Source organism: Ahaetulla prasina, chromosome 3 (assembly GCF_028640845.1).
Source record: "Ahaetulla prasina isolate Xishuangbanna chromosome 3, ASM2864084v1, whole genome shotgun sequence".
NCBI classification, from domain to species: domain Eukaryota; kingdom Metazoa; phylum Chordata; class Lepidosauria; order Squamata; family Colubridae; genus Ahaetulla; species Ahaetulla prasina.
This window is the reverse complement of record NC_080541.1, coordinates 37,132,393-37,204,481: the sequence shown is the minus strand read 5'-3', so window position 1 is coordinate 37,204,481 and position 72,089 is coordinate 37,132,393. Positions and strand designations below refer to the sequence as shown.

At 38.3% G+C, this 72,089-nt stretch overlaps 1 protein-coding gene across 1 annotated transcript; it reads left to right on the top strand.

The window, feature by feature from the left end:
* The first annotated feature begins 44,482 nt into the window (after window positions 1-44,482).
* ATP6V0D2 (ATPase H+ transporting V0 subunit d2) lies at window positions 44,483-69,440 on the top strand. The gene is made up of 8 exons (XM_058177255.1): window positions 44,483-44,734; window positions 49,874-50,045; window positions 58,147-58,325; window positions 60,575-60,654; window positions 61,393-61,470; window positions 65,631-65,807; window positions 66,346-66,423; window positions 68,128-69,440. The coding sequence occupies exons 1-8, from the start codon at window positions 44,605-44,607 to the stop codon at window positions 68,287-68,289; spliced, it is 1,056 nt and encodes a 351-aa protein (XP_058033238.1). The 5' UTR covers window positions 44,483-44,604; the 3' UTR covers window positions 68,290-69,440.
* The last annotated feature ends 2,649 nt before the right edge of the window (window positions 69,441-72,089 follow it).

Here is a 72,089-nt window from a genome sequence, read left to right as displayed (position 1 = left end):
TTCCAGAAGCTAATTCTGTAGTTACAGTCCACCTCTCTCTATTCTTCTTTTGTGATTAGGCACCCTTTTGTATTTTTTCCTCAACCACACAATTAAGTGGAAGCAGTCTACTCTGCCCCCCTCATCTCAACTCCAGGGAGGGCTTTGCAGCCTGGAATAAAAAGCAATTTTCTGATGTTTAATCTGTTTTCTAACTCTAGGGGAGCCAACTTTACAAAAGTTTTTTAAAGCAGAGGAATTATGCTCTCACAATCTTGTGGGCTGCCAAAGACCTTTCAGTGATGCTATGATATTACTGGGAAGGAGTGACCAAAGTTGATATTTGGGTTCCAATTAAAACAAGTCAATCAAGGCAGAGTATCTCTATTTTATCTTTAATAGCACATAGAATCTTCTTCCCCTCCCCACTTTCCAGCAATAGTTTTACAAGGGGAGTCTATCAAGTCCTATAAGGGCAAATGAATAAGTTTAAATTCCTTATTCCCCACTCCATTTTTCACTGTGCCTAATAAACTCTGAACACGATGCTCTCTAGTGCTCAATCATATTAATTATGTTGAGATTATTGCTATCTTCTAGGGACCCTTGAGAGGTAGAACTGGCCTCCTTTTCAATGCATATTTTCATTTTGTAGGACCTGCTCAGCAACAAAAACAGCCCTTCTCCTAAGCTTTCTAATCTTATCTTATTTCAGAAAGGTTATTATCAGAGGTAATAAAATCTGAACATCTTTACTGACTTGAAATTCCCTAGGAAGTGGTGGGACTTATTTGATAATAGTTACATTTAATTCAATAGTCAAGCTTTGTGTCTGCTTATTCAAAAAGTCCCAAATGTATGAATCATTGATTTAAGTCCCCTACTACAAAATAGAAGTCACCAAATTATCACTATGTTCATGCATATATATTTTCACACACACGTTACCTGTTTATAGAGTAATAATAACTATTTTTGTTATTCCTGTTGATATCTGGATTTTCTTTTGTGCCATACCAAATTGATTCCTAGGCCAAGTATACGGAAATAGGACCTGAGTCTTCGAAGTTAATTTGCCAGCTCCTCAGAATGAGAATGTATGGTCAAATCTAGCACTATTCATCAGTAAAATATACTGAGTCTCTAATCAGTTTTAATTTTTCCTTCTTGAAAAATAATAGGAAGAAGGTGTAACATTGGACAAATGGACTTCTATGGTGTACATCCAAGGTTCTTTCACTCTCTTCCATCCACCTTTAATCTATGTTAATAACCCCCCTAAATTTTGAGTGTATTTACTTTATTCCTAAATAACTAGATAGCCCAGTGACACATGGGGTCAGCCTTTGAGAAAAAGGCCAATCTGACTGAACTAAAATGAACATTAAATTTTCTGATAGTGATAAATAAACTTCAATAACAAATCAATAACAGATAAATAGAATCACTAGAGATGGACAAACGGGAGTGAGAACAACTTCTAACTTTCTGCTGGGTTCCCTGTTGACTTTGCTTGTCAGAATCTGTTAATGAGTGTTGGAAATCACAGTCATGCGACTGTGGGGATGCTCAATGGATACAACTCTGCAAATAAAACTGGTCTGAATTTCAATTTCACAGCAGTAATGGGCCCTGGATTAGTTGTGCATTCTTCAAATTAGTGGATTTTAGATATGTTGATTCAAAAATTGTTATGGCATAATGCACTGCTTGGGCTATGTTGAAGGTAAAACAGACAAACAGATAAATACAATGAACATTTCAGTAGTATTTGGATTCCATCAAGAAATAATGTTCACCTTCAAAATGAATTGAATTCATCATTCCCTTGTACTATACATCATTCTTTCAGTTATAAAACTGTGCTTCGAATTTTTCTCCCAAATTGAACTTGGCTCATTCAACATCTTAAATCCGGTTTTCTTGGAACATTCCATTATTTTTGTATTTTAGTCGTAGGCTTAATTTTGTTCATTTAATTACATTGATTTCCTTTTCCATTTATGTATTATTCACGTCTTCCATGTTGAGTCTGTATGTTTTAGTTGTTTCATATCTATTTTTAATAATATTAATAAAATTTTCATATTTTTCTGTTTCTGTTTCTTTATGGTGAACACATCTGACTCAAACAAGCAGGTGCCATAGAGATACAATTAATATTTATATTTACCTTGCCTTTATCTAATGTAGAACATCAGGTTGAGCAGAGAGCAGGTTTCATCCAGTTTTCCCTGTGGATATTGGGGGTATTAGCTGCTCAGCGAGTAGTACATTTGTTTCCACTAAGACATTTCCAGAAACAGCTCAAAGAAACTTGCCATAATAGGGGGAAAAAATCACCACTCTGCATTTGTTGTCAAAATAATAAGGAACAGCATACATTGGATTTTAATTTACTGAACAACAACTCAGGGAACAGGACTGTTTGGTACTTTCTTGTATGTTCACAGTTCTAGTAGGTAGAAGATGTTAGAGTTCAAGCATAATAGATCATTATGATTAAGCTGTTCCCTCTGTTCCCAATGGATAGGATCTACTATAATTAATTATTCAGTTGGTAGCAGAATTCTGCACATGTTCAAAAATACTGTCATACTTCTCAGCAAGACTACTGATAGGACAATACTGGAAGAAAAAAGAGTTACCTACAATAGAAGAATGGATATTGAAAGTTGCTAATTTGGCTGAGATGGCTAAAATCTCAGCCTTTTTGAAAGACACTACACAGGAAAAATATCTAACTGAATGGAAAAAATGGATTGAATATACGCAAAATAGGTATCAGATTAAGAGATATCAGATTGCTTTTGAATGATTAGGATGTATTTATCTTTGATTTGTATGGCGGAAGTTAGGATTTGAGAAGAAGGGAAGGATTATAATCTGTGTTAGGGAAAATTTGGCGAATGATTGTTTTTTTCTTTTGAACTATACCTTGTGTTTGTTCTGGGAAGTCGGGGGGGGGGAGGAAGGAAGGTGGTTTTGGAGGGGGGAAGGGGATGGAGTGGGGGAGAGGGGAGAAAGGAGGGGTGAAAATTTTTGTAAAAACTTTTTCAATAAAAAAAAATACTGTCATACTTCTAACAAGACAGAGAAGTGAAGTCTAATACTGCCGTACTCTCTGAGACACACTTTCTTCATTCTTCATAATAACAGACTTGGAAGGGACCTTGGAGGTCTTCTAGTCCAACCCCCTGCCCAGGCAGGAAACCCTACACCATTTCAGACAAATGGCTATCCAACATTTTCTTATAAATTTCCAGTGTTGGAGCATTCACAACTTCTGTAGGCAAGTTGTTCCACTTATTGATTGTTCTAACTGTCAGGAAATTTCTCCTTAGTTCTAAGTTGCTTCTCTCTTTGATTAGTTTCAGATGTCCAGTTCAAATAATGGAAACAAAAGTCTGACTTACTTTTTCTAATTTTGTTGAAGCTACTTGTGAGCATTCATGAAAGAGAGTTGCACTGAATGGTATGTGGAGATGACTTTCGGACAAAGTGGGAAGGTGTCTCAAGGTGATTCCCACATACCAGCCAGGGGAATGGTCAGATCACAATCAGCTTAGCCCACAGGAGTAAATTGGGAATGACAAAAATCTTAGAAAGGATCTTTGCTAATTGGGGTGGTGGGGAGGGGAGTGTAAAGGTGACAGGAAGAAATGTACTTTCAGATTTTCAAGATTCTATTAATATAATCTTACAATATTGGTTCATCTGGGTATGCTTCCTGTCGGACCACCTTGCAAGGGTGACATGCACCCATACTATCATATGACTGGACAGTTGCAATTCACTTTACATGGGCAAATATTTCAAAACTGCACATACTGCAGTTAGTGTGAAATGAGATGACCCAGCTATTGGGAGGCGAGAGACAGTACAGCTATGTGGCATCTGTGCTAGCAAAAACCCATGAGTTTTGAAATGCAATTCAAATCTTAAGTTACGAAGCTGTCTGTGGCTTGGCTCCTAAATAAGTTTAAAGCTATTTTCTTTATATAGAACTAATCCCCCCTGTCAAAGAAGCCAGTTCAAGGTTACATCCAGATAATCCTGACAGTAAGAATCTATGTGGGCATCATACAATTTTCTAAGTTAAAACAATATATTATTTTTATATATCTATCCCCCTTGTTGTATTTTAGTTTATTATTTTCCTCTCTTTATATTTTTGTGCTGTGTTTCTTTCTTTTCTTTTTTGCAGTTATATAAACATAATGTCTAGGAAAAATCTGCTCACTTTTGAGAAGGGAATAGCAGCTTATAGAGGGTATCTTCTGACTCTAGCCCCTATTCTATGAAAAAGATTCTCCTTTGCAGTCAGGTTAGCACCTGCCCTGATGACCTTCAAAAGGTAGTTGAGCTTTTCCAGAGGACAGGAAATCTAATTAGTCTACGGCTATGTTACAAATTGTTTTATGGATGTGAACTCTTGAGAATTTATGTAAATTGTGGTGATATATCGTCTGTTTCAAGTTTTTAACTATAGCTAAATCTCTTTCACATAGATTTGACTTTCATTGAAACATGAAAATTAAAGTTTGCAATCAGAGGTGGGTTTCAGCAGGTTCTGACCAGTTCTGGAGAACCAGTAGCAGAAATTTTGAGTAGTACGGAGAACTGGTAGTAAAAATTCTGACTGGCCCCGCCCCCATCTATTCTCTGCCTCCCGAGTCCCAGCTGATTGGGAGGAAATGGGGATTTTGCAGTAACCTTCCCCTGGAGTGGGGTGGTAATGGAGATTTTACAGTATCCTTCCCCGCCATGCCAACCAAGCCATGCCATGCCAGGTCCACCAAGCCACATTCACAGAACAGGCAGTAAAAAAATTTGAAACTCACCACTGCTTACAATGTATGCTGAATTACTTTTTCATGGGCCCTTTACATTATCATAGTTTAAAATGATGGAAGCCAGTCATGACTTGTACCTCAGATTGGGAAGACCAAGCATCTCTTGAAACACACAGCCAGCAAAACCCCATAAGGCTTATTGCAGACAATAGTGCATTGAAAGGTCCAAAAAAAAAAGACAGGATATAAAAGGAATACTCATCTCTAGCTTTTTAAAATACTTAAAATGTTAGAGCCACTTATCCACCTCTAAAACTTTCCCTGGGTGTTCTACAATATGCAGAAAAGTTATGAAGTTGGTTTTTGTTTTTGTCTAGTATAGAAAAACATAGTAGAACCTAAAAATGGAAGAGTTGATCCTTGTAATTTGTTTGCTGTTCTGAAAGTTTCTGCTTGCTGTGAGTTGCTGTGAATTTTTCCAAATGTATTCTTTTTGTTTCAGAGGGAAGTTCTGAAAAGGTTAGAGAATGTGGTCGTTCTCAGTTCTTCCTCAGTTCTTTTCCCTCTTCCAAAGACAAATAACATCTTTCATGTCAATTTTTTAACAAGCAGAGCCCAAGCTACCTCTTAGAATTGATGCTATAGGGAAAAAAAGAGGGAGTACTAGATATATTGCCTTGAGATCCTCCATTTAAAGTAGCAAAGTAATAAATGTAATAAGGAGTTAATTTTTTTTTTGCATCCCTTTCTCTAATCTGCTGGTCACCTAGATTTATCCTGTTGAGAGGTCTTGCCAAATGGCAATGATAAAATCATTAAGACCTACATATGGATGCTAAGTAGAAGAAACAGGTGATGGGCAGTCAAAACATGTCTTCTCTTTTCTCAGAAGGATCCTTCTTTCTTTTTCTATCTTATTCTTTGAGTGTTTTTCAATCTCCAAAATGTGGTAGTAGTGATTCTGAGTTTATTTTATTGTTACAGGATAGCAAGATATCAATGGATGCTCCTTTCAATGAAAGATATCAATGGATGCTGCTATTCTTTTCAATTTCCTCTCCTTGGGCTTTAATTGCAGAAATTGGCTAGAAGAGTTATTACACAGTAGAAGACAGGCCACAAACAAATACTTCAACAACCTCATCATCACTGTGGGAAGTGCAAGGAGTTCACACAAACTCCGTGAGAAGTTTATATTACATTTTCTTTTCTTTTTGGGGATGAGGAAACAGAAATCAAGTTCTCATCTACTAATTTAAAGGAAGATAAATGGTCAAACGGAGCAAAATATATCTTATTTGTTTTAATTATTTAATGGATGTTTATTTATTCTTTATTCCTTTATAAGTAACTCAAGGCAGCGAACATTCCTAATACTCCTTCCTCCTATTTTTCCCACAATAAGAACCCTGTAAGATGAGGGAGGAAGGGAGAGGGAGAGAGAGAGAGAGAGAGAGAGAGAGAGAGAGTCACCCAGTTAATATTCATGCCATTTTTCACGATTACACTAAGTTAATCATAAAATATAGCTACACTTAAAAAAAAACAATTCATGGTAAAATTACATTAAGTGCACAGTAATATGAGAAATGTAATTATTTAAATGTCAATTGTATGCGATGATTAATCTCATTAAAGAGTTTTTCAAATTCCAAAGCGTCCAATTTCCATTCTACATTTAGCTCTCATGTTTCAGTGATGGCAGGAGGCTGCTTGCTGGAAGCATATTCAAAACTCATGTGGGTTACTTTTTCTTTAAGTTTGATTTATTCCAAATATTTAACATTAACCTGTTTATTTGGGTATTCTCTGATTATAGAGAGTAAATGTATGTATGTATGCATACATGCATATATGTTAGTGTATATACACACACATGTGTGTATACATACATACATATATACTATATATATACACAATATATGTGTGTGTATATACAGTATATATGTATGTATACACGCACATACATACACACACACATCCAGAAAATTTCTTCACTGAATTAGAAACATGCCCAAAAGTTTTAATGACCTTTTGTTCATTACTTCACATTTTCTTCCTTTTATACCTCTTCCAAAGCATTTCTGCAAATAGTTAGCATTTTTGTTGCATTGGCAGCAAATCAAGTTTCTCTTTCTCTGCTACCCCTACATATACACAGAACTCTCCAGAACTGATAGATTCTTGGGCTAAAGGGTAGGATTTTGAGCCAGCTGGAAGACTGAACTTGATGTATAATAGCAACATAATGGCTGGAGAAACTCAAGGTAGAGTCCTCCTGATGCCTTTCTTCAGGAAATTACTAAATCCCTCAAGAGAGCTTGCCAGTCTGTTCTACTACCAGCCTGATGCAGCAATACAATTGCTGATGTTTTATAGATCTCAGCCACAAATGGGAAAAGAAGAAGTTTGGATTCTAAGGGGAAATCAGGAAGTCTATTGAGATCTTATTTTTACATACAAAAGCATCTAAGTTGTTAATGGAATAGAATGCTGATGGAATTTCGCAATGCAAATATCAAGTCTAGTTAGACTAATGAACTTCAAAACTAATAAACGCTTCTGTTTGGTTATCTTCGTGTAGAGTGTTCAAAATTAATCTCCTAGGGAAATTATTTTATACCACATCATTTCACACCGTTGGAATTTCAGCCTCTACTTGCATTTCTTTCTAATTCATTACAACCTTTTATGTCTCAACCTTTTATGACGTCAGTCTTGGGAATATAGTTTTCTGACTGATTATTTTAGTGCTCAAATATTCTGTCCAGTCTGACTGATGATGTTGATGATTACATCTGTTCAAGTTCAATCATGTCTTACTTTTGGCAATTCTACGGCCCCGTTCTCTCCACATTTTCCATTCTTGTATAGCTTCTTTCAGTTTTATGTTCAGATTGGTGTTGGCTTTGATGGTGTCTAGCTACTATGTTTTATGGTGGCCTCATTTCCTTTCCAGTCTGAGCATAACAATCTTTTCCAGTGAATTTGATCACATGAAATGGCAAAAATAATTAAGGTGAACTTTTAAGATTTTTGCCTTCCAGGGATAGTGTCTGATTTTATTAAGTCAAGCTATTCTCCAAAGCACCTGAGGGTAGGACAAGAAGCAATGGGTGGAAACTAATCAAGGAGAGAAGCAACTTAGATATAAGTAGAAATTTCCTGTAAGTTAGAATAATTAATCAGTGGAACAACTTGCCTCCAGAAGTTGTAAATGCTCCAACACGGGAAGTTTTTAATAAGATGTTGGATAACCATTTGTTTGAAGTGGTGTAGGGTTTCCTGCCTAAGCAGGGGGTTGGACTAGAAGACCTCCAAGGTCCCTTCCAACTCTATCGTTCTGTTCTATTTATATCCCAGTACCTGTCTGTTTGTCACCTTTACTGTCCAAGGAATGCCAGAAGTCTTCTCCAGCACCACAGCTCAAATGATGTCCATTTTTCTCTGGTCTAGTTTTTTCATGCTCCATCTTTCACAACCATAGGTAGCTATGGGATACAGGAGAGTGGGGATAATCTACATCTAGCTGCTAGGCTGATGGCCTTACTTTTCCATGCTCAATTCATGCTCATCATTGTTGTGCGAACCAGTAGAATCTGATGCTTTATTTCTGGACTGTATTCGCTGCTTTGATCGAGCTGCGATCCAAGAAATATTGCAAATGGATAAAAATCAGATTACTTCTAGAACTGTTAAGATATTAGAACAAAATAACTGAGAAAGGAGACAAAGCAAATTTAGAAGCTGCTATTATCTCAATTATCTAAATGTATATGTATCATTTGTGGGAGAGTATCACAGTCTTTCTTTGAAAATAAAAATTATTGGGAATTTTTAAAGTCACTTTTTTAAACTAGGCAAGCTTTTTGTTGAAGGCAAGTTTAACTCATAGAATCATCTATTACAATGTGCTTCCTGTTGAAGACTACTTCAGCTTCAATTGCAACAATACACGAGCACACAATAGATTTAAATTTAATGTTAACCGCTCCAATCTTGATTGCAGAAAATATGACTTCAGTAACAGAGTTGTTAATGCTTGGAATACACTACGTGACTCTGTGGTCTCTTCCCAAAATCCCCAAAGCTTTAACCAAAACCTGTCTACTATGGACCTCACCCCATTCCTAAGAGGTCTATAAGGGGCGTGCATAAGAGCACAAGCGTGCCTACTGTTCCTGTCCTATTGTTTCCCTCCATTATATCCAATTAATATAGTTATTACATACTTATACTTATATATTGTATAGTTATTTCATGCTTATGCTTATATATACTGTTGTGACAAAATAAATAAATAAAATAAAAATAAATAAAATAAAAAGCTGCAGGATGGGAGCTCCACAATGTTCTCCTTATATTAGGCAGAAGTTAGAACCCTACATCTAGAAAGCAAAGTGAACAAAAAATGTATCTGAGAATATATAATGATGCTTTCAGTTGTTTTGAAGCTCTGTTTGAAACAAATTAAAGATATAATTAGCCAAACTGCACCATCTTGTGGCTGCATAGAAAATGTTTGAGACATAGAAGCATTCTAGAAACACCTTATATTATGCTGGTATATGAAGTTAGTTTGCTCTGACAAATAATAATTTAGATAAAATGTATAAATGTTAATATAAAAACTACATCTGCCTACAGTTTGCAAAATGGTTGCACTGAAATAGACGTCAATGACCAATGATTCTAAGCAATAACCAGAATGAATTATTTTACTTCTCAGTACAAATTTTGACTTGCTGTCTAAGATGACTGTCTTTTTCCTCTAATGATAGAACCATAGTGGCTCTCCCTGATGGGCTCCTGGAGGGTTTTTTGTGATGAATCACAGCCTTAAAGATGAAACTCCTGGGAGCAATACTGCTCTGTTTCATCCAGTGGTGAAATTAATTTTTTTTTTACTACCGGTTCTGTGGGCATGGCTTGGTGGACATGCTGTGGCTTGGTGGGTGTGGCTTGGTGGGCATGGCAGGGGAAGGATACTGCAAAATCGCCATTCCCTCCCCACTCCTGGGGCCAGCCAGAGGTGGTATTTGCAGTTCTCCGAACTACTCAAAATTTTCGCTACCGGTTCTTCAGAACCTGTCACAACTGCTGGATTTCACCCCTGGTTTTACCCCTAATTGCCCAGGTTCCTTAAACTCTTGGAAAAAGGCAACATATGGAAATGTGAGTTCAAGTATCATATTTTTCACCCTTGGTTTGGGAAAAAAAGATCAAGCAAATTAACCAGAAACTATCTACTACTGACCTCACCCCATTCCAAAGAGGTCTGTAAGGGGCATGCATAAGAGCACAAGTGTGCCTACCATTCCTGTCCTAATGTTCCCTTTAATTGTATCTAATTCATATAGTTATTACATACATGCTTATATATATGCTTATATATTGTATAGTTATTTCATGCTTATGCCTATATATACTGTTGTGACAAATCAATAAAATAAAATAAAATAAAATAAAATAAAATAAAATAAAATAAAATAAAAATTGCCTCCGGAAAGTATTTGCTTCAGAAAGTATTCCTTCACAATGAAGACAATTTTTAAAAAATGACTTCCAACTTCAGCTCAAGACAAAGAAAGGAATGTTTCCTTTTCCCTAGCTGCTTATCTGCAGAAGTCAATCTAAAAAAGGACCAAGCCAGTAAAGAAGAAAATAGCATTCTTCAGGAACAGCTCAATTTTCCTTCTTCTGCTCTTTCCCCTTTCCCATGTTATTATCTTCTTCTATAGAATAGAATAGAATAGAATAGAATAGAATAGAATAGAATAGAATAGAATAGAATAGAATAGAATAGAATAGAATTTTTTATTGGCCAAGTGTGATTAGACACACAATGAATTTGTCTTTGGTGCATGCACTCTCAGTGTACATAAAATTAAAGATATGTTCATCAAGAATCATAAGGTACAACACTTAATGATAAACATCTTAAGGATAACAGCAGCAAGGTTACAGTCATACAGTCATAAGTGGATGGAGAAGGGTGATGGGAACAATGAGAAGATCAATAGTAGTGCAGACTTAGTAAATAGTTTGACAGTGTTGTGAGAATTATTTGTTTAGCAGAGTGATGGCGTTCGGGAAAAAACTGTTCTTGTGTCTAGTTGTTCTGGTGTGCAGTGTTCTATCACGTCGTTTTGAGGGTAAGAGTTGAAACAGTTTATATCCAGGATGTGAGGGGTCTGTAAATATTTTCACGGCCCTCTTTCTGACTCTTGCAGTATACACGTCTTCGATGAAAGGCAGTTGGTAGTAATTGTTTTTTCTGCAGATCTAATTATCCTCTGAAGTCTCTGTCTGTCTTGTTGGGTTGCAGAACCAAACCAGATAGTTATAGAGGTGCAGATGACAGGTATGGTTTGATGGAGGTATGAGAGCTTAACTGCAAAGACAGGGATGAACACCAAATGGCAGCAAAGTCATAAGTACAATTCTTTGGCGCCATCTACTAATCACCTATATTTTTGCAACTTAAGTCTTGAAGTCATATCTTTTCACAAAATCTTTATCTCTACCTCTAATTCTCAGGCACATTATTTCAGTCTGCATTATTTATATTGAAACAGATTTATATAAGTGTACTTGTGATTCTGTTTTTCTTACTCCCCTTCTTTATGAAGTTTAGAATACTTCCCTGATTTTTATTGGAAAGGGGAAAAAAACCCCAGCATTATTAATCACAACTGTAAGAAAGATAGTAAAAAGGATCAGCTTTTAGGCATGGAGTTTACCAAAATGAGGAAGTTACTGTTCCTGAAATTGAGGAAGTTAGAGATAAATATAGGTTTCTGAATCTGTCACAGCATATTATCCAGGCTATAAAATGAATGCTTTTATCCTGATGGTTATACCATCAGCTCATTTCTGCCAATAATAGCAGAAAAGGAAGAAAAATACGATAAGGAGATACAATCTAAAAAATTATGATAGGACATAAAATGGCTCCACAGAACAACTTTCCATTACCCACGTCTCATTTATACAACTAAAATAACAGATTTTTCCATTGGCTTTCATTAACCTTGGCAACAAATGTTCATAATAATGCTTCATCCAGTAACTTAATAAGGTTAAAGCCATCCTCTGTTTCATAGGAGCTCAATGGCTCCCATGAAACACGGCCTTTATTCAGTGGCTGTATATAGAGAAAGAATTAATTTAATGCTCTCAGTCCCTCCAGGATTCCACCCCCCTCAACAGATTTTTAAAAAAGCTAACAACCATAAAGCATTATGAACAAAAGTTATTATAATGACTTGGTTCCAGATTTGCCATGAATAGAGCTCTACTCACTTCCAAGAGATGCTGTCTTCTATTTATGTTCCCCTATAAATCTGTTCTGGAGGGTTGGATTACCTTCTGGAACAACTTGAAAGGGGTTGCTGGGGAACAGGTACTAGCAAAAGTCACCTGGAGCCACTAAACTGCAGTCCTTTTTCAAATGGAAAGAGATCTTCCATTACAGAAGGGTAACTTGGAATCTGGCTCAATCTATTTTTATCTAAAACAATCCGGCATTCTCATCTAGCAAATGAAAACTGGGGAAAATTTTTAAATATGGCTGACAACCTTTTAACATTTATCTTATTCCCCGGAAGCCAAAAACTATTGGGAAAAAATAAAGGGTTGGTTAGAAGAAATGACCCAACAATATATTGATTCAAAACCAGAGTTGTTTTTATTGGGGATCCTACCAGAGAAAATTAGTAAAGAAAATATTTATTTGATTATACATGTAATTACAGCAGCAAGAATTGTTTTTGCACAAAATTGGAAAGCAGAGAAAATACCCCTGGAAGGAGAAATTGTTAGAAAATTTTTAGATTGTGCAGAAATGAATAGATTAACTTTGATGATTAAAGAAAGAGAGGATTCAGAATACTTTAAGATATGGGATAAATTTTATTATTGGTTAGAAGAAAGGTATAGATGAGCAATGGACAATTATATAAGAAAACGATAATAATGTAACTGTAGAAAAATGGTAATGGTTTAAATTTGAGTGAAGAAAGAAGAAACAACAAAAGATAGAGCAGGAAGAAAACACTGAGACATTACACAGAAGGAATTACTGATATTTTAAATGTATGTTTGTCTTTAAAATAAAAAACAACTTTAAAAAACACATTTATCTTATTTATTTTTGCTTAATATATGCATCCCACTTTTCTTCCATGACAAAGCTTAAATTGGGAGAGTTAATCCTATCAGTCAGCAGAGGGAGAAAAAGAATTCATGTGAAATATGTTTAAAGGGCAGATGCTCTGGCTAGATGTTCCTCCAGCTGGTCTTTGTTGGCTAAAAGAACTATATATAATAATCCAGGCATCAACCTAGAAGACAAGAGCTTGTGAGTTCTAATCTCCACCTTAGGTACAAAGCCAGCTGTGTGATCTTGGGCCAGTTACTCTGTCTTAGCCCTAGGAAGTAGACAATGGAAAGCCACTTCTGAAATCTTGCCAAGAAAACTGCAGGGAGCAGTCCAGGCAGTTGCCATGAGTCAATACTGACTCAAAGGCGTACACACAAAAAGTCTGTCTTCTAGCCAATGATGAGATAAGATTTAAATATCAAAACCATTCCAGGGTGTAGAATGAATAGTAAATGCTCCTTGTCTTCTGCCATAAAAAATATAGTGTCTTCAGCCAATTCCACTATATGGTTTACATAATATTTATTTCCATTTGTTTTGTTTTAGCAAATCTGCCTCAGGAAAGTTAGTCCACCATATGCCTTTGGATATTTTTAGTGCAATTCTTACCACTTCCAACCAACACAAACAACAGCAAGGGTCCATGATAGCTGTGAATTGTGGTGTTTTTTGTTTTGGCCTGCCTTAATTTATTCGTGGAAAAAAAACTAAGAATGGAGGCGAATATTTCTCTTTATTGGAGTCTGTAGGATGACAATAAAGGATATAAAGATGGGTTTATACCAGTAGAGGTTCATATCTGTTTAAAAAAGAGGTGACTTCCAATAATTAAAAGCAACAAGTCAGATGATGGTAGAATCCTTTCCCTAAATATGTTTCTATCTAGGAACAGAGAGTTTATGGATAAGCAAACAATCCTGGCATCTCATCTCTATCGGTCTGAATTTTGTAGTATGATCTTTAGAAAAAAGTCTAAGCAAAGGAAGGAGAAAGGATAAGTAATAAGGGGAGGAGAATAATAATTATCAACTTGGCAGGGAATGGAAGGGTTGTACCATAACACTGTTGAGCTGACTGTTAATTAGCCTATCAAATAACATTTAAGTCCGAATAAGGCTTAGGACATCATCATTAACGATTAGGCAACAACTAGATTTATTTATTTTTATTTATTTATTTTGTCACACAGTATATATAAGCATAAGCATGTAATAACTAAACATTCTTTGACAAAATGACAAAATTAGTAGACCAGAGGAATGCTGTTGATATAATTTACTTGGACTTCAGTAAAGCATTTGATAAAGTAGACCATAACCTACTACTAGATAAAGTAGAAAAATGTGGGTTAGACAGCACCACCACCAGATGGATTCGTAACTGGCTGACCAACCGCACTCAACGTGTAGTCCTCAACGGAACTACATCCACATGGAGGGAAGTATGCAGTGGAGTACCCCAAGGCTCTGTTTTAGGCCCAGTACTCTTCAACATCTTCATCAATGACTTGGACGAGGGGATAGATGGGGAACTCATCAAATTTGCAGATGACACCAAGCTGGCAGGAATAGCCAACACTCCAGAAGATAGGCTCAAGTTACAGAAAGATCTTGACAGACTTGAACATTGGGCGCTATCTAACAAAATGAAATTCAACAGTGAAAAAAGTAAGGTTCTACATTTAGGCCAAAAAACCAAAATGCACCAGTACTGTATATGTGGTACCTTGCTCAATAGTAGTACCTGTGAGAGGGATCTTGGAGTCCTAGTGGATAACCATCTAGATATGAGCCAGCAGTGTGCAGCAGCTGTTAAAAAAGCCAACACAGTTCTGGGCTGCATAAACAGAGGATAGAATCAAGATCACGTGAAGTGCTAGTACCACTTTATAATGCCTTGGTAAGGCCACACTTGGAATATTGCATCCAGTTTTGGTGCCACGATGTAAAAAGATGTTGAGACTCTAGAAAGAGTGCAGAGAAGAGCAACAAAGATGATTAGGGGACTGGAGGATAAAACATATGAAGAACGGTTGCAGGAACTGGGTATGTCTAGTTTAACAAAAAGAAGGACTAGGGGAGACATGATAGCAGTGTTCCAATATCTCAGGGGCTGCCACAGAGAAGTGGGAGTTGGGCTGTTCTCCAGAGCACCTGAGGGTAGAACAAGAAGCAATGGGTGGAAACTGATCAAGGAAAGAAGCAACTTAGAACTAAGGAGAAATTTCCTGACAGTTAGAACAATTAATAAGTGGAACGACTTGCCTTCAGAAGTTGTGAATGCTCCAACACTGGAAATTTTTAAGAAAATGTTGGCTAACCATCTGACTGAGATGGTGTAGGGTTTCCTGCCTGGGCAGGGGGTTGGACTAGAAGGCCTCCAAGGTCCCTTCCAACTCTGATGTTATGTTATGTTAATATATAAGCATATATATAAATATGAGTATGTAATAACTATATTAATTGGATATAATGAAAGGAAACAATAGGACAGGAACAGTAGGCATGCTTGTGCTCTTATGCACGCCCCTTACAGACCTTTATTTATTTATTTATTTATTTATTTATTTATTTATTTATTTATTTATTTATTGTTTAGATGGCTAAACAATAAATATGGCATTGCGTAGAGCAATTTTCTAGATACATGTAGTACCTATCTAGTTAATTGCTGGTTAAATTAATTCACTTGTGTCAGCCATCAGTTCCCTTGTTTCTTCTTGTGCCTATAGAAAGGAAATATGAACTCTTGGGACAAAATTATATTTGTGCCTTGATATCTAGTTTTTTTTCATAAACTACATTGTTACTTCAGTTAGGAAGTAAGAGAAGAAGCCAAAGCTTTTGAAGGACCTTAATGAAATGAGATCTCAACCAGTAAATGCTCAGTCTTGCATATTGGAAGTACAATCACAAAGTACATGCTTGATGGACATTACCTCACAGATTACCCCACCCTGTCAAAGACCTTGGAGTTTTTATATCTAACGATCTAAGTGCCAAAGCCCACTGCAACTATATAGCAAAAAAGGCTCTAAGAGTTGTTAACTTAATTCTACGTAGCTTCTTTTCAAAAAACACTACGCTACTTGACCAGAGCATATAAAACATTTGCTAGGCCAATTCTTGATTACTGCTCACCTGTCTGGAACCCATACCATATATCTGATATCAACACAATTGAGCGTGTCCAAAGGTATTTTACGAGAAGAGTTCTCCATTCCTCCGAAACCAATAAAATACCTTATTCCACCAGACTTGATATCCTGGGTCTAGAAAACTTGGAATTTCGTCGCCTTCGACAGGACCTGGGTTTAGCTGGTAAAATCATCCGTTGTAATGTCCTTCCTGTCAATGACTTCTTCAGTTTCAATAACAATAACACAAGAGCTACCAACAGATTTAAACTCAATGTAAACCACTCCAGTTTAGATTGCAGAAAACACGATTTCTGTAACAGAATTATATATGCTTGGAATGTATTACCTGACTCTGTGGTCTCTTCTCATAACCCCAAAAGCTTTACTCAAAATTTATCCACGGTTGACCTCACCACATTCCTAAGAGGACTCTAAGGGACGTACATAAGAGCACAAATGTGCCTACCGTTCCTATCCTATTGTTTCTTCCCCTATATATATATATATATATGTTTATATTACCTTGTTTCTCCTCATATATGTTTATATATTATATAATCCTTTATGTAATGTTTGTATATATTGTTACGACAAATAAAATAAATAAATAAATAAATAAATAAATAAATAAATGTGTACAGCAGTGCTTCTCTCATGTTGCTGATTTACAAAGTCTAGAAGATCCAGATATTTACTACTGAAAACTCTCTCGATTCTTCAATGATCTTCAATGTTCTTCAACCAACTTTAATTTTTCAGGCTCGGAGAAATTCTAAGTATACAGTCCTTACACAAGTTCTAATATCTTTGAAACATAGTCACAAGATGTTGTTGGCATTTGCTGCAATGCTTAATTTTTTTTGAAAATACAGGGTAAGTATGGATAGAATGACACAAGGTTCACAATATGTAGTTCTGACTAAAACTTGAATGTTGGTGTATAGCATATATGGACACCAGCTCAAGAAAGATTTTATATTTACTTTGATGGGCAATATGATGTAAACATTTTAATGAAGTGATAAATAAACTGAAAGTTGTACAATATCAAATTGCTTCTCATAAAAATATTGTAAAGTTTTTGTGATACAAATAAATGATGAATAGAGTTAGGTACTGTTTTGGTGCCATTTATTATTCAGAGGTTACCTAGCCGACATATTTCTTGTCAAATCAGTTCTGGAATTTTGATTCTCCTGGGCATTGCTGATGTGTCACAATAACCTTTGCTACTGAGCAACTATTGATTCATAACACAAAGCATGTATGAGAGAATTTCTCCATACAGTTAAGTGCTATCTATACATTACATGAAGCAATGATAGAAATATCTCTTAGGTATAGTTTTAGATTCTGGGTAGATGCTCCTCCTATACCTGTCTTTGACATTCTTGTTCATTTGAAGGACAGCTTCCTGATTAGCAAAACTAAGGCTTCTTTTTTTTTATCTTCTTTTAGTTTAATTAAAGTACAATATAACCGTACATATATTTTTCCCAGGAGAAGACAATGAAATTAGGTAAGGGAAAAAAGGGACAGGTAAAGCAAACATCAGGTATGCAATTATGGAAGAGCTTTTACAGTAGTAAAAGAAAAGTAGTAATTCTGTTATGATACAAGAAACAATATTAGAATATATGGCTTCCATGCTCCCCTTCTACACAAGTCAGTATATTACAGTAGGCAACATACAGTATGTTGAACTAGGACCACACAATACAAATTCAAGTGGCCTCCCAACCATTGTTACATATTTGATGACTATGTGCAGGTTATTATTTCCTAGGCTCCCAATGTTGTTCTAGGAATGGAAGAGGTAGTACCAAGAATTCTACTAATAGATTAAATTGAATGAATGAATGAATGAGTGAGTGAACGAACAAGATATAAAAATGAAGAAGATATACCACCAGACTTGAAATCCTGGGATTAGAAAACTTAGAACTCCGCCGACTCCGACATAACCTGTGTTTAACACAGAGAATCATCTATTCCAATATCCAATAGTCTTGTAAAAGACTACTTCAGCTTCAATCGCAATAATATTGATTTTCTTCTGCGCATGCGCGTTATGGCGGCTTCCTGAAAATCTTGTGGAGTCGGCGGCTGGAAATCCTTGGCCACGATGCCGTTCAGCCGCTCGCCCAGCTGCTTATCTTCAGGCTCCGATCTTGCCATCTTCTCGGCCACCGGGAGCGAGGTCCTTGGGCCTCTTTGAACTCCCGGTTGCCGAGTACGGAGCCGGAGTTTGTTTTCCGGCAGCGAACGGCGGCGGCCATGTTGGGGGGGGCTGAACAGCGGCTGGAAGTCCTCGGCTACGATGCCGTTTAGCCGCTCGCCCAGCTGCTTGTCTTCGGGCCCCGGTCTTGTCTTGTCATTCTCTCGGCTACCGAGAGTGAGGTCTGCGGGCCTCATTGAACTCTCGGCTGCCGAGCACGGAGCCGGAGTTTTGCCCTTAGGCAGCGAACGGCGGCGGCCATGTTGGGGGGGGCCTGCGGAGACGCCCGGCATGGATCAGCAGTTTTCGGGCCGTTGTGGCCACAGATACCAACTGGATACCAACAAAGGACACAAACAAAGGCTGAGGCGCCCGAACACCGATGGAGGACGTTAATGGTGGTATGCTGGACACCGGGTGCTCGGGTTGCTATTAAGTTTTGGTGCTGGGACGGGACTTGTATGGGCATGAACAACGCCCCCTCCCCCCTCCCCCCCTCATGGTCATGGACTGGAACATCACTTTCTCCCCTACTCTGACTTTTGTTATGCCCTGCCAACATTCCGCAACCGTCATCAGCGGTTCACCTCTCTTTGAGCTATTTTATTCCATCAGTGACGGAGAGGTGGTCGGCTTGGACAATTTGTTACAGCAGCAGAGCGGCATGTGGGGCCATATTGGGTCCAGAGGATAATCTGCCGACGTAGGGGTGGAGACATGGACGGCGTACATCTTGACGGCTAAGGATGGACATTTTGCCACGACTTTTGGGCCTATTTCTCCATGAGATATTCATTTGCCGATCTACTACGACTGCGAGGTTCCCCCGCCTCGCAGGAATGGCCTCAAGCTATCGAGGGCTTACCTTAACGAAGGGTCTTGGGACCCAGAGAGGTGGCATCTGACTAAGAAGAATTTGTGGGGTTTTAAATAGTTTTTAAATAAGGGTTTTTAAGGGGAGGGATTCGACGGGTGGGGGAGGACCCGTCGGGAGGATCCAGCCCCTGTGCTAGTTCGCGACATTCGCCATCTTGTCTGAAGGCAGGGGAGGACGTTCCAGGTTTAGAGGGCTGTTCGATCTGTACGGTAAGTGGAGAGGCAGATATGGCGGGGGATGGGCGTGTCGAGTTATGGGGCACGTGCTCAAGTTTGAGAGCGATCACGTGCTCCGGCCCCTCAGTCCCTACCCGTTCCTCGGGTGGCCATGATCCTCAGAGCTTGGACCTTGGCTGATGTTATGTAATGCCGGTCCGTGGTTAATAAGGCTCCCTGATTTGTGACCTTATTCAGGGAGGTCCGCGGACCTCATGGGCATTACGGAGACCTGGTTGGGCCCTGAGGGGGTCCCCTTGTTGAGATGTGCCTCCAGGCTTCCGAGCATTTCATCAGCCGAGAGTCCAAGGTAGGGGTGGGGGGGTGGCGGTTGTTATTAAGGAAGATCTAGAGCCGAGGGAGACCACTGTTCCTCAGATTGCTGGCTGCGAATCCCTCTGTGTGCGCTGGGGCTATAGGAATCAGTTGGGCTTGGTGATCGCGTACCTGGCTCCTTGCTGCGTGACCACAGCCCTGCCCGAGCTGTTGGAGGTACTGGCTGCTGTGGCGGTTGAGACCCCCAAACTTATAGTTATGGGGGATTTCAACTTGCCATCGGCTGGCCTGTCATCAACGGCAGCTCGGGAGTTCCAGGCTTCCATGACGGCCTTGGACCTGATTCGAGTAAATGATGGCCCTACGCACACAGGGGGAGGCATGCTAGATATGATTTTTATCTCTGGACAGTGGTTAAATGATCTGGTATTAGATGATTTAGTAACAGAACCAATGTCATGGTCGGATCATTTTCTCCTTCGCCTAGACTTCCGAACCGCTATTCACCACCGCAGGGAGACGGAACCTATACGGTGGTTCCGTCCCAGGCGCCTGATGGACCCTGAGAGGTTCCAGACGGAGCTTGGGCCATTCCCTGAGGATCTGGCCCACGGCACGACTGAGGAACTGGTCGTGGCCTGGGAGCAGGCCGCGGCCGGGGCCCTGGATCGTGTCGCGCCTTTGCGGCCTCTGACCCGGCGTAGATCTCGTCCGGCCCCTTGGTTCTCCGAGGGGCTGAGGGAGATGAAACGGCGGAGAAGACGCCTAGAGGGCACCTGGAGGTCCAGTCGCCCGGTTGATCGGACACTAGTTAGGACCTATACTAGGACCTACCTAGTGGCAATGAGGGAAGCGAGGCGCTCCTACGCCTCTACCCTCATTGCGTCGGCAGATAACCGCCCGGCCGCCCTGTTTCGGGTGACCCGCTCTCTCCTACATCAGGAGGTGCGGGATGACCCTTTGCAGGGACGAGCCGAGGAGTTTAGTGGTTATCTATACGATAAAATCGCTCAGCTGAGGGACGGTCTGGACCGAATTTGGGATGATCCAAGCGAGGGAGAGGAGGCACGTCTTGTTGAGCACATTTGGGATGAGTTTGACCCTGTGGCTCCCGAGGACGTGGACAGGTTGTTGGGGAGGCTTCACGGCACGACATGTTTACTGGACCCGTGCCCTTCCTGGCTGGTACTGGCCACTCAGGCGGTGACACGAGGCTGGCTCCAGAGGATTATCAACGCTTCTTTGTTGGATGGGGTTTTCCCTGCCGCCTTGAAAGAGGCGGTGGTGAGACCCCTCCTTAAGAAGCCCTCTTTGGACCCAGCTATTTTGGCTAATTATCGTCCAGTCTCCAACCTTCGCTTTGTTGCGAAGGTTGTAGAGAGTGCCGTGGCGACAGCTACCCCAACACCTGGATGAAGATGTCTATCTAGACCCGTTCCAGTCCGGCTTCCGACCCGGATACAGCACGGAGACAGCTTTGGTCGCATTGGTGGATGATCTCTGGAGGGCCAGGGACAAGGGATATTCCTCTGCCCTGGTCCTATTAGACCTCTCAGCGGCGTTCGATACCATCGATCATGGTATCCTGCTGCGCCGGTTGGAGGGATTGGGAGTGGGAGGCACCGTATATCGGTGGTTCTCCTCCTATCTCTCCGATCGGTCGCAGACGGTGTTGACAGGGGGGCAGAGGTCGACCGCGAGGGCCTCACTTGTGGGGTCTCTCAGGGTCGATTCTCTCGCCCTGCTGTTCAACATCTACATGAAGCCGCTGGGTGAGATCATCAGTGGTTTCGGGGTGAGATACCAGCAGTACGCTGACGACACTCAGCTGTACTTTTCCACCCCGGACCACCCCAATGAAGCTGTTGAAGTGCTGTCCCGTGTTTGGAGGCTGTACGGGTCTGGATGGGGAGAAACAGGCTCAAGCTTAATCCCTCCAAGACGGAGTGGCTGTGGATGCCGGCACCCCGATTCAGTCAGCTGCAGCCGCGGCTGGCTGTTGGTGGCGAGTTACTGGCCCCAAAGGATAGGGTGCGCAACTTGGGTGTCCTTCTGGATGATCGGCTGTCGTTTGACGATCATTTGACGGCCGTCTCCAGGAGGGCCTTCCACCAGGTTCGCCTGGTCCGGCAGTTGCGCCCCTTCCTTGATCGGGATGCCTTATGCACGGTCACTCATGCGCTCGTTACCTCTCGCTTGGATTACTGTAATGCTCTCTACATGGGGCTCCCCCTGAAGTGCGCTCGGAGGCTTCAGTTAGTCCAGAATGCAGCTGCGCGGGTGATAGAGGGAGCTACACGTAGCTCCCATGTAACACCGCTCCTGCGCAGACTGCACTGGCTGCCTGTGGCCTCTCGGGTGCACTTTAAGGTGTTGGTTATGACCTTTAAAGCGCTCCATGGCTTAGGACCTGGGTACTTACGGGACCGCCTGCTGTTACCATACGCCTCCCACCGACCCGTACGCTCCCACAGAGAGGGACTTCTCAGGGTGCCGTCCGCCAAACAATGTCGGCTGGCGGCCCCAGGAAGGGCCTTCTCTGTGGGGGCTCCCACACTCTGGAACGAGCTTCCCCCGGGCTTACGCCAAATTCCTGACCTTCGGACATTTCGTCGCGAACTCAAGACTCACCTTTTTATCCGCGCGGGGCTGGCTTAAATTGGGATTTTAAATTTTAAATTTATTAATTTTAATGGGGTTTTAGTAGAGTAAATTTTAATCATTGGGCTAATTTAAATAAGTTTTTTAAATTGGATTTTAAATTTGTATATTGTATTGCTGGTTTTTATTATGCCTGTACACCGCCCTGAGTCCTTCGGGAGAAGGGCGGTATAAAAATTAAATAAAATAAATAAATAAAATAAATAAATGTCAACCGCTTCAAATTTCATTCCAGAAAATATGACTTCTGTAACAGAGTTGTTAACGCTTGGAACTCACTACCTGACTCTATAGTCTCTACTCAAAATCCCAAAAACTTCAACCAAAAACTGTCTACTATTGACCTCACCCCATTTACTTATATATATGTTTTTCTTTTATGATGTGTTGTTGTTTTATGTCGATGTTTACGTATACTGTTGTGACAAAATTAAAAAAAAAGTGAGTGAGTGAGTGAGTGCTTAATGAATGAATGTATCAGTCCTAACTTATTGTGTGGCTGACTCCCTTCTTGTGTGGCCGTTTCCTACATCTGACTGGTCCCATTGCCAATGATAATGAATGCCTTGCCAGCTTGCATGAGGAATTCTGGGAACTGGAATTTGACATCTTTAACTTCATGTTGGGGAAAACTACCCTACAAGTCGTCTGCTGATTCTAACCACTTCCAAGTTGTCCAAGTCTGCTGATTCTAACCACTTCTATGCTGGAGACATAGACAATTTGGCTACACATGTAGGGAAACTCACCATCGGAACGTTGGAAGTTGATTAATTTGGAACTGTACAATAAACTGCCATAAGGAAAAATGCCATGGAAAAAAATTAAGCACTGCATTTTCTACACGTATTTTGAGGGAGTAAGTGCTGCTAAAATGCAATGTAATTTATTAACATGTTTAAACAAGTTTAAATACAATAGATAAAAATATGAATTTGTAACAATGTTGTGCGGTAGAGAGCTTAATGTAAATTAAATGAAGAGTTCTTCACTATAAGGAAGATCTACTTCATGGGAAAATATAACAAACAACCTGAAATCATTTGATCTGCACAATGCTGGGAAATCTTTCCTAAAAATAGGAAGTGAGGACATTGCCAAATTTTTCAGCTGTTTGCCCATGTCTAAATCTTATTCAACAAATGAAGGTCACATCTATCATAGATTACATAAATAAACCACTGTAGAGACAATCTTTGGCATCTATTATGTTGTCTGGCTGTACCCTTTAAAGTATGGAACTTGAAATATCAAGTTAATGCACCCACATATATTTACCTATATTTATTTTTAGAGTTACCTTATGGTAAGATGGGCCGCCAATAACTTTTATTTATAAATAAATAAATAAATAATAAACAAATAAACAAATAAATAAATAAATATTGCTGTGTAAGCTGATGATGCAAGTGTATCATGAAAAAGAAACAGGAGATGGGATATCTATGTCTTTTAGAGAGTTCTGACCTTCTTATTTCAGATCACACTGTTAATAGAGATTATCTCTGAATATTACTTGTAGCAGTAGCTAAGGTGTACTGAGATTACTGTATATTTTTAACACCAGAATATCAGTTCTATTTTTACATCTGCTTCTGAACCTCCTTCTAAAAAGGTTTGGAATGTGTGTGTGTGTGTGTGTGTGTGTGTGTGTGTGTGTGTTGGGGATAGTAGGAGGTTCTTGTGGTTGTTGTTAGTACCTTCTAACAATAATATAGACATTTACATTAAGTTTATTAAATTCTTTCTTCCCTTTTCAGGTCAAAATACCTGAAAGCATAAGAGTTATAGCTGTACCAGTCATAACAGTTCCACTAACTTTTGTAACTTTGTAGGTTTATAAAATAGAAGTGATGTAACTAAAGAAGAGTAACATTTTTTGTCAGAAGATTAATTGACTTTGGGCAAGTATGTCCAGGGTTACCTTCTTTTCTTCAGTCTTCTGAAAAGGGAAAAAGCAGGAAGTATTTTCTGTCTAGAGCAGGAATGTCCAAGCTTGGCAACTTTAAGACTTGTGGACTTCAATTCCCAGAATGACCGACTGGGGAATTCTGGGAGTTGAAGTCCACAAGTTGCCAAGATTGGACTCCTCTGATTTGAAGTCCACATACTGCCAGACAGAATCAAGATTAAAAACTAGCACTCCTATTCACAGACAGGCTGATTAGCATTGCCAAACACAGCTGTCATTTTACCCTATGATTCACAGCAAGAAATCATTCTGTTCTTCTCTGCTTGAACTAATATATTACAATCTGCCAAGGATACCTCACAGGAGACTTTGAGAGGCAAGTAACAAGCAAGTGGTAGTACCAAGGGATTGCAAATAAAAAAAAAGGGATTGCTTCATTGGAAATGTTTTTCTGCAAGGATAATCTTTATACCAAGAGAAAATTGCTGCCTAAGTGACAGTGTTGAACAACATCTTCATATCATGCTTCTGGACAGGTGGTCAACAGCACAAAAGTTTTTTTAAAAAGCTTTTTTTCCTTTTTGTATGCAATATACAAACTGAAGCATAATTTTATCCAGAAATAATGAAAAGAAGGCAATGGTAATCTGTCAAATTCAATAATAACTGAACATCAATCTGCAGCAAGATGGATTTTTCTAGTTTTATGTTTTATAGAATGTAGAGATAGAGGAAGAAAATTACCATTATAAATAAAAACATGTGGCTCAGGTAGAAGGTGTTGTTGTTAATTGCGAAGTCATATCCAACCCATTGCAATCTCATGGACAACGTTCCTCCAGGCCTTCCTGTCCTCTACCATCCCCCAGAGTCCATTAAAGCTCACACCGACTCCATCCAGTGACTCCATCCAGCCACCTCATTCTCTGTCATCCCCTTCTTCTTTTGCACTCAATCTTTCCCAGCATTAGGCTCTTCTCCAGTGAGTCCTTCCTTCTCATTAGGTGGCCAAAGTATTTGAGTTTCATCTTCAGGATCTGGCCTTCTAAAGAGCAGTCAGGATTGATCTCCTCTAGGACTGGCCAGTTTGATCACCTTGCAGTCCAAGGACTCACAGGAGTCTTCTCCAGCACCATAATTCAAAGGCCTCAATTCTTTGGCGTTCAGCCTTCCTTATGGTAGAAAGTACCGGGTAGAAGGTACAAATCACTAAAATGAACATTAAAGATTCATTTTATGCCTGAGAGTTTGGATTGAACTGGGTGCCTTGGTTAGCCTGAGGAAGCCAATTTGAAGCCTCAGAAGCTTCATAGGACCTTCTAAACCTCTGTTTTGTAGACCACAGTGACCTTTTTGTAGAACACAATTTGACCCACAAATGCCATAAACCTTGGGCCAAAGTTTCCCACTATTTTATGCTAATAAACATATAAATACATGTGCCACAATCTAAGCACAACTCAATTCCACTCTTGACTTCATTGGATAGGATGGTGCTTGCATGCTGATCTTCTTCTCTAGTCACTTTGGCCTTCTTTATTAAGATCTGAATTACCTGGCAAGCTGTATTGCCTTCAAACAAATGAGAATACCACTCTCCAGACTTATTGAGGGAATGGATGGATGTTGGAGAGAATGGAAAGATCATGTGTAGGGCTTCATTCTGTCAAGACCTTGGATACTCAGGAAAATCTTCAAGAAGTTTATAGTATAGACCATGGGTGTCAAACTTGCTGCATCATGTTGCCATCACGTGATGTATCACAACATTTTTTCCCTTCACGGAGCTAGAGTAGGTATGGCCTGCACATGACACATCCGGCCCATGGGCTGCCAGTTTGACACTCCTGATATAGACTAAACTTTAAGCCCTGGCAAGCCTTGGCCCTGCAAAAAATTAACAAGTGAGCTATGGTTGATCATCCCAGCATTAGTTTCAAACATATATTTTGTAACAGAGGATGATCAATATGTGTGGTGGAGAGTTGACAGTTGAGACTGGCCACTCAATCATTAAATAGTAACTAAGTGAAACCCCAATTGTGCTTATGCTTACTTCAAATTTCCTTTGTTTTACAGACCTGCAGAAGTTTTAAAAGTGACGCTTAGTCGCAAAGTTACTTTGCATCACTGTCATAACTGCAAATGGTCACTAAACAAGGCAGTTGCTAAATGAAAGACTACCTGTAGTCATAGGTCCTCTTATCCCAATCTCCTTCCAATCAAGGGTTCTTCCCATCAATGGTGGGTTGCCCCCGATTCGGACCGGTTCTATAGAACCGGTAGTAAAACCGGCGGAAGGCTCCGCCTACTGACCCAAACGTCATCAAAACTCTTCTGCGCAGAAGAGCGCACATGCAGAAGAGCGCACACGCTCACTCACTCCACTCACTCACACACACACGGGCATGATGCAAACCGGTAGTAAAGGTAAGTAGAATCCATCCCTGGTCCCTATACAAAGAAGTTGCAAACTGACATGCCCTCCTCAAGGGCATGGTGCATTTGGCTTCCTCTTTAACAAGTCTTTCTTTTTTTTAATGATAAGGAAAAAAAGTCAAGAAATGATAAGTAAACCTAGTTGAAACTGTATTGGGGATATTCCACAACTGAATGAATCATGAAAGAAAAATGTCTGCATACTTAAATTAAATTGCCTAATATTCAGTCTTTCATACTAATGTCCAAAATCTTTAAATAAGTGCTTTATTTAATATAACATCTACCTTGAAGATAAATTCTACAAAATTTAGTAACAATTTTGTAACTTCTGTTTTGAAAAATGTCCTACAAAAACAGTGGCAAACCAACTTGTGTATCACAGTCAAGAAAACTACATTGATTTGTCCATGATGCCAGCAGTGTTAAATTCTAATTGGCAGTTCATAAACAGAGCAAGTAATTTCATTTTCCAGGTGCTGTTCATTCATTTGCTGAGTATTTGTTTCTGTCAACAAAACAGCTCCCCAAAGACCATATCTTTTCCAAGTTTGTACACAGCTAGATAATCTTTGCTTCCTTTAATTGTTTAATTGTTTTTCTATAATTTGCTTGCATTTCTGATTGCTTGCTTTGCATTTGTAGTCAACCAGAGCAATATGTTTACTTCTTTTGTTTGTGTGGACAAGTGTACATGTGGCTGAAAGTACACTAGACATATTCATGTGTGCCTTATAAATTATCAACATTATGTCCCATTAAGTGGTACCTCTGATCAACCTTATTTCAACATGGATTTATAACTACTTCTCTATTACTGAACCTATAGCTCCTCACTTATAGACCTGGGTAAGCATTTGTACTCCCATTCAAGTCAATGGTCTGAAATATTAATTTTGCTTATGCCCTTTCAACTTGGAAGACGGTTTAACTTTGGTGGGCAAAAAAATCCATGGGTGAACATCATTTGTTGGTGAAGAGGCAGCTTATGAATTGAATCAATCAATAAACCAACAATCCAGGTATATTATGGGAGAATTCAACTTGAATACATATTTGTTGTACTTTAATTGCAAAATGAAACTTTTGACTACATGGAATATTTTGAACCTACCTTAGAAAGCTCTTGAATTATAAGTTAATCTGTTTGTGGATATCTGTTTGCACATGTATACATGTGCCCATAAAAACATACACATGTTCTTTCTATAGTGATTAGTATATATAAAACCTTTTTAATGTTATTTTCTAAACTGGAATGTGGGTGCTAATAACATGAATAAGTAAACATAAAGGCTAGTTGAGACTTTTTAAAAGAAACATTACGTTGCTTCCTACCATTTTTGACCATTAAATATACAGCATTTTCAATTGGTATATATTTTCTAGAATGTTTGCATTGTGATTTGCTATGACTCTATGCCATAGAGTTATGCCTCTATGGCACAGAGTTATGCCGTGTAATGGGGTGAGCTCCCATTACTTGTCCCAGCTTCTGCCAACCTAGCCATTCGAAAGCATGTAAAAATGCAAGTAGAAAAACAGGGACCCCCTTTGGTGAGAAGGTAACAGCGTTCTTTGCCGTTTAGTCATGCCGGCCACATGACCACGGAGAGTCTTTGGACAGCCCTGGCTCTTTGGTTTTGAAACAGAGATGAGCACCGCCCCCTAGAGTCGGGAATGACTAGCACATGTGTGTGAGGGAAACCTTTACCTTCACCTTATGGCTCTATTATTAAATATACTTTCTTGGAAAAAGAATCACAGTTGAAAAAATGCAAGTAAAAATGCTTGACAGGCAATCCTTGGGTACAATTTAACAAGAATAGTTTAAAGCTGCTAAAAATACTCTCAATTATATTCTTCTGGGAGTGTGCTTTAAAGAAGTATCCTCATGGAGTATAGGTGATTTATTTGCTTGGATTATTGTAGTGTTTTATATGGGTAACACTCTCAAAAAGTCTTCTTCTATACTTCCCCCCCACTTTGATACATTTCCAAATGAGGGATTCTAAAGAGCAACTTGGGAAAAACTGCCAATTCTAAACTGTTCTTGTTGTGATTAATCTTTCAGAGCATTAGATAAATTCTGCTCTAGAAGCATCTGCAAGGGTGGAGTTGAAGGGGACAAGAAAAGACATTATGCCAATTTGTACATACATCATAACATATGAAAGAGGCACAGCTTAAATTGAGATGATACAAGCCTATTTTTATCGTTTTGTAAAAAGTCTTGATTCTGTAGTATCTAAGATGACCGCTCAAGGTGTGAGACAGGTTGTTGGCTCTTTCAAGCTACCACCACATGGAAAGTTCCATAATATTCCAGACAGTAATGCAACCAGATCTTCGCGTGACAACCTGAGACGACACTGTAATGCCAAGCATTAATGAGTTTGAGGATGCTCATCACTGAATCATTTCTTCTTTTCAAATATGTTTTAGAATTATCAAGCAGATGGATAGGCATGTATATGTTTCCAGATGCTCGGTTTATTCTGTTTGTGGATATTGTTCTTTTCTAAAGCAAAACAGTACTTATTCTGAAAGCAGTGGGTTGGGGTTTTTTACATTTGGACAAAAGAAATAAACCTTTAAAGTCCCATAGTCACAATGGTGCTGCAATTTAGAATATGTGAGGTCAACTTTACAAATTGTCTTTTGTTTATGTAAAGCCTAAAAGGTTGATGTGGGATGGTATGGGGTGGGGTGGGGACAGATCAGTATTAACTGTTCTCCACACCACTAAAAATATCACAACGGAGGCTTCCAAATCACTATCACACTCCTGAGAATATTAACACGGATAGTGTTTACATTTCCTAGCTCAACTAATGACTCCAGGACATAATATTTTAGAGGCCCTTCAACAGCCTAGAGCTCCTCCAGTTGTACTGGAATTCAATTATTATAATCCCCAACCATGCAAGAGAATAAGATTTTAATTGTTCATTTGCTCACAGCTGATGGATTGGCTAAATAGGACTACATCTATTGCAAAGCATCAGCAAATAAATTGGATGAAATATTCTCAGCATACATGGCAGGGAGAAGTAGGAAGACAGACCTGTAGAAGAAGTTAGAAATGGAAAACAAACCAAGAAAGGGCTAAAAATCAATAAGTGAATACTGGAGTTCAGAAAAGCTCACCTGGGCAGGTAAGCCTTTTCTGGTTAGCACAATCCTGGATTTGTAGTGTCAGTACAGTGCTGGATGGTTTTTGATGAATGATATTGATGAATGATAGGAGTGCCCTATCAAACCCTGCACCAGTTAACAGCGGTATCACCCAAGGCAGCATTTTAGGACCCACTCTCTTTCTAATTTACATAAATTACTTTTGCAATCATATTATAAGCAGCTGCGTCCTCTTTGCTGATGATGTAAAACTATTTAACACCACCAACAATACTGCTGCCCTACAAAGCAACCTTGACTATGTGTCAGAATGGTCGTACAATTGGCAACTTCAAATCTCAACCAACAAATGCTTTGTCTTACACACTGGCAACAAAAACCAGAATACCAAATACAAGCTGGGCGGATAAGACCTCGTAGACAACCCTCACTCTTTCAAGGACCTAGGAGTACTCATCTCAAATGATCTAAGCTCCAGAGCTCACTGTAACAGCATTGCCAAAAAGGCAATAAGAGTTGTTAACCTAATTTTGTGAAGCTTTTTCTCCGGTAACATTGTACTGCAAACTAGGGTATACAAAACCTTTGCCAGACCAATTCTCAAATACAGCTTGTCTGCCTGGAATCCACACTGTATATTGGACATTAATACAATTAAGCGAGTCCAGAGGTATTTCATGAGAAGAGTAATCCACTCCTCTGCTCACAATACCTTATGCCACCAGGCTTGAAATTTTGGGCTTGGACAACCTAGAACTGCGCCGCCTACAATAGGACATAAGCGTAGTACACAAAATTGTCTGCTACAACGTCCTACCTGTCAGTGACTACTTCAGCTTCAACCTCAATAATACATGGGCAAACGATAGATACCTACTCAAGGTAAACTGCTCCAAATTCGATTGCAGAAAATATGACTTCAGCGACAGAGTGGTCAATGCCTGGAATGCATTACCTGACTCTGTTGTTACATCCTCAAACCCCCCAAACTTTAACCTTAAACTGTCTACTGGGGACCTCACCCTATTTCTAAGAGGTCTGTAGGGGCATGCATAAGCGTATCAGCGTGCCTAATATCCCTGTCCTACTGTCCCATTTATTCGTACTCATTTCCTGTGTTCATGTCCATGTTTATATACGTTTTCTCATACATGTTTGACAAACTAAATAAAATAAATTAAAAAATAAAAAATAAATGAAGATTGTCATTTGCAGTATTATGGCATACAGGTAGTCTTCAACTTACAACCACAACTGGGACCAGAATTTCTACTACTAAGCAAGGTGGGTGTTAAGTAAATCATGCCCAATATTATGACCTTTTTTGCCATGGCTGCTTAGCCAATCATGCAGTTGTTAAGTGAATCTGGCTTCGCTCCCCCATTGATTTTGCTTGGTTACAATTGGTGATCACATAACTCCAGAACGTCACAACCATCGTAAATACATGTTGGTTGCCGAGCACCTGAATTTTGATCACATGTTCAGGCTAGTGCTACAACAATTGCATGTGCGAGGATCAGTTGTAAGTCATTTTTTCACTGCCATTGTAACTTCAAATGGTTGTAAGTCGAGGGCTACCTGTATGTGATGGGGCAGAAATCCAATAGTTTCTGAAGGCCACCTCTGTTATATTTAATTGCATTGCTTGTATTAAAAATGTTTTCTGCAAGCTGGTGTCCTGCAAATGTATAGCAATTGCACTTAAACTTATATACGGCTTGACAACACAGTATCAACAGTAGAAACCTTCAAATTTCTGGGTTCTATCATATCGCAAGATCTTAAATGGACAGCTAACATCAAAAACATCATTAAAAAAGGACAACAAAGAATGTTCTTTCTGCGCCAATTCAGTAAGCTCAAACTGCCCAAGGAGCTGCTGATCCAATTCTACAGAGGAATTATTGAGTCTGTCATTTGCACCTCTATAACTGTCTGGTTCGGTTCTGCAACCCAACAAGAAAAACACAGACTTCAGAGGATAATTAGAACTGCAGAAAAAATAATTGCTACCAACCTGCCTTCCATTGAGGACCTGTATACTGCACGAATCAAGAAGAGGGCCGTGAAAATATTTGCAGATCCCTCGCATCCTGGACATAAACTGTTTCAACTCCTACCCTCAAAACGACACTATAGAGCAGAACAACTAGACACAAGAACAGTTTTTCCCCGAAGGCCATCACTCTGCTAAACAAATAATTCCATCAACACTGTCAAACTATTTACTGAATCTGCACTACTATTAATTGTTTCATAGTTCCCATCACCAATCTCTTTCCACTTATGACTGTATGACTATAACTTGTTGCTGGCAATCCTTATGATTTATATTGATATATTGACCATCAATTGTGTTATAAATGTTGTACCTTGATGAACGTATCTTTTCTTTTATGTACACTAAGAGCATATGCACCAAGACAAATTCCTTGTGTGTCCAATCACACTTGGCCAATAAAATTCTATTCTATTCTATTCTACAGTGCTTTACAGCCCTCTCTGTGGTTTTACAGAGTCAGCATATTGTCCCCAACAATCTGAGTCCTCATTTTACGGAGTTCAGAAGAATGGAAGGCTGAGTCAACCTTGTCCAGAATTTCATACAGCAAACAGCAAATATCTTTTGTGGTTGCTTTATTTCTTTCTGGTTTTATCCTAGTCTTTTTTCTACCATGTCTAATAGTTTATTGGCAGTGCTGCATGCCTTTGGAATAAGGTCTAGTTTAATGAAAAGAAGGACTAGGGGAGATATGATAGCAGTGTTCCAATATCTCAGGGGTTGCCACAAAGAAGAGGGAGTCAAACTATTCTCCAAAGCACCTGAGGGTAGAAAAAAGAAGCAATGGGTGGAAAATAATCAAGGAGAGAAGCAACCTAGAACCAAGGAGAAATTTCCTGACAGTTAGAACAATTAATCAGTGGAACAACTTGCCTGCAGAAGTTGTAAATGCTCCAACACTGGAAATTTTTAAGAAAATGTTGGATAGCCATTTGTCTGAAATGGTGTAGGGTTTCCTGCCTCGGCAGGGGGTTGGACTAGAAGACCTCCAAGGTCCCTTCCAACTCTGTTGTTATGTTATGTTACGTTACGTTATGTTATGTTATAGAATAGAATAGAATAGAATAGAATAGAATTTTATTGGCCAAGTGTGATTGGACACACAAGGAATTTGTCTTGGTGCATATGCTCTCAGTGTACATAAAAGAAAAGATACGTTCATCAAGGTACAACATTTACAACACAATTGATGATCAATATAGCAATATAAATCATAAGGATTGCCAGCAACAAGTTATAGTCATACAGTCATAAGTGGAAAGAGATTGGTGATGGGAACTATGAAACGATTAATAGTAGTGCAGATTCAGTAAATAGTCTGACAGTGTTGAGGGAATTATTTGTTTAGCAGAGTGATGGCCTTCGGGAAAAAACTGTTCTTGTGTCTAATTGTTCTGGTGTGCAGTGCTCTATAGCGTCGTTTTGAGGGTAGGAGTTGAAACAGTTTATGTCCAGGATGCGAGGGATCTGTAAATATTTTTACGGCCCTCTTCTTGATTCGTGCAGTATACAGGTCCTCAATGGAAGGCAGGTTGGTAGCCATTATTTTTTCTGCAGTTCTAATTATCTTCTGAAGTCTGTGTTTTTCTTGTTGGGTTGCAGAACTGAACCAGACAGTTATAGAGGTGCAAATGACAGACTAAATAATTCCTCTGTAGAATTGGATCAGCAGCTCCTTGGGCAGTTTGAGCTTACTGAGTTGGCGCAGAAAGAACATTCTTTGTTGTCCTTTTTTAATGATGTTTTTGATGTTAGCTGTCCATTTAAGATCTTGCGATATGATAGAACCCAGAAATTTGAAGGTTTCTACTGTTGATACTGTGTTGTCAAGTATTGTGAGAGGTGGAAGTATGGAAGGGTTTTTCCTAAAGTCTACCACCATTTCTACGGTTTTGAGTGTGTTCAGTTCCAGATTGTTTTGGTTGCACCACAAGGCTAGTCGTTCGACCTCTCGTCTATATGCGGATTCGTCATTGTCTCGAATGAGACCAATCACTGTTGTGTCATCTGCGAACTTCAGTAGCTTAACAAATGGATCATTGGAGATGCAGTCATTGGTATACAGAGAGAAGAGAAGTGGGGAGAGCACACAGCCTTGGGGGACCCCTGTACTAATTGTACAGGTATTTGATGTGATCTTACTTAGCTTCACCTGCTGCTTCCTGTTTGTTAGGAAGCTTGTGATCCACTTACAAGTCTGTTCCGGTACCTGTAGCTGGTTTAGCTTAGTTAGAAGAATGTCTGGAATGATGGTATTGAATGCTGAACTAAAGTCTACAAAAAGGACCCTTGCATAGGTCTTTGGAGACTCAAGATGTTGTAGGATGTAGTGCAGAGCCATATTAACAGCATCATCTGTTGATCTATTTGCTCGGTATGCAAATTGCAAGGGGTCTAAAAGCGGATTCGTGATGGTTTTCAGGTAGGAAAGCACTAGCCTTTCAAAGGTTTTCATGACTACAGATGTTAGAGCAACTGGTCTGTAGTCATTTAGTTCCTTGATGGTGGGCTTCTTCGGCACTGGGATGATGGTAGAGCGTTTGAAGCAAGTGCAAAATTTAAAGCAAGATATGGATGATAACTTTGCTAAACAAAAAGAGGAAATGACAATGATTAAAGATGAAATGGAGCAGCCGCATGTGCATGAGGCAAAAGTAGATCGGCAAATTGGCAAAATATTTTATAAAAATGAGCAGCAAGATAAGAGAATTTGTCTTTTGGAAGAAGAGATGAGGAAATATAATTTTGTTATCAGAGGAATCTCGGAAGAAAGGGAAGATAAATTGAAACAGCGGGTTTTGAAATGGATTAATGATTTGGATACGCAACTTACGTTCACAATAGCAGACCTGGCAAGCGTTTTTAGAATTGGATATAGAAGGCAAAATGGTTCTAACAGGAATGTGCTTGTCAGGTTCGCAAATCTTGGTGATAAGTTGGAAGTTATGGCTAAGTTAAGAGAGTTGGGAGATGCTTTGAAGTTTGAAGGGAAGACTATTCAAGTCTTCCCGGATATATCAAGAGAAGAAAGGGCATGGAGATTTTTTTTAAAACCAATTACAAAAGTTTTGAGAGATAATGGAATTAAATACAATTGGAGGCCACCACAACAATTGAAATTTTTTTATAAAGGAAGGATGCGTACAATCACCCCAGATATAGATGCATTATTATATTTACGGGAGCTTGGACTGATTGAGATGGAGGATTTAATGGAGATAAAAGATCAAATGCTTCAGATGGGTGGAACATACGTGGAAACATCAATCTCAGAAGAAGAAAAAGGGGCTATTGGAGGGCAAGACTCCAAAGGGTTAAAGAGGAAAGAAATATCACCTGTGTTGGTTGAACAGAAGAAGAGCCGTGAGGATACAGTAGGAGAAGAAGCAGATAAGAGTCTTGGAAAATATGAAGCTGAATGCGGGTCATCGCTATCTTTTTTTTTGAGTGATGAATTGAAATAGTCAGCCGAAAGAAGTGCCCGGCATTGGCACGTCCCTCTCCCCATTCTCTTTATAGAGGCGAAACCGATGAGGATGTGGGGAAGAAGATTGTTTGTACTTTATTGTTGTTTGTTTTTGTTTTTTCTGTTTTCTTATTGTTGTTTATATGGTAGTTTAATGTCGGGTGGTGGGGGCACAGAAAGGAAGATGCGGGATAGGATTAAAAATTTATATTTTAAATGGGAGTTATAAAAATAATGTCATGGAATGTGAAGGGTACAGGAATCAGATTAAAGAAGAAGATTGGAGCTTAAGATTAAAAGGATTTACCAGACATTTTATTTTTACAAGAAACTCATCAGAAATCTGAAGATTCAAATAGAATGTATATAAAAGGTATGCAAATATATGAAAAGCATTTGGAACTTCAAAAGCTAGAGGAGTTGCAACACTGATATCAGATAGGGTGTACTTTGAAAACATAAGGTAATTTTGGATGAAGATGGAAGATATGTAATAATTGTTGGAAATCTTAATGAGGAAAAAGTGACACTTGTTAATTTATATTTACGAATGAAAACAAAGAGAATTTCTTGAAAAATAACAAAATTTTGGAGAATGAAAGTGTAGGAAAGTAATTGTGGCTGGGGATTTTAATTTAATCAGAGATAAAATAGACAGTACTAATCCCACCCGCTGTGGAGGAGCAAATAAAATGGGGATTTTAAATATGTGGATGCTTCGAAACGGCGTGGTTGATGTGTGGAGAGAGGTTAAAGGAATTGAGAGAGTATACACTTTTTTTTCTAAGATATATAATACATATTCTAGAATTGATTATATTTTTCTTTCTAAAGATTTGTTGAATAATGTGGATAAGGTAGATGTGGGAATTTTAAAGATTCTGATCATGCAGAAGTTATGGTGGACTTAGATTTTAATTTTGAGAAAAAAAGAAGCTATTGGAGATATGACGAGAAATTGTATAAAAATGAAAAGGATAAAAAATGGATACTTAAAAAATTGGAGGAAAGTTGGAGATTAAATGATAACGGGGAGGTTAAATTTGAAATTGTTTGGGATGCGATGAAAGCGGTGTTTAGAGGGGAGTATTAAATTATCAAGTAGGAAATATAAAAATTATAAAATTAAAATGGAAAGAGATAAAAATAAGATTAAAGAATTGGAAAATCAATTTTTGCTTACTAAAGAAAAAAATTTTTTTCAGGAGCTTAATATGTTAAGAAATAAAATGATAGAAGAAGATACAGAGTTAGTAAAAAGAAATTTGAGATTTTTAAATAGGAATTTTTTTGAATTTAGTAATAGAAATTCTAAATTATTGGCAAAGATGGCGAAAGATAAAAGAGAAGAGAGAAATTGGAGTTTTGATAGATGATAGAGGTATAAGATGTTATAAAAAATTAGAGAAATGTGAAGTGGTTAGAAACTTTTTTCAGAATCTATATTCAAAGAAATCAATTAATCGGGGAAAATTGCAGAGTTATTTAGAAAAGTATGTGGTGAAAATTGATCAAACATATAAGGAATTGATGGAAGAAGATATAACACAAGATGAGATTAATGGAATAATACAAAAATTAAAATTAGGGAAAGCTCCAGGTGAGGATGGATTACCTGTTGAGTTTTATAAAGAATTTAAAGAATTAATAATACCAAGACTGCAAAATTATTCAATGGAATATTACATGGTGGGAAGTACCTTCGTCATGGAATAGAACGGTGATATCCCTAATTCCTAAACCAGATAAAGATTTAGAAAGGATTGAGTCCTATCGGCCCATTTCTTTAATTAATCAGGATGCAAAGATATTTACTGCTATTATAAGTAATAGATTAAATAGATTTATAGATAGATATATAAGTTATAATCAAGTAGGCTTTGTGAAGGGTAGATACATGAGTGATATTGTTAGAAGAGTATTAAATATTATAGATGTAGCTGAATATAATGGTGATAAAATTGGTATAGTATCATTGGATATTTTTAAAGCTTTTGATTCTGTACAATGGGAAACAATTAAAGTAATTGTGGAGGCTTTAGGCTTTGGTAATAAGTTTATACATGTTATTTCAAAATTGTATCAAAGAAGCAGTGCAAGAGTGAAGGTGAATGGAATATTAACTGAAGAGATAAAATTAGAAGCTGGTACGAGACAAGGATGTCCCCTGTCCCCAACATTATTTTTATTGGCTATGGAAATATTGACAAAAATGATAGAAAAAGATGAAGAATTAGAAGGATATAAGGGGTATAAGATAAATTTGTATGCGGATGATACTTTAATTATTTTGAAAAATGTAGAGAAAGATTTGAAAAAGATATATAAGCATTTGATAGAATTTGAAGAAATGACAGGATTGAAAGTAAATTGGTCAAAGTCAGAATTATTGATGGATAGTAATGGTAATGAGTCTGAGAATATGCAAGAGCAATTTGGGATAAGGATTAAAAACACATTGAAATATTTGGGTATAGTGCTTTCACTTAAGGTTAAAGAATTGAAAAAACTTAATTATGATGTGGTGATTAACGAAATTGAGAAGAAGATAGATAAATATAAAATTTTAAAGTTGTCTTGGTTTGGTAGAATTGCAATGTGTAAGATGATGCTGCTGCCTAAGTTCAACTTTTTATTCGAGATGCTACCACTAAATCTGACAGAGAAAGATATTGAAGGATATCAGAAAAAACTGGATAAATTTTGCAATGGTAGCAAAAGACCCAGATTAGTGAAGAAAATGTGGTATCAAAATCAAAAGGAAGGCGGATTAGGAATCCCCAAATTATTTAATTATTACTGTGCCGATGGTATCCGGATAGTGGTAAAAATACTTAAAGGTGAAGATAATTATTGGAGAGATTTAGAGTTAAGGGATATAGAGAAATTTGGATCAAGGTGGTTTTTAGATAAAGCAAATTTAAAATGTGTAAGTAGAAGTTATTGGTTAAAGGGATTAAGTAAAATGTGGAACAAATTTGTTAAAATTTTAATTCCGGATATAATCTTTTTGGGGGAGACAACTGAATTTGGCGATTAAAATAATATAAAACGTAATGAAGTGATTAAAGAGGAAAATATAGAAATTATTAAAGATTGGATAAAAGTTATTGGAAATGAAAGGAGGAATATAGAAATTATTGAAAAATTAGGGTTAAGTTGGTTTGAAAAAATACAGATAGAAAAATGGACAAAAAAACTAAAGGAAAATTATTCGATAAATAGATGTGAAACTGAATTTGAATATTTAGTATCTCGGATTATGAAAGATGAAATTGGGCTAAAGGGACTCGTTAGTAGGGTTTATAAGATTATAAATTCTGATGAAAAATTACAAAGAGTGATGAGGACAAATTGGGAAAAAGATCTTAATATTGAAATACCAGAATCAGATTGGAATGTGAATTGGAAGAGTAGAATTATGAGAACTTTATCTATAAGGATTAAAGAGCACAATTATAAAGTTGTTTGGAAATGGTATTTGACTCAGTAAGATTGTCACAAATGGATAAAAACTAGTAAAAATGTTGGAGATGTGAGATGGAATTGGGGACTTATGAACATATGTGGTATAATTGTGATAAGGTTAAAAAGTTTTGGCAACAATTGGAGAAAATGATATTTGAAATGATGGGGAAAGTAATAACATTGAGAGTGGAAACTATATTATTGTTGATAATTAAGGAAATAGAATTAACAAAATATGAAAAAGAATTGATTAGAATTATGATTATAATAGGTAGAATTATAATAGCTAGATATTGGAAACTGGATGTGATTTTTAGAATAGAAGAGTGGAATTCTGAAATGTGGAAATTAGCTTTAAATGATAAAATGACATGTGATATTAAAATTAGAAGTGGTGTGTATAAAGAAGATATTTTCTGGAAGACTTGGAAACCATTTGTGGACTTTGCGCTTGGAACATTGGATGCTTCAGTACCTGTACCTCGAGAACGTGGATTTTGGCAATCATGAGGATATATCCGAAGACCCAAATCTTCCTTTTATGTATAGCACAAGGGTGTAATAATGTATTTTCTTTTTGTTTGTTTGTTGCAAAAAAAAAATAATTAAAAAAAAAAAATAGAATAAGAAAGAATTGTTCTTAGGAAAGAATAATAACTGCAGCATTTTTAGTACCCGTTACAATCATCAGATGTCTTTGTTTAAAAAATAATAATTAGAAATGTGTGGCTTTAGGAGTTGGTCAGATTTACTCAATAAGTACAAAAACTGTCCCCATTTAAATGCTACATTGTGCAACCTCTTCAAAATAAATGATATGTGTTGGGAAAAAAAAAAAAAAAGTTAGAAGAATGTCTGGAATGATGGTATTGAATGCTGAACTAAAGTCTACAAAAAGGATCCTTGCATAGGTCTTTGGAGACTCAAGATGTTGTAGGATGTAGTGCAGAGCCATATTAACAGCATCATCTGTTGATCTATTTGCTCGGTATGCAAATTGCAAGGGGTCTAAGAGCGGATTCGTGATGGTTTTCAGGTAGGAAAGCACAAGCCTTTCAAAGGTTTTCATGACTACAGATGTTAGAGCAACTGGTCTGTAGTCATTCAGTTCCTTGATGGTGGGCTTCTTCGGCACTGGGATGATGGTAGAGCGTTTGAAGCAAGAAGGAACATAGCACATCTCTAGTGATTTATTGAAAATATGGGTGAAGATGGGGGCCAATTGGTCAGCACAGACTTTTAAGCAAGAAGGAGTTATCTTGTCTGGACCTGGAGCTTTTCCTGGCTTTTGTCTGTGAAATAGGTCCTGCACTTCCTTTTCTGTGATCACTAGGGGTTGTGAACCCAATGAAATGGGGTCAGTTGTAGGAAGCTTGGCTGTTGTTGGTGTGTCTGAGATGGGGGTTGTGGAGATAGGTGGCTGTAGTTTCCTTTCAAACCTGCAGTAAAACTCATTCAGGTCATCTGCCAGTTGTTGATTACCTTCAGCCTGGGAAGGAGGTTTGCCATTTCAAACCTGCAGTAAAACTCATTCAGGTCATCTGCCAGTTGTTGATTACCTTCAGCCTGGGAAGGAGGTTTGCCATAGCCGGTGATATTTTTAAGAGTTTTCCACATGTTTGCTGGTTCATTTGCTGAAAATTGATTCTTTAGCTTTTCAGAGTAGCTTCTTTTTGCTGCTCTTATCTCCCTTGTTAGTGCATTTCTGGCCTGATTGTACAGCATTTTATCACCTTTTCTGTAGGCTTCCTCTTTGGAATGTCGTAGCTGCTTAAGTTTAGGTGTAAACCAAGGTTTGTTATTACTGTGTATTCGCAAGTTTCTTGTAGGTACACATAGGTCTTCACAGAAGCTGACATATGATGTTACAGTATCTGTGAGTTCATCCAGGTCTGCAGAGGTATCTTTAAAAATATTCCAATCAATGCAGTCAAAACATGCCTGTAGCTTTAATTCTGATTCCTCCGTCCAGGTTTTCACTGATTTAATTATTGGTTTTATGGCTTTAAGTCTTTGCCTGTAAGCAGGTACAAGGTGAATCATGCAATGATCAGAGTGTCCTACAGCTGCACGTGGTAAAGACCGATAGGCATCTTTTAGTGTTGTGTAGCAGTGGTCTAGAGTATTCTTGCCTCTGGTGGGACAATTGACATGCTGAAAGTATTTTGGTAGTTCTTTCCTTAAGTTTGCCTTGTTTAGATCTCCCAAAACAATGGCCAGTGAATGTTATGTTATGTTATGTTATGTAAGGGCCAGTCAGCAAGTAGAGGTTTCATATTGCAGTGGCTACTTTGAAAGACTGCAGAACATCTCAACCCAACATGCTTTTTAATTATCCACTGCACATTTTAATAATATAGTTAAACTTTGTTGTTATACCCACTTGAGTTCCTTCCTTAAGGTGCTGCCTGAAGCATTTTCATTATCCTTTTAGATGTCAGGGGATGAGTTTGCATATTAATGATTGCAGAGCTTAGAAAAATATTGGTGCAGTCAGCAAGATCTTCGTTTAGCAAGATCTCCTCTCCCTTATTTTGACTGAAAACAAGCTAAGAAATAAAGGTTAAAGCAGCCTACGCCAACACATGGTGTAACCTTGTTCAATAACAAGGAAGGTATTTATCTTATTGATTCCTTAAGGTAAAGGTAAAGGTTCCCCTCGTACATATGTGCTAGTCATTCCCAACTCTAGGGAGCGATGCTCATCTCTGTTTCAAAGCTGAAGAGCCAGCGCGGTCTGAACACCTCTCCATGGTCATGTGGCCAGCATGACTAAATGGCAAAGGCGCACAGAACGCTGTTACCTTCCCACCAAAGGTGGTCCCTATTTTTCTATTTGCATTTTTTACATGCTTTCGAACTACTAGGTTGGCAGAAGCTGGGACAAGTAATGGGAGCTCACCCCATTACGCGGCGCTAGGGATTTGAACCGCTGAACTGCTGACCTTTCGATCGATAAGCTCAGTGTCTTAGCCACGGAACCACCAGGTCCCCTTCATTAATTCATTGATTCCTTAGAACAATTCATAATCTGCTTTCTTTCAAGAAGAAATTAGCATAAGCATTTTTTTCAGTTAAGATGAATAAGTAGGTCCTGTGGGCACATGCTTAAAAAAACCCTCATTTTCCATTTGCTCCTTCTGATTCAAACCACATATATGTGTGTGGGAAGTACCAATTACTCAGAGATCATTTTGTCACCTGCTCTTTGCCAACACCATTTTCCCCAGACAAAAAACAGTGTGATGGGGGGGGAAAAGAATACATTATAAGGAAACACAGAAATATATAGAAAATCAGAGCAAGTTGCTTCTTGATTAGAAACAACTCAGATTTTAAAATTCTTCCTCATTACTTCCACTTGAAGCGTTTTAAGGTTTTTGTCACAGTGTTGGGGAGACCCCTACTGGTCATATGCAGAAAGTAAAATTCAGTTTATTATACAGTAGCGATTTAATCGGAGAAAAAAAATTATCAGAGGGTTACAGTGACCATCAAATTAGAATATATATATATATATTGTGAGATATGTATATGTATTGGAATAATTAGGTAAGTGGTGTTTTTTTGGGGGGTGGAACAGTTGCAATGAGGAATAATTTGGATCTGTGCTGGAAAAATAAAATTACTGTGGAGTCCTTGATGTACTCTGAGTGTGGTTATTTTCTTGCAGATGTTTCATTACCCAACTAAGTAACAGCTTCAGTGCTGGAGATGTTACCTAGATGAGTAATTAAATGTCTGCAAGAAAACAACCAAACTCGGAGAACACCAAGGACTTCACAGTTCAAGCATGAGCTACAAATATTCTCTTCTATTAACAGAATTACTTCTTTTCACAATTCTATTTTTTAAAATCTTTTTTGTCCTCCAAACCAGTGTTCACATGTTATGAAAAACATGTTATCCAATTTTTCCCAAGTAGGACAAATGGCAATATAAACATGAATGTTCATAATATCATCGGACAAATAGAAATAATTAATCATGCATGCTAGGTTTGAATCTAAAGTGGGTCTTTTCAATATTCAAATAACATAAAAAGAATAAATCTCATGTTGGTCAGTTTCTTTTACTCCCTAATTGAATTTTTATTAGGATCTATCAAGATCTGAAAAGAAGGGAGACAGTTTGTGCAGAATCTTGCAGTTACAAGATCAAAAGCAGATTTTTCATTGGATATTTGGCTTAACCACAATTTATGTTAAAAAACATGATTAAGTGGATTCAAATAGCCATTTATGCTATAAATCATGCCTTACATACAATATTGCCTAGATTCATAGTGTAAGAAGAACATCCAAAAAAGTGAGAGTTAGTACATTCTGTAAAACAGATGTTAATGTCATCAAGACAGATTTTCCCTCTGTTTTGGACCATTTTGAATTTAATTCAATTGTCAATGTTACAAACAAAAAATAAAATGTTTTAAATAAAATAAATTTAACTATCAATCCATTCTCCCCCTCCCTTCCCCTTCTTCCCCCCACCCCCCGGGACTTCCGAGAACCGAATGCATGGTATAAAACTAACAACAAAAATTAAAAAATTAAAATGGATTGATAGTTAATGTACAAAGATGATTGAAGATGTATAAATAATGTAAGATCGGAGCTGCCTGGCTACCACTTCAGAATGATGGGAAAGAAGGAAGTAGAAGAGAGAAGGAGGTAGGAAAGAGAAGAGGAGGAAGAGGAAAGGAAGGAAGAGGGATAGAAGAGGGAAAGAAAGGAGTAGGGAGGAAGGAGGAGACGATGTAGATAAGAGAGGGGGAGGATGGTTGTGGAAAGTAGAAAAAGGTAGAGAAGGGAGAGAGTTAAAGGAAGGGGGTGGTGACCGGGCAGGTCCAATTAATTGTATATGATGGTACATTAAATATGTTATTGGATATGTTATTGGATAAGAATGTTAAAATAAAACTTTTTTAATTAAATAAAATAAATTTAACTAAAAATCTGAAATCTGTTTATGAGTATACATTACATTAATTGTTAAAATTATGAAATCAAAGAATGTTTGTGATGGTTCTGCTATATGTTAAATTTTTGAAACACAGTTGTAAGTGGGTGGGTGTAAGATGTACCATCTGGTTTGAGGAGGTCATGAGAATGCTGGGTGTTTGCTGTGCATGTCATGGATGCTGCCCAAGGGGGCAGCATGTCTTGGGGAGTAGACATGGGATGCACAAGAGGTGATGTACAGATGGGTAAAGGGTGAGAGGCACAGGCTGAAGAAGGTGCGTGAGAAGTGGCTTGGCCAGGAAAGGTGTGTGGGGCTTCCTCCTTGTTCCTTGTTCTTTATCTTCCTTCCCTCCTGACATATTATTATTTAGCCCATTTGAGGTACCTTTGTTGACAAGGTTTTGCCCTATGATACACCATTTCACCAATTAAAGGTTACAGACTCAAGAGTTTAAGTAGAAGTAGTATACAGATTTAGTTATATTTTTAAGCACTACATTGCACACCATTTTTAGAACGCTTGTCAGATAAAGCCAAGCTGTACATTTGAAAAATGCACAGCTTCCTTGCTTTGTCCCTATTCTTTGTTTGCCTTGCACAGGTTTCCCTTATACAAGGAAGTGTCCAGTTCTTCTAGGAAAAAATTAGAGTTCTGTCTGGTAACTTCATGTTGTGTAAGCACTGAAAACCACAGCAAGTTTGTATTGGAAACAATGAAGCAGGAAGAAAGAATTCACTTTGAACCCAACCAGTTCTAGCTCCTTCTGGTGATCATCTACTGAAGAGAAACACAAAACACAGGAGTTTCTGCGCTCGGGAAGATTTTCATTATGCCAGGCTACTCAGAATTTTATTTCAATGTGGATCATGGTTATCTAGAAGGACTGGTCCGAGGCTTTAAAACTGGAATCTTGAAAGCTTCTGATTATGTTAACTTAGTCCAGTGCGAAACCCTGGAAGGTGAGTGGGATTACGTTGAAGTTCAGTGTTGTGGCTTTGGGGAAATTTATCTATCTATCCATCTTTCTTTCTTTCTTTCTTTCTTTCTTTCTTTCTTTCTTTCTTTCTTTCTTTCTTTCTTTCTATCATCTTTCTATCATCTATCTACATTGCCTTCTTGCTGGCAGCCATTCTGTACGTAGTAGATTTATCTATCTATCTATCTATCTATCTATCTATCTATCTATCTATCTATCTATCTATCTATCTATCATCTATCTATCATCTCATTTCTGTACTGCCCACCTTTCTCAGAGAGGGATGCTGGGCTCTGTACAATAAAATGTTAACATATGTAATAGTATATATAAAAGTTTAAAAGTAGGCAAGAGATTAAATTTAGTTAAAAGGCAAAGGAGGGCTTTTAGGGGACTTACCAGCCTGAAAGCTGCATGCTTCTTTGGGCTTCCCACAGAGGCCATAGAGCCATGTCCCTCCCTTTTCGGAAGGCCAGGAGGGTGGGGGCCTGCCTCATCTCTGGAGAGAGAATATTCCATAGTGTGGGGGCCCTCTTCCTGGACCCCCACCAGTTGGAGTTCTTTAATTTATGGGGTCTGCGACATAACTTTCCTGCCTAATTAGGTGGGATGCTGGGCTGATGTAATGGGACAAAGATGGTTCTGTAAATAACCTGACACTATGCCATGCAAAATTATATTATCTCTCTTAAAAAGAGGAAAACATCCTTATCTTGGCATTAGATTAAATTGATAAATTGATAAAAGAATGCTGGATATATCACTGAAATTAGCAAAATTAAAACCTGGGATTATCTTTCAAAGAGATCTTTAGATCTCAGCTAGGATGTAGACAGAAATCACCTTGAGAAAAAAGTTAGTAAGCTTTTTGGGTTACATTATGACTTCTACTAGAACTGTGCTACTGTTACGCAGTTCTAATAATAATGGGGATATGTACTTCTATAGTCTAATATTTAATCATACTAGTAGCCAGGTCCATTAGCTACATTAAGAAATTACGTGAAAAAAGCAGAAGTAAAATGTTAAGACCATTTTTTTAAATTCACAAGCAAAAACATTTCTCTGTTAACATTTTTGGCTACACTTTAGGATGTCTTGAAGCTTGAACAGATTTATAGAGTTAGGGTTAGATTTATAAGAGAAGCTGCAATAAATATGTACATATATTTAATATATGACTATATTAAACTATTGGTGGGCTGCATTCAATACTTCCAAAGGAAACTAGAATAGAGGTTCTGTATAATCCATAGATGAACCTAAACCAATTCCAGAATAATTAATACAAATGTAACAACTTAAAACAAGAAGCCACAAATGCAGGAATTCCTACTAATTTATTTCATGTGATCATGTGCATGACTAAAAATTACTAGAGATGCATTATGCATGCTATATTTATGGTATTTTAAATTTCCAATGCAATTAGAGTCACTTGAGTACAGCAACGGGCTTCAAGTTTTGAGGTCATTATAGGTTATTTTTGGATCCTTTCTGAATTCTTCAGAGCAGTCAGACAGGTGATTAACTCCAGGTAAATTGTGCATTTAGAGTTTCATCTATGTACCGTTTCTATCTAAAAAAAGAAAAGAAAGAAAATAAATAAATTAGGGGGCAAATATATAGGGCCAATGCCTCTGATTATTTCACATCTCACCCTTTTGCTGGAGATAAGGCTATAATCTTCACAATGTTTTACCAACAGATCACTGTTTTTAATTCTGTAGCCCTTTGTTTAGCATACAATCCTGATTAGTTTATATTGCAGGCTTTAGCCTAGCTGACATAAAGTGACTGCTAGATTTAACCTTGAAAGACTGCATGATGCTAGATATCAATAAAGACATGCAGAAAATGTGTCACTGTCATTCACAGCTGTCTGGATATTTACAGCTTTAATCTAGTAGCCCAATCTCTTCACACATCTCCAACTCCACCTTTTTTCTCATTCATTCTGGTACATTTTTCTGATTTATTTAGCATACAATTATTCTCTCTTTCTTCCTTCCTATTAAAATGAACTTTGAAAGTTTTGATTTTTCTTAGAAAAACTCACCCACCCAAACAACCATCATTATGAGAATGATACTATGGAACTGGAGCTTTCAACCTCATGGTAATGGAAAGAGGAAATTACTGCTCCTGGAACTGAAGAAGTTGGTTTCCAGAAATTATGTAGAAACTGATTGAAATAAAAGAAGGCATGTAAGATGATTATTGCCTACTGCATTTTGAAACATATTAATTAGCTCGCAGTCATAGTGTGCTCTGCAAGAAATCTTCACTTATAAACTATGGTGTGCTGACATGATACAAAAGGTTGTGTGACTCAACATAACAGCAGTTTTGCAGTACTTTGCTCTGGTCTTGTTACATCTACAGCTTGGATTGATGCATTTCTTTGAACTAGATTTCCCTACCTGGCTGGTTTTGATCTATACAGCTGCAATTTTTTTAAAGAAAAAACATCAAGATGTGCAGACGCTGCTATAAAATTTTTACTGCTTAGGGAATAAATGAGTAGTGAGGGTGATAATAATAATAATGATGATTATAAAGCTAAACATAACCAAGTTGCTAAATTAATCCACTGGTCCTTATGTAAAAAATATGACTTGCCTGTATCCAAAAAGTCATGGGACCATAAAGTGGAAAAAGTTATCGAAAATGAGAAGGTGAAGATCTTGTGGGACTTTCAAATACAGATGGAGCGTGATTTGGAACACAACATGCCAGATATCACAGTTGTCAAAAACGTTGAAGTTCAGTGTTGCGGCTTCGGGGAAATCTATCTATCTATCTATCTATCTATCTATCTATCTATCTATCTATCTATCATATATCTATCTATCTATCTATCTATCTATCTATCTATCATCTATCTATCTATCTATCTATCTATCTATCTATCTATCTATCTATCTATCATCTATCTATCTATCATCTATCTACATTGCCTTCTCGCTGGCAGCCATTCTGTACATAGAAGATCTATCTATCTATCTATCTATCTATCTATCTATCTATCTATCTATCTATCTATCTATCTATCTATCTATCATCTATCTATCATCTCATTTCTGTACTGCCCATCTTTCTCAGAGAGGGATGCTGGGCTCTGTACAATAAAATGTTAATATATGTAATAGTATATATACAGCTTGGATTGATGCATTTCTTTGAACTAGATTTCCCTACCTGGCTGGTTTTGATCTATACAGCTGCAATTTTTTTAAAGAAAAAACAACAAAATGTGCAGAAGCTGCTATAAAATTTTTACTGCTTAGGGAATAAAGGAGTAGTGAAAGGGTAATAATAATAATAATGATTATAAAGCTAAACATAACCAAGTTGCTAAATTAATCCACTGGTCCTTATGTAAAAAATATGACTTACCTGTATCCAAAAAGTCATGGGACCATAAAGTGGAAAAAATTATCGAAAATGAGAAGGTGAAGATCTTGTGGGACTTTCAAATACAGATGGAGCGTGATTTGGAACACAACATGCCAGATATCACAGTTGTCAAAAACCGAAATGTACAATTTATTGATATCGCTGTACCAGGAGACGGCAGAGTCGAAGAAAAAGAATTGGAAAAAATAATAAAATATCGCAACCTGGCCATTGAAACTGCGATTATGGATGAAACATGTAATAGTGATACTCATTGTCATTGGGGATCTTGGCACCATGTCCAAGAATTTTATAAAATACATCAAGAAATTGCAGCTTCTGCAATAGCACCAGCGGAACTGCAAAAGGCTGCGCTACTCGGAACATCGTACATCTTAAGAAGGTACTTGGTTGATACCTAGGCTGCTGGCAGCAACCTGTATCAACCATTAGCACCAGTCAATGGTATTTGCGATACATTTTTGAATGTTCAGTTGACTGAATTTCATTTTTAATTAATATATTTAATAATAATAACAACAACAACAATAATTTTATTTCAAAAAATTGCTCCATTCCCAATATCTGGATTTATATTGGTTAGCACTTTAATGGCAAATGCAATCCCCTGTAATAATTTCAATCTGGAATATTGGGAATAATTAAAGGATATAGTCCCTGTAGTCCAACCTCCAGGAGCAGTCTAGAAATCTGAACTGGATCATTTTGTGACGTGTAAGGGCTGCTATCCCAAAAGGGAGCTGAATCAAGATAAGTAAGTGGATAGTATATAAATTGCAATTAACTGAAATTGAAATTGAACTCAATGTCAACTATGATTAAATTGCTTAAACTCAGTCAGAATGATTGCCCCTTATATATTTAATCTGAGATACCAGATGTGAGCTGCATAATTCCAGATAGCCATTAGATGACACCTGAGTTTGACTTTCTCATTGCTACAATCTAGTGGCAATTTAGATCTGATAGTCCTATTTTGAAGAGAGATTATGATTGCCATAGCAAGTAAATTTTGCTGGCTTATATAACATTTCTTTCTAGTTTTCTTTAGTTAGGAGACACGCTTTTGTAAACCAGGATGTGGGGTCAAGAGCACTTTTTGCTTTCAGATGTTGGCTTCTTAGGAGAACAACATGCCTAATAAATTATTTATTTATCTTGGTTTGGTTATACATTCTCTAATTTCTTACTTACAGTTCTATCTTTTGAATTCAACAGAAACTATTGTTTGTGCCAATTGTGATTTAGAAAATTGCTTCAGATTTGATTTCAAATCCAGATTTATAATCTGTAAACAAATTATGATTTTTAGCCAGATTGGAGATTAAAATTAAACACAGGAACATTCACACTCTGGAATGTTCCTATCCGAAAATGCCTGCTACAATATATGATCTTTAAAGTGTCTGTTGAAAATATATTCTTCACCAAGGCCTTCCCAATATAAAATGTGAAAATATTCCTTTCTACTGTTTTTTAATGAATATGTTATATTTGTTACTGATTAAGGTATTATAGTATTTTAGGATATCATGATGATTATTGGTTTGAGATGCTTTGATCTAGGAAGTGTTCAAAAAATAAAATAAATATTGTGTGCAACTGTATACATGCCATTGAAATGAGAAATCAGTATGATTTGTCACTTAATTTCTTTGAAAACAATAAATTTATTGTTATCATCTTTTCAATTCCGTTTTAGACCTGAAGTTACACTTACAAACCACAGATTATGGAAACTTCTTGGCCAATGAAACTGGTCCTCTTACCGTCTCTACAATTGATGACAAACTAAAATTCAAACTGCTGACAGAATTTCAGTATTTTAGAAATCATGCCTTTGAACCACTTTCAACTTTTCTAAATTATGTTACGTAAGTGAAGTTACTTCCTGAAATTATTGTGCCAGTGAGCTATGAAGAGGAGCTAAAATCTATATCTTTATAATATTGAAAAGTATAACGTTTTGTTAAAAACATGAACAGATGTGGTGAATACATGGTGGGAGACAACTAGAAAATCTTGGTGTTAGAGATTAGAGTAGGACCCTCAAAAAACATTGCAAAAGAGTATGACAAAATCCTCCAGAAACCAACATGGACACAAGAAAAATTATCTTAGAAAAAAAAAATTATATATATATATATAATATAATATATATATATTCGTAGGTTTTCACGGGTATAGGTATGTAGGTCTTGGCATATTCGGGTCTTTTCCTGTGTAAGGTTGAAAGTATCTAGGTGACGTTTCGACGAGATAAAGCTGAAAGCACCAGCCTGAAGATGACGAGTGAGACCTCGTCGAAACGTCGCCTAGATACTTTCAACCTTACATGGGAAAAGACCCGAATACGCCAAGACCTATAGATAGATAGATAGATAGATAGATAGATAGATAGAGAGAGAGAGAGAGAGAGAGAGAGAGAGAGAGAGAGAGAGAGACCTAGCTATCTCATGCATACATATTCTTAAATAGGCTGCTGCTGTTTAAGTATTAGTCATGAAAATCCCCATATTTTGCTTGCCAAATAGCTTCATAAACTTTGTCTTCTTGGCTAGGTAGCTTCACACTGTTGGAATGCCCAAGCAAAATACAGAATGTTTCCATCCAGAAATATTAGTTTTACTCATATGCCAGTTTAATACATAGACATACATTATCAACAAACGTTTAGCAATAGAGCATTTTTATGCTGCCACACAACTGCTAGATAGTCTTCTGTATCTCTTTGCTATCATCTACTAGTCTTTGGGATATCTTGATACTAAGCTGGGTAGCCTTATTTAAAAATCAGAAACAGAACTGCAACTTTTCTTCCTAGAATTTTTTTTCCTGTTATTGCAGCAATATTTCACTCAGTAGGAAAGATGAGTCATAAAAATGGCAGAGAATTTTTAACCTTGTTGACCTCTCTTTCTTTGTGAAAATTGGTTGCAATTTCATAACATAGAAATCACAGAGGTAGGAGAAAGCTTAGTACTCATCCTATTCAGTGCATGATCTGCTAGAATATCTCTGAGACATGACCATCCAGCCTCTGTTGGAAAACTTTCAACAAAAGTAAATTTATCATTTCATGTGGCTTCATGTTCCACTGGCTGACAAGTCATATAAACAGGAAGCCCTAGAATAATTCTCCCCCACCCCAATAGCATGAGTTAGTTTTCAGAAGTGATTTAAAAATCAGTGTGAAGTAGACTGAGCCCGATCCATATCCAGAGAATGCTGAATGCAGATCATTGTAAAAACGTGGCATTGTTAAACAGCACTCAGGCAATCCTGAATAGTGGAATGATCACTGTTATCGACAGCAGCCCCCCCCCCCCGCATCGCCCCATCACCATATTTATCATTATTTGCATTCTGAGTAGTATTAGGTGGCTGGGTTTCACTTTCATTTAAAGTTCTCCCAAAGCTCTTATCCAATGTTGCTCCCAGGTTTATGGGCAAATTCAAATGCAAGGACATCCAATAACCCAGCACTTCTTGGAGCATTCACAATAACATTGAGGTGCTATTATTCTCACTCTTTAGAATGGTGTTTCTCAACCTTAGCTATTTTAAGATGAGTGGACTTCAAGTTCCAGAATTTGTCAGCCAGCATTCTGGGAGTTGAAGCCCACCCATCTTAAGTTGCTAAGGTTGAGAAACACTCTGTACCAAGCGGGAAGCATTGTGAGCAAGTCTTACACTGTGCCCAATAAGCATTCACATGGTTGCCTTAGCCTTTGCCTTGGCAGTTGTAACAAGAACTCAGGAGCTAAAGGCCAACAAATCTCCTCTTTCATGCCAGCATTGGCACCATGGATTGAAGTAGACATGCTTTTACATATACAAGGTGATGACCTAATTAAGAAGTATAGCATTTAGCTAACCAAGTAGAACAGTATTCGGTATGTTTGGGGCCCAAGCAGGGATGGTGGTATTTGATTATTAACATTTACTACTTGCTGTTCCACTATAAATTGAGTTAAATTGTTTTAATATGTCATGATGATGATGATGCACATATTAATTTTTAGAATAATTACTTACCATTGTTTTGCATTATTGTTGTAACCATTCTGAATACTTGGAGATAATGAAATTAATTAATATATTATATTAATTAATACATTAATATTAATTATTAATTAATAGTTTGTATCTAAAAATTAAAGTTGCAAATGCTGGGCCAAGAGACCTTGTTTATATTTCACTTGACAAAGTTGCTTTGAGATGCTTGCATTCTGGAAACTAAGTAGAGGCAGTTTAGCTAAATAACTTGAATGGCGAACCATCTAGGAATTCCATGGCCGTTGGATAGACTGAAAGTAAATAAAAGCTATCACCCTGCTGAAGAAGACAAAGGAAAGACATTTCCATAACATTGCCAAGAAATCTGCCTGGATGCAACCACCAAGTTCAAATCAGGGTGCCTTTATCTTAGATTTTTATTATGAGTACTGCTTGGGATGATGCTAAGCACCCACAAGAATTCTGGGAGATATGACACTCTGGGAAGAAACTTCTAAAACCTCTGATTGTTTTCTTATTTATTTATTTATTTTACATAGTAGATCGGGGTGGGTTTTACTTACCTTTACTACTGGTTTGCGTCCTGCCCCCCCTCCCCGCAAGCGCTCTTCTGCGCATGCGCAGAAGAGTTTTGATGATGTTTGGGTCAGTGGATGGAGCCTCCCACTCTATAGAACCGGTCCAAAACGGGGGCGACTCACCACTGTAGAAGATCCAGAGGGGGGTCTACAATTTCTTCTAAAGACTTTTCCTTGAAAAATAGTGTGACCAATTTTAGCCTAAACACATTTCCCCTGGGCAGCTAATTTGGACTTTCATAAAAGAACAATTATGTGTTAGCTGTGTTCATTATTGCTACATTTTTACTGCACAGAAGGTTTTTTGTTCCCCTCAAATGTCAGAATAACTGACTGACTTTGAGTAACATGCACTTAGACTGGAGACTGGGAGTCATCTTCATTATCTCTTAGGCAACAACATGATTTAGTCTGCCTCCTGAATTGCCACTAATGTTTTGGGGTCCCTTTACTGAGAATGCCTTTCGAGGCAGAGTGACCTAGAACCTGTTTTAACTTCCTCCTGATCCTATCAAAGCAAAATTGGTCGCAAGCCTAATATATGTACGGAAAAGCAACATATTCTTATGTTATTTCGTGCGATAACATTTGTATACTTTTGCATTCCCATAGTTTCTGTTGCTGTTGTTATTGTGTGGTGAACAAATTCTATGAATTTTGAATACATTTAAATAGAAATGGAGCATTTTCAAGCTCCATTGAAATAAATGACTGCTGTCCAGAAATATGTGTTTTGTGTGAAAGAGAATGATGTAATGCTCATTTAAAGAAAAACAATAGAAATTACTTGATACGATAATTTAAGAAACTAATGTGGATACTCAAAACATGCTGACAAGCTATTTGTTAGTAATTGATTTTTTTTCCTGATTTGTAGTAAATATGTACATTTTTTTCTCCTTTGTTGACTTCTAGCAACTGTCTGGACTACTTTTTGGCAAAATAGTTTTCTTGGCAAAATTTTCACGAGTGGTTTGTTATTGCCTGCTTCCTAAACCTGAGAGAGATTGACTGGCTAAAGGTCAAACAGCTGGCTTTTGGCCTAAGTCAGGATTAGAACGGAGGACTCCTTGTTTCTAGCCTGGAGTCTTAATGCCAACCTCGCTCATACATTCAAATATTTACCTTTTAACTCTTTATAGCACCATTGTAGGGGGTATAGCGGCTCAGCGGTTAACGATGCTGAGCTTGTCCGCTGGACAGCTGACAAGTCTGGGTTCAAGACCCAAGTGCTGTGCAATGGAGTGTGCTCCCCAGGTCCTGTCCACCTAGCAGTTCAAAAGCATTCAAATGCAAATAGATAAACAGGTACCACTTTGGTGGGAAGGTTACAGCATTCTGGTTGCCTCGGCTTATAGTCATGCCGGCCACATGACCGTGGAAAAGTATTAGTCATGCTGGCTCCCTTGGCTAAGAAACAGAGATGAACACTGCTCCCTAGAGTTGGACACAACTGGACAAAGGGAATCTTTACCTTTAACATCACCATAGTAATATTAGATTTCCTTCTTTTGTTTGAAGCACTTTCTTTTTTTACTCAACTATTAATTATGATTTTGTGCCTGAACCAATTGCTGTGTTTTATCATTAAGAATTAGAAACATAACTTACTGATTACTGAAAAGACTTTTATAAGCAATTGTCTTGGAAGACAACCCAGAAGCCAGCTTTGGTATAACGTGCAGTATGGTTCAACGATTATTTTTAATGTATAAAGCCCTTTATGGTTTGGAATATGGGTAGGTAGTTACAGGTCTATCTGGTTCAAATAGAACCGTTCCATTCAATACATTTGCGTTGAGCTGTAATTCAGACAGACCTCTTCCCCATCTCCATCCCTGCCCCTATGGGAAGAAATCAAGAAAAAGCAACATGGTGTTTCTTGGTACATGCTCCATTTCTATAGAATATCCTAATCTTTTTTTATTTATTTTATTTATTTATCAAATTTTTATACCGCCCTTCTCCCGAAGGACTCAGGATGGTGTACAGCCTAAATAAAACACAATATATATACAATTAAAATCAAAATTTAAAATAAAGCATATTACAAAAAGGCCAATGTATAAAAATTTAAATTTTAAATTTTAAAAATTTAAAACCCCACAACAATAAAACCCAATTTAAAATGTTAAAAAACCATTATGCCAGTCCAGCTTGAATAAATAAGTATGTTTTTAGCTCACGGCGAAAGGTCCGAAGATCAGGCACTTGGCGTAGGCCAGGGGGAAGTTCATTCCAGAGCGTCGCTGCTCCAACAGAGAAGGCCCTACTCCTGGGGGCCGCCAGCCGACATTGTTTGGCGGACGGCACCCTGAGGAGACCTTCTCTGTGAGAGCGTACCGGTCGGTGGGAGGCATAAGGTAACAGCAGGCGGTCTCGTAAGTACCCGGGTCCTAAGCCATGGAGCGCTTTAAAGGTGGTAACCAAAATCTTGAAGCGCACCCGAAAGACCACAGGAAGCCAGTGCAGACTGCGGAGCAGTGATGTTACATGGGAGCCACGAGCGGCTCCCGTTACTACTCGCGCAGCCGCATTCTGGACTAACTGTAGCCTCCGGGTGCACCTCAAGGGCAGCCCCATGTAGAGAGCATTGCAATAATCCAACTGAGATGTAACCAGAGCGTGAGTGACTGTGCATAAGGCATCCCGGTCAAGGAAGGGACACAACTGGCGGACCAAGCGAACTTGGTAAAAGGCCCTCATGGAGACGGCCGCCAGATGTTCATCAAAGGACAGCCGTCCATCCAAGAGGACGCCCAAGTTGCGAACCACCTCCTTTGGGGCCACTAACTCACCCCCAACAGTCAGCTGCGGGTGCAGCTGACTGTACCGGGGTGCCGGCATCTACAGCCACTCCGTCTTGGAGGGATTGAGCTTGAGTCTGTTTCTCCCCATCCAGACCCATACGGCTTCCAGGCACCGGGACAGCACTTCGATAGCTACATTGGGGTGGTCCGGGGTGGAAAAGTACAGCTGAGTATCGTCAGCGTACAGCTGATAACTCACCCCGAAACCACTGATGACCTCGCCCAGCGGCTTCATATAGATGTTGAACAGGGTAGGCGAGAGAATCGACCCCTGAGGCACCCCACAATGAGGCGCCTCGCGGACGACCTCTGCCCCCCTGTCAACACCGTCTGCGACCGGTCAGAGAGATAGGAGGAGAACCACCAATAAACGGTGCCTCCCACTCCCAATCCCTCCAACTGGCGCAGCAGGATACCATGGTCGATGGTATCAAAAGCCGCTGAGAGATCTAACAGGACCAAGGCAGAGGAGCAACCCCTATCCCTGGCCCTCCAGAGGTCATCCACCAACGCGACCAAAGCCGTCTTCGTGCTATAACCGGGTCGGAAGCCGGACTGGAACGGGTCTAGATAGACAGCTTCATCCAGGTGCCGAGGAAGCTGCCATGCAACCACACTCTCTACAACCTTGCCACAAAGCGAAGGTTGGAGTCTGGCCGGTAATTCCCCAAAATAGCTGGGTCCAGGGAAGGCTTCTTAAGGAGGGGTCTCACCACTGCCTCTTTCAAGGTGGCAGGGAAAACCCCTTCCAACAAAGAAGCATTTATAATCCCCTGGAGCCAGCCTCGTGTCACTTCCTGAGCAGCCAGCACTAACCAGGAAGGGCACGGATCCAGTAAACATGTAGTTGCATGTAACCTCCCCAGCAACCTGTCCACGTCCTCGGGAGCCACAGAATCAAACTCATCCCAAATAACCTCAACAAGACGCGTCTCCGTCATCTCGGTTGGATCATCGCAATCTTGGTCCAAACTATCCCGAAGCTGAACGATTTTATCGTATAGATAACCGTTAAACTCCTCAGCACGGCCTTGCAAAGGGTCATCCCGAACCTCCTGATAAAGGAGGGAACGGGTCACCCAAAACAAGGCGGCCGGGCGGTTATCTGCCGATGCAATGAGGGTGGAAACGTAAGAACGTTTCGCCTCCCTCATTGCCACTAGGTAGGTCTTAGTAAAAGACCTCACTAGTGTCCGATCAGCCTCGGAACGGCTAGACCTTCAAGTGCTCTCTAGGCGTCTTCTCCGGCGTTTCATCTCTCTCAGCTCCTCGGAAAACCAGGGAGCCAATTGAGATCTACGCCGGGTCAGAGGTTGCAAAGGCACGACACGGTCCAAAGCCCCAGCCGCGGCCCATTCCCAGGCCGCAACTAGTTCTTCAGTCGTGCCGTGGGCGAGATCCTCAGGAAACGGCCCAAGCTCCGTCCGGAACCTCTCCGGAATCTTGGAAATTTGGGTGGTACTAATCCCAAAGGCAGATAAAGTGGAGAACCGATATTAAGATATCAGGTTAGAAAGTTGGAGGCTGTGAGTTCTAGTCCCACTTTCGCTATAAAATTCAGCTGGATGATTTTAGGCAAGTCACTTTCTCTCAGTCCAATCCACCTGATAGGGTTGTTGTTATGAGGAAAATAGGAAGAGGAAGTTGTGTTGGATTTGTTCATCACTTTGAGTTAATATAATAAAAAGTGGGATGCATAAATTAAAATATTCTATGTGTTTTAATATTTGCTTACTGAGATGCCAATGAAACTTGGACTTGGTATTCTGCTTTAGTGGGAGTAGATTTTATGTGTATTTTTGTAACCTGCTGCGAGTCTGTTTGGGACTCAGCAGTATATAATACTGCAATTAAATAAATGGATTTCAATTGATAATTCATTTCTTAGAATATTATATTAAGTCCCTGACATCACCAATCTAACTTTCTTGTCTTACGTAAAAATGGGAAAGTCTGCATACATCTTCTCTATAAAATGTATTAATTAAACTTTAAGAGGACAAAAATAAATATTTAACTCAAATGACTTATCACCCAGAGAAGAAGGGCAGAGATGTGTCTTCAAACACATTGCTTTGTGACTTATTAATAAGAGTCAGTAGCATGTGTCTCCTATTTATCAATATAAATTCTCTTCCCAGACCTGTTGCTTTGCAAGTACCGTCAGCTCAGCTGCTATGGGCAGGATTGGTAAGAGTTGTGGTCCAAAATATTTGGGAGGCTGTAAGTTTCAGAATGGCTGATAGAGAGGCGAGGAAGTATGAGGATCACAAAATCCACATGCAGATAATGAAATGTAAAAAGAGTTAGACTTTCCCCACCTTTTAATGTGCTACGCTCTGCAAAATAGATTCTTTTTTGATGATATTGTCATTTTGTTTAATGTAGGATGCATTGTGAAGATGTTCTTATTTCCATTTTATCATATGATCCCCGCTTAGAGGAAAATTAATGTTCTGCTACAAAGCCCAAGATATTAGATTTAACATTAACCTGACTCTTGGATTTTAAAACATTTTTCAGAGAATGCAATAAAACCTTTGACTGATGTTATCTTGTCATACTAGGTACAGCTATATGATTGATAATGTGATTCTCCTCATTACTGGTACCTTGCGCCAAAGACCTATAGATGAATTGGTTCTTAAGTGCCATCCTTTGGGCAACTTCGAACAAATGGAAGCTGTCAGCATTGCTCCAAACCCTGCAGAGCTCTTCAATGCAATCTTGGTGGACACACCATTAGGTATGTCACTCAATCGTTTCATAGATTTCTATGTTCCCATGAAAGAAAACATTTCCTACTATAACTGCTTCCTTTAAAAAAATATTTGGCCCATCAAAATGAACATAATTTATTATGCTCTGATTGGTGAATACTGCTCACATATCGTTTTAGTGCTGGGAAGGCATAAATATTAAATAGTTTTTACACATCCTTTAGCTAAGAAGATCACACGCCATACTCCTTGGTATAAATGTTTGCTTTTTATACATTTCTTTTATTACAGTAAATCAGTTAACAGAAGAAAAATATGTTAACAATATAATATACCCACAAAATTAATAATAATGAAAATAAAATAAAATAAAGGGTAAAGGGAAAAAACAGTCTGGAAAAATGTTTTCAATCAAAATTTCCATGACAGTATTGAGAAATGTCCCTTTGTCAAAATAATCAATTACAAAAATTCATATGGGATTTTAAACCAGTCCATTACTGCAAATCAGGTAGATTTCTCCTTTTCATGTTATATCATGATACTTTTCACCAGTACCACATCTGAAAAATGAAAAAAAATATTAATAATGATTAATTCCAAATTTAAGGGAGGCAGCCAAGAGAAATATATGCCTCTTTAGTAAGACAGTAATTGATCCAGCATTAATAAAATGAATCCAAACCATATGAGTTAATATCTCTTCGGTTGTATTTCCAACAGGGAAGGCAAACAATCCTTACTGAAAATTTTCTGGTACATCTAATATGTAGAAACCACTTTGGGAAATTGATTTACTGATTTTATTTTAAGATGATAAGAACCCAATTAACTTTATTTGAAGGATGCCTTCACAGTTTGATTTACACAGTACAGTCAAACTCAGTATTGAGTATTTCCTTTCCTCTTCTCCAGTCATACAGGGTTTTTAGCACTTTCAGCATTTCCTATAACTGCATTGTGATAATTTGGTTTACTGTGCAAAGTGGGGGGGGCATACATATTTGCAATCTAAATAGGTCTCTATGTGAGTTTGGTGACATATGAACCAAAGCTATCTTCAACTGAGTCACATTACTACAGATTTTTCCAATAAGGGTACCCTTCTGAAATCAGATGCTTCTCCCAGGGTCTTAGCTCGCACGCCTATTGCTAAAAATTCCCAGAATTAAAAGCCATGCATTTGGATGTTGCAAATTGAGGTCAGTGGTGGGATTCAAGTAATTTAACAACCGGTTCTCTACCCTAATGATTTCTTCCAACAACCAGTTTGCCAGACTACTCAGACAGTTAACAACCGGTTCTCCCGAAGTGGTGCAAACTGGCTGAATCCCACCACTGATTGAGGTGCTCTAACAACAATAGTTCTCCAAGATTTCAAATCTGATTTATCAATCACATAACTTGAGAACTTTTCTATCACTTGTCCTAACCCATTCTACAATAATAGCCAACATTTGAGAATGGTCTAGGTTTCTTAAAGACAGCTATATTCAGACCCTGTTTCTGGAATTGGCAATGTGCTGCCAACACCCTAGCCCCATGATAGCAAACCTATAGCATGTGTGCCACAGATGGCATGCGGAGCCATATCTGTGGGCATATGAATGTTGCCCTAGCTCAGCTCCAGTTCATTTACGCATGCCGGCCAGCTGATTTTCGGCTCACTGGAAGTCAGGAAACGGGCCATTTCCAGCCTCCAGAGGGCCTCCAGGGGGTGGGGAAGGCCGTTTTCACCTTCCCCAGGCTCGTAGAAAGCCTCTGGAGAGGGTGAAAAATGGGCCTACCAGGCCCACCGTGCCATCACGTGCCAAAAGCAGGGGGACCGCAGGGGGGAATCGCGCAGGCGTGAGTGGGTGGGGCACATTGAATTATGGGTGTGGGCACACACACACATGACCACCCCCCCCCGCACTCCCCCCACTTTTGGCATGCGATGGCAAAAAGGTTAGCCATCACTGCCCTAGCCGCTATAAAACTGTTCACTTTCCTTATAACAACATCATCAACAACAATAACAAAAGCCAGCCATAGTGAGGTAGTATTTCAGAAGGGCATCCCAGGAAGCTATAGCTATCATTTACCATTTTAATTTTGACACAATTCTTCTGGGGATTTAACATTAACATTGTTCCATAATCATGTCACTTTTCCTATTTTCTCTTCTATTTTTTCATAATTAGAAAAACTGCATAGCATTGGAACATGTTTCTAAAAATGTCATAAATGAACTTTTTTGAAGTTTGGTCTATAGTTTAAATATTATTCTTTACAGCTGATTTTTTTCAAGATTGTATATCTGAAAATGACCTGGATGAAATGAATATTGAACTCATGCGCAACAAACTATACAAGGTAAACCCCACGTGAATTCTATTAAATTCTTTGCGTAGAGAAATCTATACAAATTAAAAGTACTAAAATAAGTGGCCGATTTATCAGTGGTATAATGTAAATATAGATAAAAGATTAAGTACAAATAAGATAGATGTATATATTACTTGAACTGGCAAAAAACCCCGAAGTACTTTGTGACTTCTTTTCTACTTTATGTTATTGTCTGTCATAAACAAAGCCATTCAGTTCAAGGATGACCTGGATGATTGAGCATCTCCATATTTCCTTAACTTACTGTAGTACATTTTCTGAGAACACATTAATATGCTCTCAAAATTCACAGCACAGGCACTGGCTTCAACAGTATTCCTAGTTTTTATATTATTAATTCTAGTCTTCAGGGGATAGGCGGAAAATTTGCAAATTTGATATGGAGGGAACTAACTTGTTCTTATTCCTATGCCTTGCTTCTCAAAATTGTACCCAAGATTGCTAGTAGCAATCAAGTCAAATCAAATAAAAAGCAGACCAGAGAGATGCATCCAGTTCTCCTCTTGGTTTACAAAAACCTACATGAGTTATAAGTTTAATGGTGGAAGAAACACATTAACCTTAATTCCATTTTGCAGTAAACAATATAATGTCTTCATATTTTTCCTATTGTCCTGGACTCGCATCAAAATTAACAAGTCAAATTAAATCCTATTTGTGATCTTTCAAAGAGGGTTTTTCAAATAAACGTGTTCTGTTTTTTAGTCCTATCTTGAGGCCTTTTATGCATTCTGCAAAAAAGAAGGTGGCACTACAGCAGATATAATGTGTCCTATTTTAGAGGTAAGAAAAATTTAATATTTCTTCTTTAGATCTCATCTATCACCATAGCCATCCTAGAACACAGAATAATAGGGTTGGACGGAACCTTGGAGGTCTTTTTGTCCTACTCCGTGTCCATGGCAGGAGAGCCTATAAAAGTGATGGCAAACCTTTTCGGCATCAAGTGGCGAAAAGGGAGCACTTTGCACGCGCACACACACTGTTCAGGGCTGCAACCAGGAAGAGGAGCTGCCCAGGGGGCATGTGCGTGCTGGATAAGGTACTTTCGGTTTCGGGTGGATGCATATGCACTGGCAAGCAAGTCTTCCGGTTACTGCTGTGTATTCGCAGGACACATGCATGCCAGAAACCCAGAAGAGGAAAGGGTGACGCCGCATGTGCCAGGTGACATGGCTCCGTCTGCCACTTCGGCATATGTACCATAGGTTCGCCATCACGGGCCTATACCATTCCAGACAAATGGTGGCCCAGTCTCTTCCTGAAACCTCCAGTGATGGAGCCGAGGTGGCTCAGTGGTTAGAGTGCAATACTGCAGGCTACTTCAGCTGACTGCTATCTGCAGTTCAGCAGACTGAATCTCACCGGCTCAAGGTTGACTCAGCCTTCCATCCTTCCGAGGTGGGTAAAATGAGGACCCAGATTGTTGGGGGCAATATGCTAACTCTGTAAACCGCTTAGGGAGGGCTGTAAAAGCACTATGAAGCGGTATATAAGTCTAAGTGGTATTGCTATTGCTATCCACAACATCCAGAGAAAAGCTGCTCCATTGATTAATTGTTCTCACTGTCAGGAAATTTTTCCTTAGTTTTAAGTTGAATCTCTCTAATGATTTTCCATCTGTAGCTTTTTGTAATGTCCTCAGATAGCTTGGAGAATAAGTCTTCTTCTGTGACAGTCTCTCAAGTATTGGAGGACTATCAGATTTCTCCTAAGCCTTATCTTGTTAGGCTAGACATATCTAGTTCTCTCAATCATTCATTGTTTGGACTCCAGGTCCCTTATCACCTTTGTTGCTCTGCTCTACATTCTTTCTAGGGTCTCAGCATTTTATTTTCTTTCTTGGTGACCAGAACCATTTTTAAGCCACAGCATGCAGTACGCTTTTGCATTAGTATATTCAATTATTTTAATAGCACACGTGGCAGAAATAAATTGTCTTAAAAATAGAATTGAAATACTTTAGATTTTTCTAGGTATCTTAATTAAATTAGATATGGCAACAGATTTTTATTAAATTATTAAATAGATATAGACGTGAAGTGTTAGTGATATATAGACGTGTTAGTGCCACTTTATAATGCCTTGGTAAGGCCACACTTAGAATATTGCACCCAGTTTTGGTCTCCATGATGTAAAAAAGATGTTGAGACTCTAGAAAGAGTGCAGAGAAGAGCAACAAAGATGATTAGAGGACTGGAGGCTAAAACATATGAAGAACGGTTGCAGGAACTGGGTATGTCTAGTTTAATAAAAAGAAGGACTAGGGGAGACATGATAGCTGTGTTCCAATATCTCAGGGGTTGCCACAAAGAAGAGGGAGTCGGGCTGTTCTCCAAAGCACCTGAGGGTAGAACAAGAAGCAATGGGTGGAAACTGATCAAAGAAAGAAGCAACTTAGAACTAAGGAGAAATTTCCTGACAGTTAGAACAATTAATAAGTGGAACGACTTGCCTGCAGAAGCTGTGAATGCTCCAACACTGGAAATTTTTAAGAAAATGTTGGATAACCATCTGACTGAGATGGTGTAGGGTTCCTGCCTAGGCAGGGGGTTGGACTAGAAGGCCTCCAAGGTCCCTTCCAACTCTGTTGTTGTTATGTTATGATTAGATATCCAAAATCTATATTTACCCAAAACACACACACACACACACAGCCCTGAGAAGAAATTTGAGGCTAGAAAATGATAAAATATATCTGCTACCTTTATTTTAATTAAAGATAAATGCATCTTCCTCCACTTTCTATCCCCCCAATCTTTATTTAATTGGTTTATTTTAGCTGTCATCAATGGTTTGGTGTTCTTCTTCGCATGTGAAAATGGATCTGTTATATCTCCAGCACTAATGTGGCTAGGCTATTTGTTACTACTTTAAGTTTTTTCATGATACTTTTAATTGTGTTTTACTTAAACTGTCCTCTTGGGCTGGTAAAAATTAAAAAAACCCACTTTGGTTGGTATTTTTTATTCCACTGCTTTATAAATAATATAATAAGAACCGTCAATTATCTCACAATAGTTATGCACTAAAGTTCACTGCCATAAAAGCCAATTCTGCTTTTTTACTAGAGTTTTCCCCCACCCTCTGCTAACCATGACAGACACTTTCTCAATCCATATTCTAAGAAAGCTTATCCATTTGAGTGATTGGTGCAATTTCTATCCTACAAAAGGACCTAAATCTGACCAGGAAAGTTCCAGATAATGTGTTTCTTCTAGGTCAGGGGTCTGCAAACTTGGCTCTTTTAAGACTTGTGGACTTCAACTCCCAGCTTTGCTTTGCTGGCTGAGGAACTCTGGGAGTTGAAGTCCACAAGTCTTAAAAGAGCCAAGTTTGCAGACCTCTGTTCTAGGTTTCTTTGCGTTGGGTCTCATCGCTTTCTGAATAATCTTTAGGTCTCTTCAGAAGAGAGCTCATACTGTCTGTTTCAATGTGGTAACATAATCATCTTTCTCAAAGAGGCAATTATCACTTCCTGAATTGAACTGCATCCTATTCAACTGTCCAGTGGAGCCAGAACATGGAACGTGGATTTAACTAGTAGATGATACAGCTCATACTATTGTTGATCCTATAGTTTAGTACCCTGTGAACATAGTCTATATGAATTCACATTAATCTATATCTATTGGACAGAAGAAGTTGGACAAAAATATATTAATGAAATAAATGTACAAGAATGCATTACATTAAGGGGGAAGTGCTTGCAAAAAGAAATATATGAAAACGTAACATCAGGCAAAATTGCAAATAACATCTGTTTGGAACAATGTGCAAAAATGTATACATATTGTTATGTTTTTTTTAAAAAAGAAGTTTCAAACTCATATAGGAATGGAATTCACAAAAACTTCTGAATGGAAAACTAAGCACTTTATCAAAAGTTCAAATCAAAAAGATTTGGAAAACAGAAACGGAGAAAAACTGAAATCAATCAGTGATCCACTGCTGGCACTTCCTTCTCTTATAGTTCCGCTGACACCTGTCCTTGGCATAAACAGCCAGAACTAAAGATTGAAAAAAAAAATCACTTCTGTAGTACACAGCCTACTGATTCCTTTTTAAGGCTACCTGTGGCCTTCCGGGTGCGCTTCAAGGTGTTGGTGATCACCTTTAAAGCGCTCCATGGCATAGGGCCGGGCTATTTACGGGACCGCCTTCTGCTACCGAATACCTCTCACCGACCCGTGCGCTCTCACAGAGAGGGACTCCTCAGGGTGCCGTCAGCAAGGCAGTGTTGTCTGGCGACACCCAGGGGAAGGGCCTTCTCTGCGGGGGCTCCCGCCCTCTGGAACGAGCTCCCCCCAGGACTTCGCCAACTCTCGGACCTTAGAACCTTCCGTCGTGAACTTAAAACACACTTATTCAGGTGCGCAGGACTGGATTAGATTTTTTAGTTTTTTAAATTTTAAATTTTAAATTTTGTACTGATTTTAATTGGTTTTGCTATTTTTAGTTAAATTGGCCGGTTAAATATTTCATTTTAAAATTATTTTAAATTTATTGTCTATCTATGTATTTTAATAAGGCTGTACACCGCCCTGAGTCCTTCGGGAGAAGGGCTGTCTAGAAATTTAATAAATAAATAAATAAATAAATAAATAATAAGTAAGGTTTGAAATATTTCATTGGTTAAAAATCTTGATATTTCTGCACAGAACTAATTTTATTTGTGCTCTTTCAATTCTTCCTTTGGAATATGTTACATATTCCATAATATGAGTTCCCAGTGGGGTGCAAAAGATGTTTACTTAACTTTTATATTATTAACCAAAGGCAGAAGCTTAACCAGGTGAAAAAAACCCACATTTTTTAAAACCAACATTGCCAAAAGACAGATAGGATTTCAGTGGATTACTAAAATGAGGCATAACAGTTATGCATCTATGAATGATTCTTTTAAAAATATGTAACATTGTCATATGTTTTACTTTATTCAGTTTGAAGCTGACCGGCGGGCATTTATTATCACAATTAATTCATTTGGAACAGAACTAAGTAAAGAGGACAGACAGAAGCTGTATCCAACCTGTGGCAGACTGTATCCAGAAGGCTTAGATATGCTCGCCAAAACTGAGGATTATGAGCAAGTGAAGGGGGTCGCAGACTACTATGCTGTAAGTAATTTCCAAATTGTGCCTGATAAAAACGTATTCTATCTATACCACTTTAGGGTATATGTTGGCAAATTTTAAAAATCTTACATACTTAGTGTACCAGATTCTAAACAAAACAAACAGATAACATTGAACCTGCTTCCTTAAAGGAAATGCATGGAGCTCTCTGGCCAATGACGGAGATTGCTATTTCCATTTCTATTTGCTTTTCTGAGATACGAAATATGATTGTTCTGGAAGAATGACTGCTGATTAAAACAGTTGATGTTATAATGGTATTACTATCTAATTCTATATATAATGAGGAGAGAACAGTGGGAGGGGACATCCAGGGGAGAAGATCGGCATAACAGTGGGTGCAACTGGATAATTTAAAGAAAGGGGAGAAAGAGAGAGCGAGGGAATGTGCTTTGCAATTTATAAAACATGTGAAGTAGAACTACAGACTGAAGAATCTATTTACCAAGATCGCTTAAAAACAAAAGGAAGCAGTTTGTGAATGTTTTACAGAATATTTAGTGGCTGCTTCTGCTTTCAGGAATACAAGGCTTGCTTTGAAATGGTTGGAGGTAGTACAGGTGACAAAACCTTGGAAGATGCCTTTTTTGAGCTTGAGGTAAGATTTGATCCACCTTTCAAATACTGTCTTCCCGAACTCTTTCTTTTCAATGTACTCTGAGACATTTTGTTTTGTGGGCCTCCCAACAGACATAGCTACTGTGGATGTACCTAAGACTAGGAAAGGACTTCAAAAAACTTTTCCTAGATTAGTAGGTTGGAAAAGGTACATTGTAAGGTGTCTGTATAAGGGACATGGTGGCTCAGTGGCTAAGATGCTGAGCTTGTTGATCGAAAGGTCAGCAGTCCACAATATGAATCCCTAGTGCCGCATAACGGGGTGAGTTCCCATTATTTGTCCCAAATTCTGCCAACCTACCAGTTCAAATGCACATTAAAAAATGCAAGAAATATAGGGACCACCTTTGGTGGGAAGGTAACAGCATTCCATGCGCATTTGGCATTTAGTCTTGCCCGGCCACATGACCGTGGAGACGTCTTCAGACAGCGCTGACTCTGGTTTTGAAATGGAGATGAGCATCACCCCCTAGAGCTGGGAACGACTAGCATATACGCGAGGACAACCTTTACCTTTTTCAGGTGTCTTTTCATGTCCCCATGTAACCAACAGAAGAGATTGCTATCATCCATCAACTATCTACAGTGGTGGGCTGCAACCAGTTTAACAACCGGTTCTGTGAGCATGCGCATGTGCCTAACACATTTGTGTGCAGCATTCAAAATACAGCAATTTGAAGGTTAGCTGCTTACCTTCTAAGGCAGCCCTGGTAAATAGAACAATGGAGGCGCAGAAATCAGCTGTGCCAGAAAGAAGGAAATATAGGACAGGATAGGGTGTGTGTGTGTGTGTGCGGGGCCAACTGATCGTCAGAACTACCAGTTCGCCTGAACTGGTACGAACCGGCAGCAGCCCACCGACCGACTGACTGACTGACTGTCTGCCTATCTCATGTTTCCCATCTCCCCCTACAAGGTGACTTTGGGCTCATTTGATTTTCTTCAAAGAGACCTTCATTTATTTTAAATTCCGATAATTGACTGAGACATGAAGGGTTTAAAACCACTGCAATCATATGAAAATCCATGTTTCATGAATATAATAAAATGAACACTAAGTTATATACTAACATTTCATGTCTTTAATTTTAATACATTAAGCCTTTAATGTAGTACCCACCCTTTAAACATCTTTTGGTGCACCCATCCTGTTTTGTAGTGTGGACCTTTCTGATATGTGACTCAGAGGTCGGTGTGGACTTTGCTCTAAGATTCACAAACTTCTTTGCTTCTAATAAAAAAACCCACATATTTTTAACCTTTGTGATAAGTGGCATATAACTTTTCATTCTTCATCAGAATGATGAAAGCAGCATCGGAATGTCTAGCCACAAATTACATCCCTATGGGGCAAGTATAATGTCACAATGCATATAGAAATGGGCTGGAGCAAGTAGCACAATACCACACTGCTGCTTTTGACAGTTTTGCCCTCCTTGCCTCTTCTGTGAATGCTGCTGTTTTTGATGATCCTGAGAGCTATTTGATGCGTTGCCACAAATGCTCAGATATAGTTAAACCTCAGGCCAGCTTTTATTGAGCAAAGCAAAGGGAAAATCCATTTAGATTTACTGCCATTTGTAATGCTCTTTTGAATTATGAAGAGGGAAAGGACATAATTTACAGATAACCAGTTATCTTTTTAAAAAAATAAAATAATTAAATATATTTCTTCTTTGGACAGGTAAAAATGAACGTGCTGGCATTTAACAGTCAATTTCATTTTGGAGTTTTTTATTCCTACATTAAACTGAAGGAACAAGAAAGCAGAAATATTGTATGGATTGCTGAATGCATTTCTCAAAGGCACAGAACAAAGATTAACAACTACATCCCTATATTTTAAATTGTTATTGGTGCCTGTTGTCATTTATTAAGGGTTATTTACTAAATTATTCCTCAAAAAACAGTCTCTTTATATATGTGGCCATTAGGAAGAAATTGTCTTATAATGTAGCAGTTCGTTGTTCCCACGTTAGATCTGTTCAGATGAAACAATTCATAGTATGATTTGAGCAATTTTCAGTTATTATATTACAACAAATGTAAGATGAATACAAAAGCTTGTGATTAGGATGTTTCAAATATCCTACTTTACAAATGCAATCATCCATTTAAAGAGCTGTCAAAGATGATTTTCCATATAAAGGCAAGCTCCACTTGAAGAGATTTTCAAACCGCTTATGGCTTAAAGATAAATAAGAATCAATTTAGGTAGTACTTTAAACTGGATATCATTGTGAGTAATTAGCAGCTGGAGCAAAGGTTTCTGCGGGTGTGCTCAGGAAATTGAAACTGATGGCAGAGTGGTGCAATTGAAGCTCTGGGTGTTTTAATGTGTGTCCTATATGTGATGCACATCGTAAAAAGGTATATCATTAAGCACACCATTATGGCTGCCATATTGACTTTTCTGATATGGAATGGAATAGAATAGAATAGAATAGAATAGAATAGAATAGAATAGAATAGAATAGAGTTGGGAGGGACCTTGGAAGTCTTCCTGCTCAGGCAGGAAACCATATACCATTTCAGACAAATGGTTGTCCAATCTCTTCTTAAAAACTTCCAGTGTTGAAGAATTCACAGCTCCATGAATACTCCCTCAGTTGGAGAGTAAGCAAAGGCACATAAGTCACCTTATCATAGCCTTCTGTACTTTGTCAAGATGGATATCATTTCTATTATGTCACAGTAATTATTTTAAAATCTGCCTTTATTTTATGCAACATGGTGCCAAATTTAATCCTTTTTAGAGTTCATGTTACGATCCAAGAGTTGTGATAACACTGTGGAAAACTTGTACCTCCTTAATGAGCAGCACGGGTATATGTATGTAGGTCTTGGCATATTCGGGTCTTTTCCTATGTAAGGTTGAGAGTATCTGGGCGACATTTCAACAAGGCCTCACTCATCATCTTCAATCATCTTATGTACCTCATATATATGTAGGTCTTTGGTTATTTGGGTTTTCTCCCGCGTAAAATTGGAAGTGTCTTGGCGACGTTTCGACGAAGTCTCATTTGTCATCTTCAGGCTTCAGCTTCGTGCTTCTGGGAACATTGCTCCCAGAAGCACGAAGCTGAAGCCTGAAGATGACGAATAAGACTTCATCGAAACGTCGCCAAGACACTTCCAATTTTACGCAGGAGAAAACCCGAATAACCAAAGACCTACATACAAACATCCGCAAAAACCTCAGAAAACAGGAGATATATATATCTCCTGTTTAATATTTAATTAGTATGTGGAATGTTTGGAGTATAATTATTGTAGATTCTGTGACAAAGATGCTCTCAGTTTGATCCAGAGAGCCTTTTGACTACATATAAAGAACGCTATCCTCTAATTTTAACTCTTATAGAAGGGAAGGGATACTTAGCCTTACTACCCTTCTGTTATTTAGTAGCAGGTGGCTATGCTTAATTAAGCTATGAGTATCATTAAATCATCAATTGTGGATAGGAAGAATATTCCAATAGATCAATTCAGAATTTATTGTGTGAACTCTGAGCAATATTTTCTATCTATGTGTACTAAGGTATTTTCTTCAGAAAAACCCACCCTGTCTATATATAGAAATATGAAGCAATAACTAGTCACTGAAGGCTTTTATGTACTGAAGGTTAAACTATATGTGAGATTCGATTCACTTGTTTTTTTTAAAGTAGCATAATCTGATATATCATATATATATATAAAACTATCTAAATTATAATGAAGAAATTCCTTCCAATTTAAATAGCAGCTTCAGAGGAGCAATTTTCCTGTGGGTCAGAACAGTAGAGAAAAAAGTTAAACTGGTTATGAGGTTATAAATATTACAGTCTGCACTTCCAACAAGTTGTATTGCGTTTCTCAAAATGCATTTAATATCACAGCTGGTTCTAAGAAATGTCATCACTGATGGAAGAGAGAGAGAGAGGAAAAGAAATAACTTTTTAAAGCTCTTGTATTTCATTAAAAGAATCAAATTATATTGCAGGCTTTGAGTTAAATGTCAAGATTCTTATAATGCCCTATTTATGAATCAGAGTCAATAAGAAACCACAAAGACAAAATCAACCCCATTTTCTGGCATTTGCTTGCCTTTCGAGGCACTGTATGTTGCAACAGCAGAAGTTTAATCTTCCTTAATACTATTTTGAATCTTATTTTTGAGTTATTTTGAGTTATAATTGTTGTTTAAAAAAGTTGCAATGTGTATAAAATATAGTTATAATTTTAACGAACTTGAATTATAGATTTTTGTTGCTGCTTGGTTAATAGCTAATAAATAAATTGTCCAGAAATGTAGTGTAATATCATCTGCACAAATGTTTCAGTTTTTCTTCTGTATGAAGATTTGCTTGCTTTAAATTTGTGAGCATGTGTAATATCTACATACAGTAATACATTGAAACAACCTATATACATTCATCCAATCTGTAGGCCAGACTGGGAAGTTCATGAAGTTATCAGAACTCCAGTTTGACTTCAAGGAGAATCTACCATGTATACACCAGTCTATAAGAAAACTTCCTTATTTTCTCATTTGATGAAATAAAATATGTTTCAATGGATTCAATGGATAAGTTGAATTATATTGCAAATGTGAATTATGAGTTTTCTTCTGTTTTTTTTATTTCTCTTCAAAAAATGAAATATTTCATATATTTTTCTTTTAATATGGACATGGTGGAAGCCCCTCCATTTTTCTTCCTTCTTCTTCCAATGTAAAGGTTCGAAAACAGTTGGGAGAAAGCCTCATTTATTTGAGTGAGAATGCAACTTTTTTTTCCAACCCCTCCTATGGGACAAGGAGGAGACAGAGGTTAATCAGATATGCTACTCTGATATTCTCACCATGGGGTCTAGGACAACTCTGTGTGGCCAACTCGCCACAGCCACCTCGCCAAGGCTATCTCACTAAGTCAACCTGATGTGGGACAACTCGCCGCAGGACAAATCTATGCGGGATATCTCAATGTAATAAATGCTATTCGCTATTGTTTAATGGACACTATTTCTATTTTTGTCAATTGAAATAACAGTGGAAGATAATAGTGGAAGATATCATTTATCACATTGAATTATCCCACATGGAATTGTCCTGGGGCATGATTGCTGCGGCAAGATGGCTGTGGTGAGTTGGTTGTGGCGAGTTGACCCATTCCACCCACCACGGCTGAGATCAGGGATGAAATCCAGCAGGTTCTGGAGAACTGGTAGTGGAAATTTTGAGTAGTTTGGAGAACTGGCAAATACCACCTCTGATTGGCCCTAGAGTGGGATGAGAATGGAGATTTTGCAATATCATTCCCCCAGGAGTGGGGAAGGAATGGGGATTTTGCAGTATCCTTCCCCTGCCACATCCACCAAGCCACACTCACCAAGCCACACCACGTCCACCAAGCCACACCCACAGAACCAGTAGTAAAAAAAATGGATCTCACCACTGGCTGAGATGAGAGGAGGCAGGACAGGAAGCAAAAGGAGAGTGCTTTAAAGATGGCAGGATAGGCTGGGGGAAGACAGCTAGTTTGGTGTATTGGTTAAGGTCTGGCCTAGAAACCAGGAGACTGTATGTATGTATGTATGTATGTATGTATGTATGTATGTATGTATGTATTTATTTATTTATTTATTTATTTAATCAAATTTTTA

Excerpts from the sequence above, each read along its gene's own strand:
- ATP6V0D2 (XM_058177255.1), top strand. The coding sequence starts at position 44,605 with ATGCCAGGCTACTCAGAATTTTATTTCAATGTGGATCATGGTTATCTA. Across the intron at positions 61,471-65,630 it reads TAATGTGTCCTATTTTAGAG|TTTGAAGCTGACCGGCGGGC; the intron begins GTAAGAAAAATT and ends TACTTTATTCAG. Across the intron at positions 66,424-68,127 it reads ATGCCTTTTTTGAGCTTGAG|GTAAAAATGAACGTGCTGGC; the intron begins GTAAGATTTGAT and ends TTCTTTGGACAG.